Source organism: Lissotriton helveticus, chromosome 8 (genome assembly GCF_964261635.1).
Source record: "Lissotriton helveticus chromosome 8, aLisHel1.1, whole genome shotgun sequence".
Classification (NCBI taxonomy): domain Eukaryota; kingdom Metazoa; phylum Chordata; class Amphibia; order Caudata; family Salamandridae; genus Lissotriton; species Lissotriton helveticus.
In genome coordinates, this window is record NC_136069.1 from 307,441,755 (window position 1) to 307,513,843 (window position 72,089).

The following is a 72,089-nucleotide window of genomic DNA, read 5'->3' on the forward strand; positions in this document are numbered from 1 at the left end:
AAATATCGATATCTTTAAAATTTGATATTTTTTAAAAACTACTGAACAGATTTACACCATTTATACAAAAGCCTGCTTTCTGGACCATCACCTTTTTCCCCGCCAAATATGCCCTAATTCTGTTCAGCACTTTTACCTGTAGTCTTCTGTAAAGTTTCGTATCGAAACTGCATGGTGAAAACACGTTTTGGGACCCCCTTTTTTCTCATCCCCTCCTACACCATTCACCTCCAAACTTTCAATAAAGGATCTAATAAAAAAAAGAGAAACTTTTTGGATAATTTCATAAAAATTTGTCAAACGACGCCAAAGTTATAAGCACTACAGGTCTCCAGGATGGGGGCCGCGCAACCCCCCTCCCAACATGATTGAAGCCCCTGGGCTGCGCTAATCCCAGTGGGTCACCGCAACCCCAGCGAGCCCCAGTTAATATTTTTTAAGAAATGCCCCGGAACCTAGCCAACCCAAGGGCCTCATTAAATTAAAACGCGCGACCCCAGTGCAAATTCCGCCAATTTTCTTTTTAAAAAAATATACTTTTGGGGGCCCTGGGGGTCCTTCTAGGACCCCCTGAGCAGCTCTAGGGGGTCAGGGTGTTTCTACCCTGCCCCCTTCACTTGTTTTCTACCTTTGTTTCTCCATTTTTGGGTGACTCGCTTCTACTGAGCCACAAGATAGCTGCCAACACTTCCTGGTTTGGACTACTAGCAGCCAATCACAGTGAAGCTCGCACATGTGACTTAGGCTCCGCCAAGATATCGAAACTTTTATTTTTCTAATTTCTCAGCAACTACTGAACGGATTTACACCATTTAAAAAAAGGTCGCTTTGTGACCTACGCACTATCTTGGTGCAAAATGTGGGGTAATTCCGTTCAGTAGTTTCGGCTGTAGCCTTGCACAAAGTTTCCTATGGGAAAATTATTTTTTGACTCTTATTTTTCGAATTTCTCAAAAACTGAACGGATTTACACCATTTAAAAAAAAAAAGGTCGCTTTCTGAACCAAACTTTTCTGCCAAATTTGAGGTAATTCCGTTCAGCAGTTCGGGCTGTAGCTCGTCGCAAAATTTCCTATGGAAATAAACATAGGGAAAACGCGTTTTGGGACCCCCCCTTTTTTCTCAGCCCCCACTTGACGAATCACCCCCAAACTTTCCGAGTACGAGCTGACCTGGATGGACTTTTTTCGGGAGAATTTCGCGAAGATTCGTCAAACGCCGCCAAAGTTATTAGCAAAGCAAAAAATGCTTTTCCTATGGAAACTAGGTTCTAACTATAACTACCTACTGGTGACCGCCAGTGCGTAATATATATATATAGGTATACATACATACATACACACACACACACACACACACTTTTCACTTTATTTAATAGGGTCAAATAAATAATGTCTTCATCACAAAAGTACTTCAAATGAAAGTATTAAATGTTTACATGTTAATTTACCATTTAGGTGCTTTGTTTAGAGCTGGCATGTCACCTTGCAGCCACTTTGCAGTACTGTGAATATCAGAAGATGTAAACTGGTAGGAATGATGTTCCTCAGGAATGTGAAGGCTCCCTTGTGATACAATCTTGCAATGCTCCTCTCTGCTCACTCTCCTCTTTTTCCCCTTTTCTTACGTGCCCTCCCCATGGGTTTCCTCCGATCCCCTCCTTTATTTCTCTTGTATTTTCTTGTGTTACCATTCTCTCTCATTTCCCCACTCTTTATCTTTCTTTCTGTCTCTCTCTGTCTCCCTTTCTCTCTCTCTCTCTGATCTCCTAATTCCCTTTTCACTCCTTCTCCTCATTCTATTTTTTTTGCTAGTAATTTGCTAGTATAATCACCTTTAATTGTAGTGCCACCTCATTAAAGGGTGCTTCATTGGCAAACCTTCAAAGTGCATGAAGTTGGCAGCATATTTTAATGACGGCTCAATTTTCTAAGGCCTGTGTTTTCACCTCATCCTTCTGCACTGCACTGGTTAATTTTAAAGTATTATCTAGATGTTTTATGTTTTTATGAGTCATGCCATCAAACTAGTTTACCAATCTATGCTGCTCTGAAAATCAGCAACCTTTCCCAATTCAAGCCATGGGTATATGCCATGTGTGTATCTGTGGAGCAGCAAACTAGACTCACCGGATGTTAACGCATCCTACCTAAGTGGAGGCAAAGCAATTATGGGTTGCATAATTATGTACATGCTGGCCTCATACCAAGAGTATGCCCAATACACAGAGGGAGCTCCTAACTTGTGACACCTAATTTGGCTTGTGAGCACGCATGCACACACACACACACACACACACACACATACATTTCTATGATCGGTCAGGGCGTTGCCTCTGGTGGCGAGGCCCTTCCGGGGATTTTATGCAATCTTTCCAATGAGAAGAAACGTGACGGGCGTCCCTTTAGCACTGTTCCACTTAACCGTTCTTTGACAAACAGATCTATGGTGGGTCCATCTGCCTTTTCGAGGACACCCACCAGTCACACGTTGTGCTTCCATGACCTCCCCTTAGCATCCTCTAAGCAGTCCACCAATATCTTGATCTCATGTGCCATGTTGCTTAATTTCTGTGTGAGGTTCTTAACTGTGGGGTAGAATATCCGCAACTGCTGACAGTTTTCTCTGGTCATCTCTAAGGATCCCCACCTCATTGGCCATTGTCACAATTTTGGTCTCCATGACACCTTAGTGTCCTTGATCGCAGCCAGTTTCATTGCAGTGTGAGCCGACAATGAGGTTTCTGGCTCTTCTCCCACCAGTGCACCTACCATTTCCTTGGCTACCCTCGCCCCCTGTGGTTTCAGCCAAGCAGCGCGGGTTTTCCCCATCTCCTCTCCTGGGTACCTGGCAAGCTCATCACTGTGATTCAGGCGTCTGCCCTTCAGCCGCCACTTGTCCTTCACTCAAATCTCTCAACCCCGGGGAGGCTGGTAAGGGGGGGCAAAAGGCAGGAAGAGTGTATGACAGAGAGGAAGGAGTGTTGCAACGTCTATCCCTGACCCAGATACGGTTGTCACATTGCTCAGTGTTTCTCCCTGCCAGGACAATTCAGGGCCCTGTTCTCCTGTACAGGGACCCCCCCGCATTCAGAGAGTCACGATGAGCCAGTACTCCAGGGCCAAAAGTCATTTTGGTGGGTCACACCATTGCAGTACCTCGATGCTCCCACTGTTCCCCTACCGGCCGCCTCCTCCAGCCAGAGGATCATGGGTCAACTTATCTCTGATCCGCTACCTCTCTGTGGGCCCTGGGGTGAAGATGCGGGGTGCCAACAAGGCAAAAAGAGAAAGGAGGGTGAGGGGATTGTGAGGGGTTCTTCCCCTAGATTTTCAAACCTTCAAGGCCTCTCTAGACATCCCCTATTTTAGCTGCCGCTCCCCCCGATCCAGAGCGCGGATGAGCACAGCTTCTCCAACAGTTACAGGCAGCTCCGCCCTTGGTGCTGTGCCTGCTCGTCAGCCGCACCCCACCTCTCAGGGCTGTTCCCAGGTGGCACTCCACTGGCGTAATGCCTGGTCTTCTGCTGCTCTTCAGCCATACACCGCACCCCTCCGCACCCCTCCGTGGCCTCACGACGTCCTTGCCTCCACTTGCTGTGGGAGCCTCCCATGTCCACACATTTGGGCCTCCTCAGACGATCAGGCAGCCAGTGTGAATGCCCTCCTTCGGTTGTGATCCGGGGGTCTATTGTGCAGGATTACTGGCTTTGAGGGGCTTGTTTTAGTAGGAGTGCAACCCTGCATGTCCTACTCCATGGCCCTCCACGCCACAGCCCATTCCACATGTATATGTCTCTGAGATAGCTGCTTCCTCCACGGAGATGTTGTTCCTGCTTGCCGAGAGGAATACTCCTGCTTTTTAGATTCATGTCTCGCATGTTGAAGTTGGTGTTTCAGTAACTAAAGTACATCTCCAAGGTGCAGAAAGGACTGTCCTACTACCCATCTACATGTCCAGGGTGCAAAGAGGACAACCTAGGCTGATCCAGATGCATGTTAAGGATGTGATGTGGCCTACCTCAGCATCCCCGGTACATGCCCAGGGAGTCTAGGGAGGTTTTCCAGTTACCAATAGACATGTCCAATGTGCCAAGAAGGCTACTTCCTCTAAACAGGTTGTCACATCCAGTTTGTGTGTATGAGGTTTGGGTAAGTAGGTTGCTATGAACACAGATACATCTGGAAGAAAACTGAAAGGAGCCTTTCTTCCTGAGGGATATCTAGGCTACATGAAAACATTTGGAGAAATATTGCAGCAACAATGTGTCATCTTCACACAGATTTGTCTCTAGGGTGATGAAAGACCAGCTCCATATAAGTTTAACGTCTGAAGAGACATATTGCTCTAGTCCCTCCTGATGGAGGAGCAGTCGTTGTTTCTCATCAGATCCCTCCTTTACAGCTCCTAGAACAGAACAGTAGGCTTTAGTAAGTTCTCATTGTGACCATTGAAATTGCCTAATCAGTCACTTGTGTACTAAATGTAAGCAAGGAGGGTGTTCCTCAGGAGGCTGGAAGAGTGAGGGCCGCTTTTGTTACTGGGGGCCTGTGGCAGTACAGCAGTTTTAAGAGCACTGAAGAGTACTCTGTATATCCAGCAGTTTTCAAGCATCAATAAAAGTGCCAAGATAACTGGTGATTAATGTACCTGCTGTAGAGGGATCAGAGTTTTGTCTAGTGGCAGTTTTGACTCATCTAAGGTAGCGCAGAGGGTTAATATGCCTGCTGCAAAGAGGGTGTACGATGCAGATCCCAGAACAGTATTTTATGAGCATGGCTCAGTGGGTTACTGCTTTTGTCACAGAGATATTTTTGTTACTGTGCAGTTCATAAATTACAATCATAATCGAGGTTAGAAAGTTATATTTTTTCCCAGTATTCATTATCCTAATTTGGCTAAAAAAGGCCTTGTTTGAGTGGAAATGTATTCTTATCAGTAAAGTTAACCTTAACCACTGTGTTACGTTCTGAATCCTGAGTTTGTACTTCCCCAGACCAAGGACTCTTAAAAAATGCCTACCAGTATGGGTGACGTGTGTATCCTACACCTTGAAGTGCCCTTTGTCTTATGCAACATGTTCTATACACTGATATACCAATGTATGACTCATTGTCTCTGTATGTGTATGTGATGCTCCTACGCTGGTATGAGAGGCGCTATAAAATAAATGTAATACATGTGAGAGAGGAGCTATGGAGAGATAAAAGGCGTAGTTGGAGGGTGACAGTGAGGGAATCATTGAAGCGCCCCCCAAAAAAGACCCTGGTGTACTGTAAGGTAATAATTTACTATGCTTTAAAAAGGAATACAATTGAATATATAGTGAAAAAAGTGTTGGGGAATGCACCATTTATGCTACTTTTCCCCAATTTTCCATGACGGGAGACCACCGCCCACCTCCAAGCCCCCTTGTTGTGGTCAGGCCTCCTTCCTCGCTATGTACCGTATAGGGACAGGTCTGACACAATTTGCCAGGGCTTCTTTGGGAGCCCAGTCCGGCCCTGAATGTAAGTTGTATTAAAGTGCCAGTTCAGGCTTCCAAGGCTTACCATGTCATTGACTGGCTGAGACACCCTCTGCCTCTTCTCCAGCCCAGCAAAGTAAGCAACACAAAAACAACGGGTCATGCATTCATGTCATTACAACCTGTCAGTTCAAGCATTCGGACAGATGCATGTGTGTGTCCGTTCTAGCACGTTTGACACACCCCAGCAACAATCGATGGTTCACAGAGTGGTTCTAATCGCTATTGTATCCACCCCGATGTCTTCCGGTGTTTCCGAGGACACCCTCTTGCTTGGTATATAGGTATTGACGTTGTAGGTCTTTTCACCAGTCAGATCACCTTTCTTGCAACGTAAATGCCAATTCTGGACAACGAAACAGACCTTCCAAGAAACGAATTGTGGTTCTTTTAAAGGGGTATGTGCCAGTCCCAATTCAAGAGGTACTTTATAATGTCACAATCCACGAGTGTTAGTGCGCGCGGCGTGCGGCTCAATGAACTGCTTTGAAGGCAATTTAATAATTATGATTATCCATCTTGTGCCGACCTGTGTGGTAAGTGTGACACCACCCATCCTGCCACTTATGATCATAAAGAAGTCAAGCAGGAAAAGGGCGTGTTTGCCACCCTGGGAGGTGATCAGGGAACAGTAGTGACTGTGCTTACATCTGGGACACAAAGGTCCGATAGAAACAAGGCACAAAGAGGCACACGGAGACTCTGACAAAGGATGTAGAGCCAAACTGGGGTAGGGGGCAAGAAGGGCTTGGGATCAAGAACAGAAGTTGGGAAAAACAAGGACTACTCATTGTTCCGTCCCTTCAGCCTCCCAAAACAGCTGTCTTTGCCCAAGCATCTCCTCCAGTCTCCCCTGAGCACTGAACACCGGACAGAGCTCCTCCCCAGGTAAGAGCCACTGGTGGGCAGTATGCCCACGCGCGTCTTTTTTTATGAATAATAGTGATCTGAGCAGTGTGTCTGTTGTGTCAGTTGCACATGCACAAACACATTTGTGTTTTAAGTTGCAATGCTTCATGTATCAACTGCTGTACATTTAAGATGCAACGTCTTTAAATATTTCCAAAATGTATGACAAATATGGACCAGTTTAGCAATCATATCTAAAGACTGATTTCATTCCTTTATAAATATCAAGAAAAGCTTGAGCAAGCCACTGTTACCCCACTAGAAATGAGTTCTTAAGCAAACTCTACGCAATGTTTACTTCTGCTTGTAAAGAAACAGCCATCATCCTGTTTGTCTTGTTGACAATATTATGGCAGTCAATTTCTATTTAGTCAAAAGTAAACATACTATAGTAGGTAACTCTACACCTAAGCTAGTCATAGGTAAAACATGTGGAAAATTTGTAAGGCAAGTGGCAACCAGTGTATATCATTTTTTTTAAGGATTTCTTGGTTTCAATCTCGTGTGGGATTCTGCTTCACATTGGGACCTACCTCATTATTGTTCCTGCTTTCTTTGTCTCTGTTTCAGTTGAAAGCGAGTTGTTAGATGAAATAGCTTTTCTTCAAAACAGGCTCCATGCAACACTCATTAACCTTGAGAGAAAATATTGTGACTTCTTCATCCACCAGGATCCACGGAATTGACAGTTTAAAGGGGATTTCTTCCTTAACGTCAACTTTCAAATTTAAGTTAAAGATTTCTGCTCAAACTATCCCGTTGTTCTTCCTGACCTTAGTTAAAGACTTTGAATGAGCCCTGATGCTCTAACCTTGCATGTCCTTTGTGCTGTGAGAATCCTTAACTTTTATGCTGACCTCATGGTGGAAATAGTAGTCTCTATTTGCTTGGAGTAGTCACATTTTGAATAGTAAGGCTTGGAAGTCTTTCCATGAGTGATATTGTATTTGTCACTGTGGTTGTAGGTTACTTTATTGCGGTTGACAATATCGAACTGCAACAAAATTGTATTCTGTATATCACCTACCACTACTTGAAATGGCCATTATATTGTTACTGTTTGAAGTTCATATCTGCAATCCCCTCTTACCATGTGATGTAAAGGTTAGGGCGGTAGATTGGTTGCAATATTTTCATCATGTTCAATATAACACATGCACTATGGTGAGGGCTTGTCATCGCTGCTGGCACACTCAATCAGAACTCTCCCCTTGAGGCATTAAGACACATTTCTCGTGAACAGATTATTTCTGGAATATACCTCTCTTTAGGACACATGCATCGCAGCAAACTGGGCTCCCTTTGCTGTTTTCTCTCGACCTTACTCTTTTGATGCTAGCACCAAATCACCAACATCAAATAGGCTTTATTGCTGCACAAAGCCCTATAAGCAAAGCAATACAATGGCAGGGTATAAAAACATAAAGCCAGCACCAAATCAAACTCCCTTTTATTTGGCATGCCACAATCGTTTCTGATGTAAGTCCTGCTTGTTCATGATTAGTTAAAGCGTTCCAAGTTTGCATGGTAATGCATTCTTCTGAAATGTTACTGAAGAAGTACACATTGAATTAATTCATTTAAAAGGTGCATCATATAGCTAAATGAGGCAATCTGTGTGCCTCTCGGGTTCCGGCCTACTTGTGGCTACGTTCCACACTGAGGAGGATTATTCAAGTAAAAACATAGGCCCTTTAATTTACACAGCATTTGTGGGGGAGAGGGGAGCGGGGTGTCTGACCCCAGAACAGAGGAGATACAGAAACAGGGATATTCCGACAGAGAGTAATAAACCTCATGGGATGAAGTAATAGCTCAGAAGAGTAATGAAGTTAATGAGTACTACTATATTTGGTAAACTAAGACATCCCATTTATAGTGCTTAGAAACAGCCAAAGGGTAGAATGAAGTACTGTAGAACAGCAAGTTAAAATTATTACTGATTTTTAAGATTAATATTCGTATTGGTATTAATGTTGTTAATGACCCACTGTTGTCATAAATGCCTTTGAGGCCAGACTGACAGGGTTCTCTGAAAGCCTACCAGGCAGCTCTGCTTCTCTGCTTTGAAGGAAAGCAGAAAACACAGTTGACAGAGGAGGAATGAAGGCAGGGAAGGTGGCGGGGGATGGGCAAGGATGGCAGATTGGGATTTTTTTAACGATCGGGGCGGGATGCCTAAGAGAGCACATGTTATGTAAGTCTCTCTCATTACTCTTCTGCTACAGCATAGAACGGTGATGGATTAAACCCAGATCTTTTGACTGGGTGTGAGTGTTTGATAGGTTCAGATGCTCCGTCCATCACCACCCCCTTTTGTACTGCATAGCAGTTTAAAGCAGCATTAGATGATTTTGGGGGCCATTCTTAACATAAAATTATAGATGGGTACTACGTGAATTATGGGGAAAAATTCCCCTTGGGGCTCTGACTGACATCATAGACAATTTGAGCTTCGCTCTCGTTGTCTATTTGATGTCACACACAACCCCTCAGTGGAACACAACACCGTAATTCACTGTTACTCATCTATATCTCTACATATGTTTTACTATTAATAACCCCCTCATTAAATCCATATGGCTGCTTAAATGAATGCGAGAACACACCCAATGGTATTAAACTAGAATGTATTCAATGTTTTATACTTTCTCAGTCATTGCTGTGGGTTACTATCGAAAAGCAGAATTGTCTGGGGGTTAGAGGGGGCCTTTCTAGTTAGTTATTGACTAGGGTGGAGCTGGATGATCCTTACAATTTGAGATGAAATTCACAAAATTGTTTGCTAGATGGTTTGCTTTTCATAGGACTTTTTATGTGGAAGGAGACGAGAAGCACAGCTGGTTTGTTTTTTGGGTGATAATTCTCAGATATTACGTCCCCTTGAAATATATTATAGTGAGGTTCACAAAGAGGTGCATGATATATACAATATATATATGTACATATATATATATATATATATATATATATATATATATATATATATATATATATATATATATATATATATATATATCCAAAAATCTTCCAGAAAGAAGAGTCTGAGGCCGCTTGGGGGGAACAAAATAACGGAGAACCTTTAATGCAGCAAAGGTACAGTGGCGCGGGCGGGCGTATGCATTTCGGCCGTGTGGCCTCCTCAGCGCCCAGCATGTAATCCAGGAAATGAAAGCGCCTCACACAGTTCTGCCCCACCACGTTTGAGTTAATACTCAGTTCAGCTCCTCCCCCTAGCCATGATCAGTGTCACCTGCTAGGGTACTCCAAAGTGGACAGGAACTACAGGTCCCAGCATGTAGTGTTCTGCTAGGATCGTCGTGTTTTTGGCGGGGATGACAGGACTGGAAGGCAGCGCAACTCCTAGTGTCCCGCACTGCCTGCCACAGCCAAAGATCTCCTTGCGCCCCCCGTTACCGCACAACCAACACATCCAGGTGCGTCAATCCACGGGGACCCGTGCGGCAGTGCGCCGAGCCCAAAGCAGAGTACAGTGACTCCGCCACCGCGTTTATTCCTCCTGAGTGCAGTGGTGGGCTTGATGCTATCCGAAGCCTCGGAAACAAGGTAAGATGCGCCGGAGCACATCGCAGCCAGTAATGATCAAGCCAGCAAGAGTGCAGGAGCCCCAGTAGCACTAAACTGGCAAGGTAGTGCAATGTATGTCCAAACATCTTCCAGAAAGAAGAGTCTGAGGCCGCTTGGGGGGAACAAAATAACGGAGAACCTTTAATGCAGCAAAGGCACAGTGGCGCGGGCAGGCGTATGCATTTCGGCCGTGTGGCCTCCTCAGCGCCCAGCATGTAATCCAGGAAATGAAAGCGCCTTACACAGTTCTGCCCCACCACGTTATATATATATTTGTATATATATATATATACACATATACATTATACACACATATATGTATGTATACATGTATATAGATGTATATGTATTACCTACTGGCGGTCGCCAGTAGGTATATATAGTTAGGATTTTTTCTCTATGGGATTTTTGAAAATTCTATGTCTAATAACTTTGGCGTTTGTGGACGGAATTGGCAGAAATTTTCAGGAAAATGGAACATTTTGTTTCTGAGCAGCCCCTGGAAATTTGGGGGGGGTTCGTCAAGGGGGGGCCGAGAAAAAAGGGGGGTCCCAAAACGCGTTTTTCCAATGTTAATTTCCATAGGGCGGTTGGCCTCACTTTTAGCCCGAACGGCTGAATGGATTTGCACGAAACTTGGCAAAATTGTAGGGACTGGTAGCCCGATGTGCCTTTGCTAGGTCTCAATATATGTGCTCCAGTGGATTTTGAGAAATTAACGTTCAAAAAAAGATATATATCTGTAACAGCGGACCGGGCAGCGCTCCGGTTCGCGTACTTTTCGCGTTACGGAGCTTTGTGAAGCGAAGCTGATTGGTTCTCCGGCGTCTGTAAACATTCCAAACAGTCCGTAGCGGCCGCCATCTTGTCTCTCGGTAGGATCGAGAGACAAGAGGAGGCCAAAGCGAAGGGGCAAATGACCATAAGGGGGCATAGTAGATCCTCCCTCACCCCCTAGGTTTGATGTGGAGGTTTTAAAAGGGCCCCGCGGGGCAAAAAAAAAAAAGAAAATAATAATAATCGAACGGCTGAATGGATTTGCACGAAACTTGGCAAAATTGTAGGTACTGGTAGCCCGATGTGCCTTTGCTATGTCTCAATATATGTGCTCCAGTGGATTTTGAGAAATTAACGTTAAAAAAAAGATATATATCTGTGACAGCGGACCGGGCAGCGCTCCGCTTCGCGTACTTTTCGCGTTACGGAGCTTTGTGAAGCGAAGCTGATTGGTTCTCCGGCGTCTGTAAACATTCCAAACAGTCCGTAGCGGCCGCCATCTTGTCTCTCGGTAGGATCGAGAGACAAGAGGAGGCCAAAGCGAAGGGGCAAATGACCATAAGGGGGCATAGTAGATCCTCCCTGACCCCCTAGGTTTGATGTGGAGGTTTTAAAAGGGCCCCGCGGGCCTGGGGAGCGTACTACAAGGAAACAAGAATGATTGACTTTTAACTTATTGTATGTTTATAGACTTTTTTTTTTCTTTTTTTTCTGCTGAGTGACGTCTCGGCCTATCTCCACGGGATGTAGTCCCTACCATCTCGGCGTTTAAGCCCAGGGGGACCGGTAGTGTGGTAGAGATAACGTCTGTTAACGTTTGATTCGAAGGAAATCAGGAAGTGTTGATAAACATTGTCTGCGCCATCTTGCCTTTTTTCAAATGCCACACTTTTGTCGTGCACGGCAGCCATTTTAGATGCATTGACCAGACCCACTCTCTGCACGCTGTCGATCCTTAGCATGGCTCCCCACCCTCGCAAGCATCTCCCCCAGGCACTGGTCACCCCCGCTCGCTGTCTTACGCATGGGCAATAAACCTCCCCCCATCTGCGCTGCTCTTTCCGAGAATCACAATCTGTGCCTGTCCGACACCTCCCTTTCGCCCTATTCACTACCGCACCCTCTGACACTCCTCTTCCTCTGTGTCCGATTGTCCAGGCCGGTCCCAGGCTATCAGCTAGCCCTGCAGATGTAGTTTATGGCCCCAGCTGTAAAGAATCACCCCTCTTCAAAGGAGTTATAGTAGATCAAGGCCCACACCCGATGAGATCCGTCACACCACACGCGTTCCTACTATCTGAAAACCATTCTGTATTGTGATTGGGGAGGGGACCGAGCCTGAAGCGGAAGATTCCAGGGATGCCTCTTTGTACATCAAAGTTTTTACAATTATGTGTCACATTAAAAATATATAGCACTCCAACAAAGTAGTAGGATTATAAAACTTTAATAACTTATAAATATATACAACAAAACAAAAACAGTAAAAACATTTAAACATTTTTAGGGAAAAAGAAGGAAGTAGCGGTCGGTTGTGCGAATAGTCCCAACGCAGCACAACGTCCATTTCTGGACGGCACCCAGGTGATGTTGCCTGGGTGCCGCACTGATTTCGGTATCCAGCGTGGGGCGTCGCGGGGGGTGGGTCATCAGTAGCGGTCTGTTGTGCGAATAGTTCCAAGGCAGCAGAACGATGGCACCAAGGTGATGTCCAGTAAGTTGCCGCCCTCCGAATAACGGCGTGGGGCGCCCCGGGGGGGGGGGGGGTGAGTCGGCGTGAACGGGCCTCCCCAGGTGGAGGCTCGTCTGCTGTAGTGGGGCGCCCCTTTACCGTTTCAGTTGCCATTCCGTCCGCTTTTGGTCCACTGTGTCAAAATCTGCCATTCAGCTGAGTTGCGCCCACTCTTGCGGTGCAGCGATAGGCGGCTGCCACAGGACTCTCAAAATGGCGGCAGGCTCTTTCCTTTTTGGGCCTGGTCCACTGAAATGGCCCTGGGACACCTTGGAAATCGGACGCTAGTCTGCTAGGTCTTGGACCCCATTCTCGAAAGCGTTCCCTCAGCCTTGAGGATTGTACAAAAGTCTTGGGGGCCCCCGACTCCTGCAGGCTTCCGGTGGGGAGCGGCTGCCATGATTGCTCGCGGAATGACCACGACGGAGCCACGAGATGGTGGTGCTTTCATGCTGACGCCAGCTTCAGTCTGAAACATCCAGAAACAAGGTGGGGCTTTCATCGTTTGGGAAAAAAAAAAGTTTTCATCCAATGAAAAGTGTTATTTTTAGGTCATATGATCAAGCCTTCCATCATTAGGAAACCAAAAGTAAAATGAACCAATGAAAAGTTTTATAAACAAGTCACATGACCTGTTATGCGGCATAGGGTATAAAAAGCGTAGAAAATCCGTTGGCACGTGAGGCAGCGTCAGTAGCGGACCGATGTGCGAATAGGCCGAAGGCAGCACAACGCGCCAAGATCCGGATGGCACCGAGGTTGTGTTTAGCAAGTTGCCGCACTGGTGTGGCCATCGTACAATGCTGAAAGTGGGCGTGGGGCGCCCCGTTGGCCTGTGAGGTGGCGTCAGTAGCGGACCGATGTGCGAATGGGGCCAAAGGCAGCGCAACGCGCCAAGATCCGGATGGCACCGAGGTGGTGTCATAGTTGAGAGTTCTGAGCAGCGGTTGTAACACTGTCTGAAGCTTATTTGCAGCTGCTGCAGCTTCACTACGCGCCAAGATCCGGATGGCACCGAGGTGGTGTCTAGCAAGTTGCCGCACTGGTGTGGCCATCCTATAATGCTGAAAGTCGGCGTGGGGCGCCTCGTTGGCCTGTGAGTTCGCGTCAGTAGCGGACTGATGTGCGAATAGGCCGAAGGCAGCACAACGCGCCAAGATCCGGATGGCACCGAGGTGGTGTCTAGCAAGTTGCCGCACTGGTGTGGCCATCCTACAATGCTGAAAGTGGGCGTGGGGCGCCCCGTTGGCCTGTGAGGTGGCGTCAGTAGCGGACCGATGTGCGAATGGGGCCAAAGGCAGCGCAACGCGCCAAGATCCGGATGGCACCGAGGTGGTGTCTAGCAAGCTATGCAGCTGAGTTGGGTGCGCACTTGCGGCGAATAGGTCGAAGGCAGCACAACAATGTTTTCTGAATAGAAGACACCACAAGGCGCTGAGATTCGGTTGGCACCGAGGTGGTGTCTAGCAAGTTGCCGCATTGGTGTGGCCATCCTACAATCCTGCTCCGAATAACGGCGTGGGGTGCCCGAAGGGGGTGGGGGAGGCGGCGTGAATGGGCCTTCCCAGGTGGAGGCTCGTCTGCTGTAGTGGGGCGCCCCTTTACCGTTTCAGTTGCCATTCAGCTGAGTTTCGGCCGCTCTTGATGCTACAGCGACAGGCGGCTGCAACAGGACTCTCAAAATGGCGGCCTGTCCTTTGGATTTGGGCCTGGTCCACTAAAATGGCCCTGGGACACCTTAGAACTCGAACGCTCGAATTTTTTTTCCTTTCCTCTACATGCAAAAAAGGTAAATTCCCGGTACGTTACACGCTTCATCTGCCACGATGTACTCTCCAGAGGAACCGAAAAAAAATATAGTTATGGTAACTATACCATGCATCGTCATATGGAGAGGTGGCACCGATTAATTATAGTGCTGCATAAAAGAGAGATTTGGAGGAGAACCCCCGACCTGCCAGTACATTCATCAAAGAACTGGCACTGACAGCATCAGAGGCAAGGGAAACGGTCCCAAATATTTAGAAGAACTTTGGAAAGATTAAAATGACATGTTTAGATTGTGGCAAATTAATTTCATGTGGACAGATGAGTGTTACTCTAATAAATACAGCATATGAACATCATCATAGTCGATGGTTGGTAGAGACATTTTGACTATATCCTGGACCTGCCCGTCCTCGCCCAAAATGGTGCCGGAATAAATGGGACTCGTAACTCGTTGTTGTGTACTGGTTGCAGAACCTTGAAATCACGAGATACGTATGCAGTTTTGAAGCACATGGCGGGCGGGGACGAGAATTGATTGAATATTTCGACATCCCTATTGATATTAAGTTCTGATGTGTTATTGATTACTGTACTATTGAAAGTTCGAATTAACGTCACCCATGGTACTTGCCCGCAAATGTATATCTAGATAATTTTATTGTAACTGGCCCTGTCGTATTTTAATTATAAAATGTACGTCCACCGATTCCGCAACTGTTAGACACCTTAGTTCTTGCAACCTAATGGCCCGCCCGTTACGTTCCTCTACAGTGTAAATGTCTACTCATCATATACGATTACAGTTTGCTCCGTGGCCGGCCCACGTGGTTATAGGCCCGTATTTGTATACTGACATTTTCACAATAAAGGTTTTTAAAAGAAAACATGGTAGTAGTATTTACATTGGTAAAGTTTTTAATAATAGTCACTGTTTTAGAATCAGTAAAAGGCAAGTGAAATAAAGCATTCGAATTACATGAAGGGTAAAAGGTATAATACGCAGGAACGCAGTAAAGATAAATGGTCAAGGGTTGTTGTGTTTTCTACTCCTGCAACATAAAGTGATCGATAAGAATCTGATATTCTGGCGTATCGGCGACTAAGACAGCAGGCCGACCCTCTTTTGCTCAACGGCTCCGTCATGGGACGAAGAAACGCCCTTTTTCTCGAAAAAGGAATATATTTTACTTGCAGGACAGTTGTAAATTTTCCGGGAAAGTACATTAGCCTGGAACATTATAACATATGTTTAAGAAAAAATAATGTTCGAAAGTAATAAAAAGCGTAATTTTTAGGTCATATGACCAAGCCTTTCATCATTAGAATAAGAAAAGTAAATTAACCAATGAAAAGTTTTATTAACAAGTTACATGATCTGTTATGCTTACGTTACGCGCTGCGCTCCGCGCCCCGGATCACTTCCGGATGTGCTAATGCGGCGCGTCATATGACGCATTACGCGACAACGCAGGTCCAGAATATAGTCAAAATGTCTCCACCAACCAGCGGTCGGAACACAACCCCTTTCAGCAGGCTAAATAGTTCTGTTAAATGACAACAGGAGGGACAGGCAACAAGAACCATCAGTCAAAGAGGGGAGGGCAAGTTCTTCTCTACCGGGTCACGTTGGGGCGCTACCGGAACTGATCGAATTGGTAGTCTACAGAGTTTCTGGATGTTTCAGACTGAAGCTGGCGTTAGCATGAGAGCACCACCATTTTGTAGCTCCGTCGTGGCCATTCCACGAGCAATCATGCTAGCCGCTCCCCACCAGAAGCCTGCGGGAGTCGGGGGCCCCCAAGACTTTTGTAGAATCTTCAAGGCTGAGGGGACGCTTTCGAGAATGGAGCCCAAGCTCTAGCAGACAAGCGTCCGAGTTCCAAGGTGTCGCAGGGCCATTTTAGTGGACCACGCCCAAATCTGAAGAGCCGGCCGCCATTTTGAGAGTCCTGTGGCAGCCGCCTATCGCTGCACCGCAAGAGCGGGAGCAACTCAACTACATGGTGAGCGAGACGTTGTAGTCGAAAGAGCGGGCGGTAAACAGCTGAATAGCGGAAGAGGCACAGTGTAGAAAAAGCGGGCGGAATGGCAACTGAAATGGTAAAGGGGCGCCCCACTACAGCGTGTCTTTAGGTGAAACGGATTGTGGGACAAGGTCAAGAATGGAAGAGTTACCAAAAGGCAAAAAGTTCCGCTTGATCCCGGGAGCCGGCCACCTATGTCGGGGGCGATCTCAGGCCACACCAGGAGAACACGACTTGGGGAGGGGGCCGGAGCCAAGCGCCCCCTCCGAGTCCGCGCCATCACACCGTCCCTCGGGGGCCTCCGTTAAGCGGTTCAGGGTGGCACCGCATCACATTGTTTACAAATGCAGTAACGTACTCAAACAGCCCCCACTTACTTTTAGAATAGTGAAGATGAAGCAAGTGCAAATAGGCTTCAGACAGTGTTACAAGCACTCTTCAAAACTTTGAATCATCAGAGTGCATGAGTTTCATGCTCGATCGATTGAGCTAGCCGGATCGGGCAACAAAAAGTTTAAAATAGTTATGTAAATAGTTGTTTAATAAAATGTTTTACCCTGTTACTTTGCTGGTGTGTTGTATATATTTGTAATATTTGCATAGAGTTTATCGTTATTTTGGGCGGGGTGAGTGGCGGAGCCGAGCTGTCTTGCAGCCATCATGGTGTGGAGTTCAGTTCATCTCACTAGTTTCGTATTTGTCATGAGGGGTTGTTCCTAATGTTTCTATTTTAGCGAGGTCAAAAAGAGATCCCATTAGTGGCCTACTGATTTTGCTCGATTCCTTTTGTTTTTTTACACGATTTTTCGCTATCTGCAAAGACTAAACAGAGTATTGCGACTCTGTGCTTGTTTGTAAATAGAGAATGAACCAAAGAGAACCAATTCTAAAACAGTAAATGCTTGGATAACAATCAATCAAATGGAGAGAGAAGCAGGCACGACGAATTACAACGGGGGCAAAGGCCTGCGTTAACTACCCTTCACTATCTGCAAAGAGAGAGTACTCCTAATAGAAATGAGGGGGGGGGGGCAGCATTCAAAGCAGATCAGTGTGCATAAACACGAAAATGTTTTTTCTTACCACGTACTTGACATTCGACAGGTTATGATATTTGCTATTAAAAAACCATTGAAATTCACTGAAAAAACCATAGGTTATAGACCATATATAGTTAGGAATTAGCATTTACAAAACCTTGAAAATTCACTGAAAAAACCATAGGTTATAGACCATATATAGTTAGGAATTAGCATTTACAAAACCTTGAAAATTCACTGAAAAAAACATAGGTTATAGACCATATATAGTTAGGAATTAGCATTTACAAAACCTTGAAAATTCACTGAAAAAACCATAGGTTATAGACCATATATAGTTAGGAATTAGCATTTAAAAAACCTTTTTTTACTCACACAAAACCATTGAAATTCCATATATAGTTAGTAGTACTAACTATATATCGCGCACCCGCAATCCACTGCTGATCATGTCACATATTACATCATTCATGACATGGTCAGTGACATCACTGATGACATCACTGATGACATCTCAAATGACATCACTGATGACATCACTGATGACATCTCATTTGACATTACTGATCACATCACTGATGACATCATTCATGTGATAATACGATGAACCTCTTCAGACTCTAATATAACCTTAGATACACTCAGTGTAAACAGACACTCACAGACTGTCACTCATCCATGGAGTTACTTACACACCTAGTCGGTCATGCAAAGAATCAATCACACCTCCATTTCCTCAACTATACAGTTATACACACCTTACTTATTCAAACATATACTAACACATATTTACTCTCTTTTACAATCCCTGATACAAGTTCACAATCATCCATACAGCCACTCACACATTCACTGGCTCTTATGCACAGTTATTTATATATGCCAACTCTCACATGTACTGTGTTTTACATATGTACTTACTTTGACATGTAGCACTGAGATATCCATTCACTCACCAATGCACAGAGTCATACACCTCCCAGCCACCCACACACACACTCAGTCTCCCATACAAATACTTGAGCAACCAATCAATAACCCATATACTTACTCATATAGCTACTGATGAACACATGCAGCAGTTTACAGAACAACAAACATAATGATGCACAAATTAACACAGTTCAGTCACTAACCCATGCACTCAGTGAGACACATTTAACCACTCACTCATACAGTCAGTCATGCACCTACTAAATCCTTCATCCAGACACTTCTACATCCACTCATTCTTCAATATGTAAGACATATTTTAACTTTACAGAAATACACAGTCACTGGATGTTGTCATCAGTGATGTCATCAGTGATGTCATTTGAGATGTCATCAGTGATGTCATCAGTGGTGTCATTTGAGATGTCATCAGTGATGTCATCAGTGATGTCATTTGAGATGTCATCAGTGATGTCATCAGTGTTGTCACTGACCATGTCATGAATGATGTAATATGTGACATGATCAGCAGTGGATTGCGTGTGCGCGATATATAGTTAGTACTACTAACTATATATGGAATTTCAATGGTTTTGTGTGAGTAAAAAAAGGTTTTTTAAATGCTAATTCCTAACTATATATGGTCTATAACCTATGGTTTTTTCAGTGAATATATATATATATATATCAAAACAAAACCCTTGCAGGCATAGAGTGACGCATAAATTATGCAAAAAAGAAGGAGAGAACTCTGGGTAGGTCTCAGTTTAGGTGGAAAGCAGCTCCTTTTAGAGCACTCTCAACACCAGCGACACTCTAGATCTGCTCACCTCAAATGTCTGTTTTTCTATCAAAGTTTTTAAGCATAGGATTAGACAGTGCTATCCATGCCGAGATAGAAAATGACAAAGTCTTTCGCCATTTAAACAGCAAAGTCTTTAAGCATAGGACTAGTACAGTGCAGTCCTTGCCGAGCTGTCAAATAACAAAAGCCATTTATCACTCCAGGCACAATATTACAGCTTTGAATTGGTAAAATACCAACTCAAGCCAACCTGAAATGATTAAAAGCAACCCCTGACACAGTGTTTCGCTCTAATTAGAGCTCTTCAGAGAGGTATAGCTTTGTCCAGACACAAGGGAGCACCCAGTATTAAGTCAAAACAAAACCCTTGCAGGCATAGAGTGACGCATAAATTATGCAAAAAAGAAGGAGAGAACTCTGGGTAGGTCTCAGTTTAGGTGGAAAGCAGCTCCTTTTAGAGCACTCTCAACACCAGCGACATATATATATATATATATATATATATATATATATATATGCATGTATATCTATGTATATTGTGTACATATATGTATGTATAGAAATAGTCACTGAAAAGACCAAAGGATAAAGTAACATTATGGTTAGGTGAATATGTCAGTGACAACATTAACATTTTGAACTAGAAAAAACACTAAAGTTCACCAGTTATAGTTAGCAAAGCTAACTATATCTTGCGCCCCGCCATGCCCTGCTTATGACTTCACATATTACATCACTCAATGCATGTTCTATGACATAATTTATGACATCATTCAGTAAGTATAATTGTTTCGCAAATGTTTCTGACACCGAAAGATATTTACTGAGCTACTGCATAAGTTACATTGATATTCTTTCTGTACTACTGAGTATTAGTATTTCTAACATATATGGTCTGAACTATAATCATGTTTTTAAAGTGGGAGTACTATTTATGAGTGAACTAGCCTCTATGCTGACTCATGTTCCCTGCTGATGTATGTGCATGGTATTTTTGATTTAATCCGTGCTGTGTATTATGTGAGATCAGAAGCAGTGCATTGTGGGGGGCATAAGTTATAGTTAGCTCAGGTAACTATAACTGCTGAATTCCTGTGGTTTTGTGTGTGTAAAATCTGACGCTACATATAACATCCCTGTAACCTTTGGTTTTTTCAGTGAATATGTTTTGATAGATAGATAGATAGATAGATAGATAGATAGATAGATAGATAGATAGATAGATAGATAGATAGATAGATAGATTGATTGATTGATTGATTAATAGATAGATAGATAGGTAGATAGAGAGGTAGGTAGGTATATTGCACATTGGCTGTCGCCATTGTGTAGGTATACATAGGTCAGAATTTCCATAAAGTCTTTCTCAGCTCAATCCTGGAAAGAATCGCAGTGATCCTTCAATCAAGGGCTTACAGCTAGATTCATCAAAGTCCCGTTTTGCGAGTCTGTAATAGCGATTCATAAGGAATCGCTATCAATGACTTGCAAAATGGGATTCATGTAGGAATTGCAAAAAATATTGCGATTCCTACATCTTCCTTATTTGCGATTAGCAAATTGCTAATCGCAAATAAGGATGCGATTTCAAGGGTGCAGGGGTGTCCAAAGGACACCCCGTAGCACCCCTGAAATGCAAATGCACGCATGTTTTGCGCACACACATGTCCAAAGGACATGTGTGTGTGTAACATGCAACTTAGAAAAATGCACTAAAGTGCATTTTTCTAAGTTTTCGCTATTTACCACGAAGTTACACTTCGTGGTAAATAGCGGCCCAAAATTGCAAATTCGCAAATTAAAAATGGTAATGAATTGCATTTAAGGAATCTCAAATAGAGATTCCTTAAATGCAATTCCTTGCTAAAATGCGAATTCTATAATAGCGATTTTTGCATTTGGGATGATGAATCTCAAATGCAAAAATTGCGCTTGCAAAGGGCCAGATTCTCAGAATCTGGCCTTTTGCGAGCCGTTTTCGGCTTGATGAATGTAGCTGTATGTCCCTAAACACTTTTTCCCCATGCAAATTCCATAGGGAATTTTAGACAATGATACACAGAAAATGGCTGAAGAAAATTACACTTACTAGCTCTTTACTAAGAAAGTGTATTTTTTTTAATATTTGGTGTAAATCTTTTCAGCTGTTTTCAAATCAGGTTAAACAATGGAGATATCTGGACAGTTGATCCAGCAGAACTCCTGACCGCAAATTTAAAAATAGAGCATTTTGACTGCCCTTGAGGGCCATTTTTCCTGTTGTCCATCTGAGTACAGCGGGTCCCAGCAGTCCTGCTTTACGAAGAATGTGTTGTTGGCCGCAATATGAAGAAAAATGCTGCAACCACCATTACAGAACACAAGGACTCATTCTCTGTGTCTTGAAGTACTTTTAAAAAAAATATATAAGAGGCAAGGTAGGGCTACTCTCACCCACGGGCCTTTATGGGGGGTTCTCAGAAAAAAATGTGTGGGGTGCCTGCCCTGTGGCACTCTCGGAGGAGTCTTTGACAGATCCCGCTATAGTCATGTGAGTACCAACCTGGTCCCCGTGTGTTCAATCCCTTTGACTGAAGGAGGTATAATATAGGCCTACCCACAGGTCTGGCCCTAGGACCAACCCCCCAACTATGTATGGCTAAAGGCCATGCAGCCCTGGGGCTGAAACACAGACCTATAGACATATGGTTATATAATCTTACTTTATGGAACAAAAATCACAAAAGATTCCCTGGAAAAAAAACAAAGGTTAAAGTTGAATTAAAGGTAAATAAGGTACTAATATTTTAACTCATGTAAAAAAAAAAGTTCAACTTCACTGAAAAAAAAGAAAAAAGTTAAAGTGGAGTTATATGTAAGCCTTCTAATAATAAAAAACCTAAAGTTTAAAAAAACAAGAAAACCCTGAAATTAACCAGTTATTCATAACTGACCTAAGTATAACTTGCATCACTATGATGCACTGCTTATGACTTCACATATTACATAAGTGATGATAATCTGAAATGTATGACAGTTCAAGTTACACTTAGGTCAGTTTTCTATAACTGGTGAATTTCAGTGGTTTTTCTTCTGTTTTTAAACGTTAGCCTATTTATTATTGGCAGACCTATGTATAACTTCACTTTAACCTTTAAGAAATGCACTGCTTATTTACACCTAACTATAACATCATGTTAACCTTTTTTCAGTGAATTTCTGTTTTTTTAATGAAATGTAAGATATAATAACCATACCTAACTATAATGCCATTCTAACCTTTGGTTTTTTTCAGAGACTATATAAATATATCTTGTCCCTTTGTACCCACTCCCCTCCTTCCCTTTTGGCTCTGTCCAGACGCTAATATATTTGCACATTCAATCTGGTAGTTGTCAGTTTTTGTAAAAGATTTCAATAAGAACTCTGTAATTTAATGCTCTCTTTCTAAACATTAAATTTCACTGAGCGTCCCAAGATAGCCTTTTTGGTCACCTTGCATTCTTGCAGTGCATATAGAATGGGTGACAACATTTTTCTATTCACTATATAAAACATTTGCTGATGGTGGCATACTAATTTTAGGAATTGTGGGGAGTTCTAGGTGATTTTACCTTGTAATTAATGCTGTTATTCTGCTAAGGTTTGATGAACCATATTTTAAAGAAAATTGTGTTCTCTCATAAGTGCTCTATAAGCCAAAATGAAGATATAATATTTATAAATTCACAAATACCTTTCTCAGTCGTGTGACAAAGCAGTCTAATGCTGTGTAAAACCTACTTCCTCCAACAGCAGTGTAAATCTGTCAATTGACCGACAGAATAAGGAAACTACTATTTAGAGAATGGTCAAAACTGTCATGGACTGCGCAAGAATTGGAACACTTTAAACACATAATGTGAACAAATGGAAAAGAATGTTTTCTGACGATTGCAGTAGCAAATATTTAAAAAATCATGTACCTATATGAGTGATCTCCAAAGGAAAGTAAATATGTCTTCTCCAGCTCCTTGTTTCCTAGTAGATTTATATTCTATGAGTGAGTTGAAGATTATAGTTCTTTATTACATCTCTGCAATCTTCATGAGCAGCTGTTCTGGGAAGAATGCGTTGCTATTTTGGTTGATGCTTTAAGAAAGCTGATCTCGTACTAGCTATGAGTATCCTGGGTAGATGATTTGGCTTTCGTTACCAAAACCAGGGCTGACCTGACATCAGGTTCAGAGATGACAATTTCGGTTCCAACCGGATGTACTATTTTCATACTGTACAGACCCCATAAAAAGGGTGGAGGAACAGCGGTTATTTACAGCAACTCCTTCTCTGCCATCTTTTCACCAGCTTTGTCCTCTGAGTATGTATCCCTCCTGTGCAATGTTGAACTAACCAAAATGCAGTTCTTCAATGGAGTCCTTTTATACCGTTTGCCGGGATCAAGAACTTCCTTTATTCATGCAATCAAGTCACCTTTGGAAACTTGTCCAACCAAGTCAGACCTTATCTTATGAGAGGACTTCAATTTTTCATCTAGAGAATCAAATGGACTCTGATACAGACGTTTTGGTCAAAATGTTGTCCCGATTTGGATTCACTGTTAGTAGGTGGTCCTACGCACCAGAAGGGCCATACACTCAATGGAATATTCACTAACAATTCTGCCTTCACTAGCACCGCTACACTTCCCATAACCTGGTCAGACCACTTGGCAATATCTTGAAATATCAAACTTTCTGGTAAATTTCCCTCCACCATGACCATTGTAAAATCTTTTGTCCCTCATGCCTGGGAGAGGGTTCAAGCCTCGGAGCCGAGCACTCTTCTTACTGGTTGTCAGCCAGAGAAACCAGGGACATTGATTGTATGTCGGCAAGTTTGACTGAAAGCTGCAGTTATTGAATAAGCCCCTACAAACACCAAAATATTTAGGAGAAGCAAGCATTAGGCATCATTGTTTAATGAAACTTTGAAGGCTGCTAAGCAAAGGTGTCGCAGATAGGAGCGAAATTGGAGGAGAGCCTATGATCCGATGGAATAAGAAAAATATAAGCAAAGTATAGCGCATTACAACAAACTTTTATTGATTGAAAAATGTGCCTTTTTTACTAAGCAAATTAAATCTACCACACATTCCTGTATCACAAAAGAAAGAGTTGTGTGCAGGAATAACTTCTTAACAATGTTTCCCATCACAAATACATACAATGTGTCTGGAAAGCCATTCAATTTAATTATGGCAACATATATCTAAGAAAACTCATAGAGCCATATATTTCCAAATCTATTCGCTGGCGCTGTTTTATTTTTCTTATGTGTGTTTTTATAATACACTTTTTTACCAAACATTTATCAACAACATTGGTAAAAAATAAATGCATATAGCCCACAAAAAACAAACAAATACACACAAAACTCCAGTCACTCTTGACCTCTCCTGGAGATTAATTTTGCATCAAAATTCACATCTACAGTGTTGGTTACACTCATCCTCTATACTGGTTTAATATACAACCAAAGACATACAATGATTAGGGACCAAAGTCTTTTCCTTCAGACCTTATGATTTAGTTCCCAGTCTAAGGATAATGAATTCATCTTTTCATCTGTAGATTTCACTTCCCCCAGAAAGGTATTGGTCAACACGTTTCGGCCTTCAAGCTTTTTAAGGCCTCATCAGGACCCGAGCTGAAGGGATGACCAATTAATTCTCTCGCTCTTGAAATTAATCTCATATGATGCGTGGCAGGACACAGTCACTGATATATGAATCAATCAGCAGGTTCCTGAATGCCAAACCTCTCGTCGTCTTGATGCACCCGATTGATTTATATACTGGTGACTGTGTCCTGCCACATGGCATATGAGGATAATTTCAAGAGTGAGAGAATTAATTGGTCATCTCTTTATCTGAAATGGCTCAATTTTTGCCATTTGACTTATTGAAGACAGATGCTTTTACATTAGTCCCATCCAGAGTAGACTTTTGTAATGGCCTTAATCAAAACCTTTCGGATTCTGATGAAGGTCACTAGATTCCATCCTGCCACGCAAGCCATTAAGAGGCTAAACTGGCTTCCCGTAAAGAAGGGGATCATTTTCAAGGGCCTATGTATTGCTTTCAATGATCTCCATAGAATAGGTCAAACATATTTGAAGGAAAGGTTTAGATGGTACCAGCCTGGCAGGACTCTTCGCTCTAGCTCTGCCAGAAATCGGGTAGTCCCGCCAACCAAACTGTCCTCCTGGGGAGGCAGGAGCTTCGTCATTTGCACTGCTCATAATTGGAAGTGTCTCCCTCGGGATTTGAAAGCAACCACCTCTCTTTCAATTTTCAAGAAATCTCTGGAAACTTAGCTGTTTAGTCATGATTTGTTTTATTTTGGTCGTGTAGTTTCTGGCCACTAGTAAGCACTAATACGCCTCCGAGCATAAGTTGTGTTCTACAAATTTAAAATGAAATCAAAATCAAATGTTGATGAGCTATGTGCCAATCAAAATGCCGCATTTTGGAACTGTTTCTTAATAGACCGAGGATGTGCACTGCAAAATTTGATAACTGTCTGTCCTTTGTTTACGTGCTCCGGGGTATCACTCCCTACTCTGGAGTGTATATAATAATGTCAATAATCGCAGATCATTTAATTCTAGTCTGTCTCCCTGGGCACAGATAATGCTGTACAGCATTATCTGTGCCCAGGGAGACAGACCAGAATTAAATGATCTGCGATTATTGGCATTTTGGAACTGGACAGCTGTCTGATTTACAATTGAATCAGAATCACAGCCGAATAAAGAGAATTCTGATTCTGATTTACAATTGGCTGGAGGCATGATATGGTCTATATTGATATAGTATGCATACGACGAGTCAATACACATGAAATTCATTTCAACTCTCTTTACAATCAGCACTGGTGATTGTGCGCCTGCTGTCAACCTCTCTAGGCCAAGAATTGTAAGGGGTGTGTGTATGGTTTGCCCCAAGTACATAGAGTGACAGTAATACTTAATCACTGGTAATGTTGTATGGCAACTGGCCATGCGCTGCCTGTTGCAGGGGCTTGTGTGCTTTCATTGGTCGCTGTTTCTAGAGATTTACATACAAAATGTAAACAAAGCATCTATTATTTAACCGTGGATCCAGTGACGCCTGTGAAAGCGGAAGGTTACACCCACACAAGCATGTATGTTTCATGTTTCATTTTATTCTTGGCTGTTTCAAGACATTGTTTAGTATTTTCCCGCGGTCTTTGATGGTACGCCTTTAAATGTTTTATTTATTTATAAAGTGACACTTTAGTGTGCCCGAACGGATGGAAACGTGCCTTCACGTGTGAGAGCATCCAGGCACATGCTTTGTGTCATGCTGCCCTCACGCGAGTCACCGTACTCACACCTGAGTCACTGCACACACGCACGAGTCACCCTGCCTCAGTGGCTTCTGAGCTGCCTGTTTTCATTAAATTCTTCGTTCCTCGTCTTGACACTTCAGACCTGGCTTAGAGCGTTTACTCTAAGCTCGTCTTCGTTGTGACTTCTGCTGCTCCCAATTTTTGGCCGAAAGTTTTTGAAAGGTTTTTAGTGTTAGCTGATTGGAAATACTCCACAGACATCATCAGTTCATTCTGAACGAGTAGCTGAACAGGTTTCACTACAAAACAATCTTCCATTGGGCATTAGATATTTTCTTAGATTGCCACAGCTTGGAAATGTGGAGCACGCTTCAAGGACCCTCGCAGAGGCCTTAAGGATTTCTAGCACCGACATCTACATCGAGGCGCTGCAGGCTCAAACGCAATCAGCTGGGAGTTACCTTAATATTACCTCAGATCCGCAGACAAGGCCCGGCTGGATATTTCCCTGTAAGTGTGGGCTAAGGACTTCGTTTCTGCGGCCTTGAGGATTTTACAGGAACAGCCGCCACTGTCACGTGGTGCTCAGGTGGGAGCCCTGAGGGCAAACAGCGGACCAGAGTGAGACTGGGAGAGCAGCTGTGAGCAGGGAGAGCGCCCTCTTCCGCCCGCCCGTGGCCACCTGATGAAATGAACAGGAAGCCTCGCGCACCCATGGAAGAGGTAAGATCAGGGGAGGGGGGAGCTCTCTTCCAGTGATGGTGGACGTGTTGGGTCGCCTGCAGTTGGGGGGGGGGGGGTGACCGGCAAGGGTGACCGGCAAGTTTTTTGGGATGTAATGTTTGATGTGACTGTTGTGTGAGAGAGGAGTAAACTCTTGAGTCCAAGGGCAGAGAGGGGCAAACTCTTCTCTGAAGGAGCAGGCACCCTGTTAAAGCTGGGTCTGCTGAGGCAGAGAGCGCCATGGATTGGTGGAGTTTGAAAGTAAGAGGCCCTGGCCTGCGGGGTTCTTGGCAGCAGTGGTGGCCTGAGGGTGTGCAGCAGAAATCCTATTCCAAAATATAGAAGGACTGATTAATATATTATTTAATTCTGTTTCCATGTGCTTGTGATATCGCAACTGTGCCCCCCCACCCCCATTGGAGAACTTTACCTGTTTTCCCAACAAAGAGTGATCAGAACTTACAACCAGTCTCTAACTCACAGGGCACCGCTTGGCTGCACCTCTAGCCACAACCAGTGTTTCAGTCCCACCAATCCTAATCCCTGATGTCAACCCCCCAGATCACCCTAGAGATCTACTAAGCCAATACAAACGATTCCTCAAAAGATCCCTCCATACCAGGGCCTAACCCTGGTGAATGCCTTCCTTGCACCTCAGTGTATCCACGGCTCTCAGCATCCCTGTACATCTAAGGCTCTCAGGACACTTTGTTAAATTCTGTGGCAGTATAGCCCTGTGGTGCACCCTACATAGAAGTCCCTTTCTCACATGTACGTCCTCTGCAAGCCTCGCTTTCGGTGCATGCTGTTGTTATCATAAAAGTAATTTTAGAAAAACCATTAATTCTGTTTTTCTTTTTAAAGCAATATAGGAAGTGCATTGGAAAGTAAGAAGGGCTGGTACCCTAGCTCTCAATCTGTAAGGGTGATCCCACCTAGAAAAAGTCACGCTTTACACATGTATACATTTGTAATTCAAAACGCTACATTACACACATGTTGGTCTCATTTATATGTGCGTAATAAATTCAATTTAAATGTATATTATGCACTTTTACATCCAAATGTATTGTAGAGTCGAGCATTTCCAGAGAAGGGTTAGACGAGTGGTCAAGGATACACATTGCAAATTAGAGCACAGAGAATGTTCCTTTGCGGTTATTCAGACACCCATTTACTACATTTATTGAGCACCAGACTGAACCCCAAATGATCGGGATGTCAGTGGATAGGATGGTGCAGCAAAGTTTGTGTAGGTTTTTCTGAAAAGGTGTCTGAATCCGTGGCCTGTGTAGATAATCACAGGCATGACTGCCAGAAAAAGCCATTAATCTGGAACTGCAGATGTACGTCCTCTCACAGGGGCTGATTTCTGACTTTTTCCAATTCAAACTGCTTTCAGGTCATGCCTGGAAACCTGTACCAGTCACAACTTTGAGAATTCCTTTTCTAGAAATATTCAAACATATATTTTGAATTGAAGAAAAAGCCCGGTCAAGTGAACTTGTAGGGGTTTCTCCATTTCTTCTTTGTGAAAACAATGATTCTCAATGGAGAGTCCCCAAAACCCCACCGATTTTGGGATGCTCCTTTTGCTTCCCAATCATGGGCAGGGATTTACTGCTATCTAGGAGTAAATCTCTGACTGTCTCGAGGGTGGGAAGTGCTTAAGGTGAAATATGTGACAACCCAGAAATACGCAAGATTGAGGGTGTAATACAACATATGAAGGGAAGGGAGACACCACCCTAGAGCAGATACTCCCTTGTCTAAACTATATAAAACCCCCAAAAAGGTATTTAAGTAGGTAATTAAACTGAATGCGTTTAAAACATGTGTTTCTAGTGACTGTGTGAATATGCTCTCTTGTCCTATCCCATGAATTCCTTGTGATTGCCGGCCTATAATGCTATCCCACCTAGCACAAGCAGTCAGCAGCCTGTCCTCAATCATGGCCAACATCGCCTTGTGTAGCCAGGGGACCAGATGCCTGCCTCCACTGCTAGTCAGAATAGTGTGGGGTAGATCGTGTGTGTGAGGAGGATCTGGATCGAGTGTTCCCAGGAGCTGGCCTATCACCTGTACCAGGGCCCCATATGTCAGGCGTGCTTGGGAGGCGAGAGTCAGTGATCAGACTCTACAGAGTTCCAAAAGCTCCCTCCTCCTAGAAGCCCTCCAGGGTCAGCAGCTCCACTGCTGTCCACTCCTCCATCCACTGCACTGTTTAGTAGCCACCCCTAGTAGTGGCGAGCCCCAGCAGTGGGAATGCTGGCATATCCAAAGGTCTACCTCCCACACATTTGAGTGCTCCCCCCCCGACATCTGAAGGCTATGTGAAATGGCCTGACTTCTATCTTTCACTCCCAAAAGCATGGCCAGATGAGCCCCTGCCCTGCGGTTCTCGACAAACTCTGCCACGCTCAGGTACCAGCCATCCATCTGGCCAACCATTGGAGCTATGCTGTATAATAATAGAGTTCCCAGCGTGGCACCACAGTTCTGTCCCTGAGGGGGTCTTTGAAGTGTGCTAAAAGATACCCTGTTGTGCTCTCCATCCCATATCAACTCCTGAAGCAGCTCATTCAGTGAGCAGAACCACTTCTGCGGAATCCAAACCGGAAGATTGGTTAAGTAATACAAGACTCTAGACAATACAATTATTTTCAACAACACAATAGTTTCCATAATGGGCAATCGCTGCGTTTGTCACTAGGGCACACTCCCTGGTAGAGCCCGTAGGACTCAATCTAGGTTACCCTCCCTACTGCTAGCATCTGACCCCTCAAGTAACAAAGGGCTCGGGCTCACATTTAATTACCAATCAGTTAACCATCACTGGCGGTTCCTCTGGGGAGGCCATCACAGGGAATGCACAGGTTTTGCTCCAATTGGTTTAGAGCCCGGACACTTAACTCAACTCTCCCAGGACGGTCATTGCCCACTGTATCCCTACTCTGGTATTTCTCCAATAGAGTAGCATATCATCCGCATATATCAATTTGAAATGTTCTCTGACCCTAAGATAGAAAGCTCTGCCCCGCCTCTCAGCCCTTAGAATGCTAGGAAATGGTTCAACGGCTGAAGCAAACAGGTAAGGATGCAAACGATTGACCAGCACTTTACGGATTATCTTGTGCTCAACACATGCGCTTACCATCTTGGTCAAAAATATCCAAATAAGAACAGGAAGGTGGGGAACCTAAAAACTGGAAGAAACAACAGTAATAATGAGCGCCACAGAAAGTCTTGAGACAGCCAGGAAGTGTTGCATGTTACATAATACATGTGCCATGTCTCATCCAGATTGAAGTGAGTCCATGATGAGCGGGTTAAAAAGGGGTGGATACTTCATGTGATGTTGGCTGGTCAGTCGTTACATCAGTTTGTGAAAATGTAAGGAAGTCACCGCATGACACATCTGGAAATAGCGGCAGGGACCTGATTACGGATTCATGGGCATGTTATGTCACCACCAGAGAACAACAGAACGTCATTGAGTGAGCTGTGTGATGACACAAACACTACTCACAGACAAAAGATGCCGATTGGTTTAAAAGGTGGATACCACAACGGTGACATCAATATCACTGGGGCCACTTCCTCAATTCACAGTTATATGTGCTAACTTAAACTCCATTGATATGACATGGGAGGGAAAGGGCTCCAAGATGCAACAAAGATACAAGATGATGGGTCGTGGCCCCCAAGAGCTTAAAATCGAAAGCTTTTTATGTATGTGTGTGCGTGTGTACTCACATGCGTGTGCATGTGTGTGTGCACTTGAAAGGAAGAAAAGAACCCTGGGTAGTTCACAGTTTAGGTAAAGAGCTGTTCCTTTATATGGAACACTCTACATCACTGAGACTCCAAATCTGCTCACCTCAAATGTCTGTTTTTCCAACAGAGATTTTTAAGCTTAGTTATGCCAGTGCCATCCACACGCCGCTGGAAAAGTGACAAAGACATTTGCCAATTTTGCTTTTTTTGCAGCAAATCTTTAAGCATTGGATTAGATAGTACCATCAACGCCAAGCTGATAAATGACAAACGCTTTTTACCATTCCAGGCACAGAATTACAGCCTTAGATTGGTAAAATACCTTTGAAGGCAACTTCGAATCAATAAAAGCAGACCCCGATACATGTGTTTCACTCTTACTAGAACTAGTCAGAGAGACATAGCTTTGTCCAGACTCAAGATAACACCCAGTAAAAGTTAAAGCAATACTCTTTCTAGCTTAGAGTTCCACATAAATTATGCTAAAAATGAAGCAGGGAACCCTGGGACATTCACAAGTTTTATGAGGGGAGAGCTCTTTTGTATAGAACACTATACAACAGCACCAACACTTCAAACCTGCTTACCACGTCTCTTTTTCTCAGCAGCGTATTTAAGCAAAGAATAGCACAAGTCCATTTACCCCGAGCTAGAAAAGTGTCAAAGCTGTTTGCCTTTTTTGCTGCAAAAGCATTGGACGAGTGAGTGCCATCTATGCCGAGCTAAAAAATGACAAAAGCCTCTTATCATTCCATGCACACTATTACAGCTTTGGCTCAGTAAAATACTATCTAAGCCAACCTGGAACAAATAAATCCAGCCTTTAACACATGTTTTACTCTTATTAAAGCTCATCAGAGAGGCACAGCTTTGTCCAGATTCAAAGGAGCACCCATTATAGGTCAAAACAATGCCCTTTCGGGTGTAGAGTACCCCATCAATTATGCTAAAAAGGAATCAGGGAATCCTGGGAAGTTCCCACGTTTTAGGTGGAGTGCAGTTCCTTTATATGGAACACTCTACAACACTGACACTTCAAATCTGCTCACCTCAAATGTCTATTTTTTCAGTAAATTTCTGTAAGCATGGTATCATCCCATAAAGATGCCACCTGGTGGCAATAGGTTCCAGAGGGTATTTCTGGTTGAGTGGCTCACAAATGGTAGCTACAAGCAGTGTGGTTGAAGGTATACAAGTAGCCTGTACCGAAAAGAGATCATAGTCCACTTTGGTGATTAGTAGGATAGTAGACAAATGGATACCCTGCAGTATTCCTTTCCTGCATTCCTATACCACGAGGTCCTTGGGTGGGCTTTGTTGTTACACCTGGTGCTAGACAACAACAGGATAAGTGGCTGCAGCAGGAAAGCTGGTATCACTGTATCACTGTATCACAATTTATCATAAGAAAGACAGGAAAATATCAAGGTAATCACTCTATATGTTAGAGAGACAACCATGCAATGTTGTCATTCAGTCCTTGTATGTAAGTGCATAACATACATAGCCATTGTTGTTTCTTTACTACCTGTAGGTCAGTAACTTTATAGTGAAGGGACAGAATTGTCAATCAATCAATCAGTACACTTGTAAAGCGCGCTACTCACCTGTGAGGGTCTCAAGGCGCTGGGGGGGGAAGTGCCTCTACTGCTCGAAAAGCCAGGTCTTGAGGTGTTTCCTGAATGTGAGGTGGTCCTGGGTCAGACGTAGGTGGGCGGGGAGGGAGTTCCATGTCTTGGCCGCCAGGTAGAAGAATGACCTTCCTCCGGCGGTGGTTCTGCGGATCCGTGGGATGGCGGTGAGGGTGAGGCTGGCCGAGCGGAGTTTGCGTGTTGGAGTGTATAACGTGAGGCGGTTGTTGAGGTATTCGGGGCCTATGTCGTGGAGCGCTTTCTGTGCGTGGGTGAGGAGCCTGAATGTGATTCTTTTGCTGACGGTGAGCCAGTGCAGGTCTCTCAGGTGGGCTGATATGTGACTGTGGCGGGGGATGTCGAGAATGAGTCGTGCGGATGCGTTCTGTATGCGTTGGAGTCTTTTCTGAAGTTTGATTGTGGTTCCTGCATATAGGGCATTTCCGTAGTCAAGTCGGATGGTGACGAGGGCCTGGGTGACCGTCTTTCTAGTTCCGGTAGGGATCCAGCGGAAGATCTTACGGAGTATGCACAGGGTGTTGAAGCATGAGGATGAGATGGCGTTGACTTGCTTGGTCATCATGAGAGAGGAGTCCAGGATTAATTCCAGGTTGCGTGCGTGGTCAGTGGGTGTCGGTGCGGAGCCTAGTTCTGCGGGCCACCAGGAGTCGTCCCAGGCGGATGGCGATGGTCCGAGGATGAGGACCTACGTCTTGTCTGAGTTCAGTTTCAGACGGCTGAGTTTTATCCATTCTGCGACGTTCTTCATTCCTTCCTGGAGGTTGAGTTTGGCGGCGGCTGGGTCTTTGGTAAGGGAGAGTATCAGCTGGGTGTCGTCTGCGTATGAAATGATGTTGAGGTTGTGTTTGCGTGCGATGGTGGCGAGGGGGCTCATGTAGATATTGAAGAGGGTTGGGCTGAGTGATGAGCCTTGAGGTACGCCTCAGATGATCTCGGTGGCCGCGGAGCGGAAGGGAGGGAGGTGGACTCGCTGGGTTCTGTCGGAGAGGAAAGAGGTGATCCAGTCCAGGGCTTTGTCTAGGATCCCGGCGTTGTGGAGGCGGGTTATTAGGGTGCGGTGGCAAACTGTATCAAACGTGTCTGAGAGGTCTAGGCGAATGAGGGCGGTGGTTTCCCCGTTGTCGAGTAGGGTCCTGATGTCGTCGGTGGCTGCGATGAGGGCAGTCTCGGTGCTGTGGTTGGCTCGGAATCCGGACTGGGATGGGTCGAGGGACCCGTTGGCTTCAAGGAATGCGGTCAGCTGCTTATTGACGATCTTCTCGATCACTTTCGCCGGGAAGGGAAGAAGAGAGATGGGGCGCACGTTTTTAAGGTCTTTTAGGTCCGCTGTGGGTTTCTTCAGTAGGGCGTTGGTCTCTGCGTGCTTCCAGCTCTCTGGGAAGGTGGCAGACGCGAGGGAGTTGTTTATGACGTTCCGTAGATGGGGAGCGATGCTGGTGTTGGCTTTGTTGAAGATGTGGTGAGCGCATGGGTTGGAAGGAGAGCCGGAGTGGATGGTGTTCATGCCGTGGGCGGTGTCTTCGGTGCTGATGGGAGTCCAAGCGCTGAGGATGGTTGTAGTTGGTTCGGTGGCTGGGGGGGAGTCTGGGCACCGAAGCTGTTGTGTATATCGGCGATCTTGCGGTGGAAGAACGTTGCGAGGGAGTTGCAGAGGTCTTGTGACGGTGTGATGTCGTTGCTGTTGGCGTTGGAATTGGAGAGCTCTTTTACGATGTTGAAGAGTTCCTTGCTGTTGCATGTGTTGTTGTCCAGTTGTTCTTTGAAAGATGTCTTTTTGGTGGTGCGGAGCAGCTGGTGGTGTTTGCGGGTGGCGTTCTTGAGGGCTGTCATGTTTTCTGTCGTCTGTTCCCGGCGCCAGGTTTTCTCGAGGGATCTGCAGGATTTCTTTGATTCTTTGAGGTCGTCGGTGAACCATGTTGTTTTCCTGTTGCCGGGCTTGCCTGGAGGGTTCTTCAGTGGTGCAAGGGCGTCGGCGCAGTTGACTATCCACTGTGTGAGGTTGTGGGCTGCGTTGTCAGTGTTCGTGGTGGTGTTGGGTGGTTTCTGGCTCAGTGATGTGGTTAGCTGGTCTGCAGTGATTTTGCTCCAGCATCTGCGGGGATCTGTTGCGGGCGATGGTGGGATGTGGTCTTCTCAAAGGTGAAGTGGATGCAGCTGTGGTCGGTTCTGTGTAGTCTGGTGGAGTGGCTGAAGGCAACGTGGCTGCTGGCAGAGAAGATGAGGCCGAGCGTGTGGCCGGCGTGGTGGGTAGGGGTGTTCACCAATTGCTTGAGTCCGGTGGTGAGGGCATCTTCGGAGTTGGTCGTGACGTCGATGGTGTTCCTGTAGATGATGGCGATTCCTCCTCCGGTTTGGTTGATGCGGTCCTTTTGGGTGATCTTGTAGCCGTCCGGGATGGCTATGGCGATTTCGGGGGCTGAGGAGGCGTTCATCCAGGTTTCTGTGAGGAAGGGGATGTTTGGTGCTGTTGTGTCGAGGAGGTCCCAGAGTTTTACGGCATGCTTGTGGACGGAGCGGATGCACTTGAGGTGGTTGTTGTTGTTGCCTGGTCTGGATGGTGGGACGTGGGTTTGGACGCCGGTGAATTTGCAGGTTTGGCTGGAGAATGGTCCGTGGGTGCGCTTTGGAGGGGCTTGGTAGCAGGCGGCTAGTCGGCCGGTGTTGAGTGCGTGGAGGGTTGAGGTGTCGTATCTCAGTCGGGTTGCTTGGTTTCAGAGTGGGCCAGGGGTTCTGGCGCTGGGTGCGGTCCAGGCGCGGACGGGAGCAGACAGGCTTACCTTTGGCGCGCCTTTGGCGTGCCAGCTGCGCGGCCTCCATGAGAAGGGCTAAGGGAGGGAGGAGCAGCTGGGAGGCGGGAGCAGCGTGGCAAATGGAGTTCCAGGGGGGGCGGTGCCGCAGGGTGGCAGAGGCGGGAAGAGCGGGGGAGGGGGAACGGGTGGGGGGCATGAGGGTCGGGCACAGGCACCAGGGGCGACGGGGACAAGAGAGGAGAAGCATACAGGAAAACAAAACAAAAGACGGCAGTGAGGCTCAGAAGTTGACCTGAGACCAGACTGGGCAAAACACAGGTGGCACAGCGGGCAGAGGCGGCACAGGAGGACCGTGTGGCGGCTGCGGGGGCCACCTACCTGGTGACAGGATCAAAGGTGTGCAAATGCTTAATTACTGTCCACCTCGTATCACCTACACTCTGTCTTTTCACTACAAATTGAGCACTCATTTTTATAGTCAGGTGTGTCTGCACCTAATGTTGGGCAGTGTTCATTGATGCATAAGATAATGTTCCTGTTTTTTTTAACCAATTTGTATTAGTTTTTGCATAGTTAGACAGATGTGTATCCGGTACAAACGCATACAAATAGCAATAATTGGCAACCATTCCCGAAATATTAAGAGGGTCTGAGCATACAGAGACAGAAATATGTGAATGTGATTCATAAAGCGCAAACCCTTGCCCAAGGGCGTCTCACACAGCAGGAGGCATTGGTTCTAAACCACTGAGGTGTATTATACACGACTGCCAGGTCACAACAGGCATGTTGAAAATGCTATTTGTGGCATAGTAAGTAAGAGCGTCGGTCTGTATAGGGAGAGCCTAACATATTTTCATGAGGCCTGGGCATAGTTCGCAGAGTTTTGCTACGCGGAACTCCGCGAAGTTACCAAAAAACTCCACAAAGTGCCGCGAGTGGCAAAGCGCAGTGCGAACTGCAGTTTGTGCTGGTATTCCTGCCGCTCGGGTAGAAATTTTACCCAAGCGGCAGCTTTCAGTTCGCGATCGCAAGCGGGGGGGGGAAAATTCCGCTGCACATCGCGAAGCGGAGTTTTATGCACTCCGCAAGCTCCTCGGAGTGCAGAGTGCAGAAAACTCTGCAAACTCCGTGAACGGAGCAAAGTTCACTGCCCAGGCCTAATTTTCATCTGAACTAATAGTGTGAAGATGAGACGAAAGGCATGCACTATGTAATTACCAGTATCATCTTTTAAAGGCAAGCAAGCTAATAAAGACACAGAGGGGGCAGGTTGGGGGTGCGTTTATAAATCCATGAGTTTAGCAGCTGTCAAGTGTTTGCTGAAGGTTAGGGCTCATCTAAAAGTGTCTGCAACTCATTTAGGAAAGTGTCCCACTTCAGTGCTATAGAGACCCTCGGCAGACCTCGGGAATCTTCCAGTCAAAGGACCACTGATTCAGCCTTGGCAGACCTGAGTCAAAGAGCCACTGATTCAGCCTTGGTCGACTTGAGTCAAAGAGCCACTGATTCAACCTTGGCCGACATGAGTCAAAGAGCAACTGATTCAGCCTTAGCCGACTTGAGTGTATCAATCAATCAATCAGGTGTTTGTTAAGCATGACTACTCACCCGAAGGGGTCTCAAGGCGCTGGGGGTGGGGGTTTGCAGGCTCCAGTCCATCAAGCGGGGGGCCTATCAAAGAGTCAGGTTTTGAGGTTTCTTGCGAAGATGGGGAGCGACGTTGTCTGTCTGAGGTGGAGCGGCAGGGCGTTCCAGGATCGGGCGTGAGGAAGGAGAAGGAGCGGCCTCCCGATCTGGTCATTCTTGTGCGGAGGACCACAGCGTAGGAGAGCTGGGCAGATCGTAGGGTCCTCTGGGGTGCGTGGAATTTGAGTCTGCTGTTCAGGTATGCTAGTCCAGTGTAGCTGTGCACCACTGAGTAAACATCAGTAGTCTACTAGCCTTCCAATGCATTCCAATGGTCCTACAGACCATCAATGAAGCCAAGTCAAGAAATCGGTTGGTGGCGATTCCTTATTTTTTGTACTCGAATGTTACCAGGATACCGTTTGCCATGGAAAACAATCCCTCCTGTGCCATGACATTAGAAAGGGTGTCTGTAAATTTCCACCATAACGTCATCACTACTAGGCAGCTCCAAACCATATGGCTATATCAGCTCTACGATTGCCACATCTAGGACAGTTTGTGGTCTGTACCATATATCTTGTGTAAATGCACCTGTTTAATGTATGCTCTGTGAAGTATGTTGTGCTGAATATATTTAAATTTTGTGTTGCAGGAGATTTTGCATGGGCACATTAGGACCCGATCCGATTCCCTCTGTGTTAGGGCATGATCAATGTTATATTCCCATGCTTGTCGGGTGGACTGCAGTGGGTCTTGAGAGGTGTAGGCTAGGGCTAGCGCAAACCATGTGACTAATCTATGCCCATTTCCCATGATATGGGAGTGTGTGCACCGGGGGATGTGCATCTGGTTCAGTATTTATTGTGTTCCAAATACGTTGCATTTCAGTTGCTAGTGTGTTATATGCCAGAAAGTGGTCCATTAGTAAGTTGTGTGTCGCCTGTAGTTGCACAAATGTGATGTGGGCAGTGTTCTGGAAGAGGACACCAAGTTTGTCCATCCCGCTTCCTTCCATGTCTCCACATCATTCTCTAAAGGGATGGATAAAGTGAAGGTGTATCTCCAGAGTGTACGGTGTGAGGGGTAGGGGCAGCCGCAGCCGCAGACTTCTGAGAGAGTTGGTGTGCGCTATCGTTAATAGGTTGTTAGGGCATTCTGGGAGCCTGCCTTAAGGTAGTAATATTCAAAATTGGGGCCCCCCCCGGCCCATTATTAACAGTTAGCTAGAGCTTATATAATGCAACGCAACATGCCTGCCCTTGTTCCAAATGAAACTCCCCAGCATGCCATGGAGAATGCAAAATGTGGAACGAAGTATATGTGTCAGGAGATGTGAAAGTAATAAAGAAGACGAGGGAGCATCACCATCTTGAATAGTGATACCGGCCCTGAACTGGGAGCGGAAGCCTGCTCCAGAATGACAGTTGCGGGCAATCCAGATGCAACACGGAATTCTTCCAGGGCCACCTGAATCTCCCCAATTCTCTGTCAGATATCACAGATGTAAATGAGCAAATTGTGTGCATAAAGAGAAACAGTATGTGAATATGAATTTCCAGTCCTGCATATCAAAAGCTTTCTCTAGGTCTAATACTAAGCAAGCAGCATGTGAACAGTGGGCTGGCGCATATTCAATCACTCTGTGGAGTCTACAGATGTTTAAGGTGGTCGATGAGTTTGGGATGAAGTTGTTTTGGTTCACATGGACCTATTGGTGCAGGCGTTCTAGGAGGTGCCCTGCAATGACTTTACTGCAATGAGTATTTTGTAATCTGTTCCTAAACTTAATGTTCCTGTTAGTTATGCCAATGCAACACCACTTACAAGGATAATCAATCATATGAATAACATTATCCTCTGTTAAAAGCAAACGGGAGAAGAGGTAAAAAATGTGGTTCCCAAAAGTTCAGACTATGCCAGTGCCAACCACTGAACCTTGTAAAGTGTTTGCATGAGAAGGGGGTAACACATGTCATCCTATTGGCCTGGTCCTTCTAAATAAACCCAGTATTTGTAAAACACCAACAAATCACCCCAAGGGTCTCAAGGCACTGGAGGCCGTCTGGAAGATTAAGCGAGTTATTGCCCAGAGTCACATGGTACTGGGCAGAGTTGCCGCCGGCTCCGTGGATCGAATTGTGAGCTCGTGCTCTGGAGTCAGCCACCCTGGCCCTTATGCCACACCTTTCCCTTCTGCACTGCCTCAAGGAGTGCTTCTTTTGTATTTCCTGTCTGGCATGTAATTCCTTTTTAGTCTAAGGACCTGGCTGACAAATAATCTCCCTTTCAGTGCACTTGGATGCTGGCTATCAAAACGAAGACGACGGTAGGGTTGTTGTCACTGAATAGATTCCCACTGTTAAATTTCCACCATGAGGAATGATGACAAAGTCTGTAAAATGTAGATTTTCATTTTGATCAGGGTTGGTAAAGCGCAGATGAGGATTTAGTGTGGTGATCCATTCGGTGAAGTTGTTGGCCATCCATATAAACACACTTTGACAATATACTGTTTCCATAGCCGATATGCTCGCTGAACCGATTATCAGGATTATAAATATATAGGATTTCTAAAATGAGCATATATAGATTAGCCAGACTGAATGCACAGGTACTGCCAATGCAATTACCCTCTATTTGTGGGGAAAGGAACTTCTCACATTTAAATACCCTTTCCTTCATTACCTGTGTGGCAAACTCCATGGCAATAGATATTGGAGTTATGTGATTCATTTCACTAAGGTTGAGAAATATCTCAACAGTGCCTCCTGTGAGATGCTCGTGTAAAAGGCTTTCATATCAAGCCCTATAAGAATTTATTTGGATGGTTCACAAGCTAGGTCATTAGGATGGGCCAAAGTTTCCATGGAGTCTTTCCAATAGGACTGCATATTTTGTACCAAGGGAAGTAAAAGAAAATAACAGATTTGTTCAGGAATATCAAGATAGACATATCCCCAAAACGACTGGCCTGTCCGCTGTTAGTGGCAATGGCAGTATAGAATCTGTGTGTGTGTGTGGGGGGGTTGCTACCAAGAATGCTTCTTCATCTGGACAAGTACGCCTATTCGAAGGACTTTCCCCCGCTTCCGGTGGGACAGAGAGCAACAGGGGGCACCGCAGGGACAGATGCTGCCGCAAAAGTGACCCTGGAAGATATTATGGCGGCGCTTACCAACGTGTAGACCACGGTAGGCTCTATATCCACTGACGTCTCCCTACTCAGGGCGAACTTTAAAAAAATCACAACTAGAGTCACAGAAGTTGAAAAGACCAATAAAACCCTGTCCACAGAAACAGCAGCCTTGCAAAAAACTGTAACACGCCTAGAGGAAGAAAATAAAGTGTTGTTTGACAAGCTGGATGAGCAAGAAGGACGATCGCGACGCAATAACATGTGCATCCTTGGCATTCCAGAAAGTGAGGGCTCGCAAGCGATGGACCTATATGTCGAGGACCTCATTAAAACGCGGCTGCAGCCTAAGGGACTATCCACTTTCTTTTCCGTAGAACGGGCACACAGGGTGCCGGGTGGCAGAGCCAAGCCAGGAATGCCCCCACGGCCAGTACTAGCCGCCTGTTCAATTTTCGGGATCGCGACGTGATCCTCCAGACAGCACGCGTTTCCCCACAAATTTGCGTGTTAAACTCAGCAATTTCATTCTTCCCCGCCTATACGGCTGCGGTGTCCCGACGCCGTCGCAGTTTCATTGAAGTGAAGAAGGCATTGAGGGCTCGGGAGGTGCCTTACTCGATACTATTCCCCGCTAGACTGAGAGTCGTGGCAGAGGGAAAAACTTGGTTTTTTGAGACACCGGGAGAAGCGTATGAATGGCTCGAGGGATGGCGAACGGCGTGCGGCCAACGCAGGATCACCACCGCAGGACTAACGATGAAGCGGCGAGCAGTCAAGATCTTTTTCAACAGGAAGACGGCCCCTCTCATAGAGTGGATGCAGACGACTTGTGCAAGGGATGAACTGAGCCAGTAGGCAGCGCTCTTCAAACACTCCTCCCCTACTGATTGAATATTTTGATTATAACGCTCCTGGACGCTGGGCTGGAGCAGACCCTACCGGGTATGGGAGGGTGTACCCTCGCATGGACCTCTCACCCCCTTACACGCAAGTACATGTTCTGGGTTGGGAAGAAGCACTCTGCTGAGTTGGGGTGGCGGGCAGTTGAAAGTCCGTTAGGCAGGGAGGCAGGGAGGTGGGTGGGCTCCGGGGTTTGGGTTCTTCTTGTTTTTTGTTCCTTGGTTGTAAATTTGTTTAACGTTGACAAGGCAGCATAGTCTCTACAACTTAACTGGTTACGGCTAGATATGGCACACTCGCTACCCCCATTTACATCCAAAACCCCTGATGGCTACAGACACACAACACACTAATATCGATGGCGTGACCCCTATGAAGCCAGTGACGCCGCTTACACCATTGACGTGGAATGTGCACGGATTGGGCGACAAAATTAAGCGTGGGTTGGTGTTAAGGTCCCTAAAGTGACAGGCCCCCACTCTGGCACTCCTACAGGAGACCCACCTCACAGGTTCGGCATGCAGGGCGATGGATAGATGGGGGTTCAAAATGATAGTCCATTCGGAATTCACCACTGGGTCAAGGGGCACAGGTATTTTAATCCGAAAAAACTCTCAGTTTTTAGTCCTATACACCAAACATGACGATCAGGGACGCTTTGCAGCGGTGCATGGTCAATGGGAAGGCAGACTGCTTAATGTGGTGTCGGTCTATATTGCTCCCGCACTGCACACGGTGGCACTCCCGGGCCCTTAGCGAATTTATATTAGCTCTTCCGGAGGTAGACCTCCTCATCAGAGGTGACTTTAATGCGGCAATGGATGTGGGGATGGACCGGCACCCAGTGCGGCAGTAGCCGTCGGACATTTCCCGCCTACAGAGTTTTGCAGATGCGTTGGGCCTAATAGATGTGTGGAGACGACGGCACCCAGAGACGAAACAATACACTTTCCAATCCTCAGTTCACAGCAGTCTCTCACGCATAGATTACTTTTTGACTTCCGAGTCCTGCCTACCACACATACCTGACGTAGCTATAGGACCAAGGGGGGTATCTGACCACTCACCGATAGTGTTGACTTATGCCTCACAACACACCACCCACACACAACTATATCCCATCTACCCCGATTACTTGCGTGTCCCTCAGGTGCGAAAGGAGTTACGCCAGACCACAAAGCATTTCTTTACTGAAAACATGGCCTCAGTTACCTCCGCCACCACCCTCTGGGAGGCATACAAGACAGTATTGCGAGGGCAGGCCATAGCCGCGATCACAGGTCACAAGCGATCCAAACACAAGGACCTGACAACTTTAGAGCGCGAACTACAATTAGCAGACACCACACACTCCAATGACCCCACACCCGAAAACGCGCACATTCTAGATTTAAAACAACAACAACATAGGGAATATCTTAAGCAAGAGACGAAGGCGTCCCTGGCAGCGACTAGGCACAGGCTATACGAAGTGTGCGACAAAGCAGGAAAGCTACTGGCCTGGCTTGACAGGAAAGAACGCAGCTCCAGAACGAATGCATGTTTACAGACGGTGGAGGGCAAGATAGTATCAGAACCCGGCGCCATAGCACATACACTAGCAGAACATTTCCGGGCGGTGTACACCTCCTCCTCAGGCACCACGCTGGCGGACGCAGAGGAACTATTGCAAACCATAGAGATGCCAAGCCTGGACTCGGCAGCTGTGGCAGAGTTGGAGTCGGATCTAACATCAGACGAAATAGGCGCGGCCATTAAATCCTTGCAGTCCGGAAAAGCATTAGGACCCAATGGAATTCCAGTGGAACTTTACAAGCGCTTCGCGGAATCCCTTGGCCCGCACCTACTTGCAATGTATAATGATAGTCGTGATCAGGGTATGTTACCGCTTGACCAGAGAACGGCCACGATCGTGGCGATTCTTAAGCCCAGAAAGCCCCCTTCGGAATGCCACTCATACCGACCCATCTCACTGCTCAATGTGGAAGCTAAGATCCTTGCTAAATTGCTCGCTAATAGGCTGCAAACACACTTGCCCGACTTAATCCATCCGGACCAGTCCGGCTTTATGCCCCACAGAAACACTGCACTCAATCTTCGACGTCTGCATAATGTATTGGCTGAAAGGCATTTACTAACTGAACCCTCAGCAGTCCTGTCATTGGACGCACTAATGGCATTCGATATGGTGGAATGGGGATATCTCTTTGCGGCGCTTCGGCGCTTAGGTTTCGGCCCGAACTTTTGTGCGTTGGTCAGGCTCCTTTACACGGTTCCAGTGGCGCATGTAGCGGCCAACGGTCACCTGTCGTAGACGATACCGTTGACGAGGGTGACCAGGCAGGGATGCCCCTTGTCTCCACTCCTGTTTGCATTGGTGTTGGAGCCCCTGGCGGCTAGGGTCAGACAAGCCCGTTAATGCGAGGTATACGTTGGACAGAGGACTGGGAAGACCGCATCTCCCTCTACGCTTACGATATCCTGATATATCTCACACACCCGGAGAGCTCGTTGCCAGCGCTCCTGGAGATCTGCCGCACGTTCGTACCCATCTCCGGATATACAATCAATTGGTCTAAGTCAGTTCTCTACCCCTTGAGTGGTCCAGTTCCTGGACTCCCCAGGGATTGTCCCTTAAAGCTCGCACGAGACTCCTTTAATTACTTGGGCATTGTCGTTACAACTGACCCGGCCGCATTCCACGACAGCAATTTAACCCCACCCCTGGAGCGCCTGCGAAGAGATGTGGTCCATTGGGCAGCTCTACCCCTGACATTACTGGGGAAAGCAGCATTATTTAAAATGATGGCCCTGTCTCGCTTCTTATACGCACTGGAAAATACACCCTTCCCAGTGTCATTGTAATATTTTAAACAGGTGGCGGCACTGGTGTCCACGCTCCTTTGGGGTAACAAACCACCGCGTATTGCGCAGACAAATCTACACCGTAGCTAGTATGATGGCGGTATAGCGCTCCCCAATGTCCAATTTTACTATTGGGCGACTCATCTTAAGATCATTAACAAATGGCTTCACGTCCCCCACACAGACCCGGCATTCATAACAGATCGAGCGCAACTCGGGACGGACAATATGTTAGCGACCCTATACAACCCAAAACGTGCACAGTCGCTAGAAGGACCAACGCGACACACAGTCCCATTATGGTACATAGCGCAGGCTCGTCTAGGGTGGAAAGGTGTCATTACCAAACTTACCCCACTCTGGGACTCGAAACAGTTCGGGACACTTTGGAATAGTAAGGGATTCCGGCACTGGGATGCCATTGGTATCTCCACAGTGGGCGACCTCTGGGAAAGGGGAACGGTCATTCCCTTCGATAGGCTGCAGCAACAATACGAACTGGCACCCACTGAAACATTTCGCTACCTACAAATCCGCCATGCTCTCATGACACTCCTACCACAGGACACTGAGGTGCCTGAGGCCTCCCCCCTGGAGGATAGACTCCTTAGAGACTTCATGCAACAACGAGCCACATCACTCACGAACCGTAAGTTGCTCCACAACATTCCTGATCCCACGACATCCCTAAAAGGTAAATGGGTCGCGAATATTCAAGACATGGACGAGACAGAATGGCAGGAGGCCCTGGCCTCGCCCCGAGAGGTGGGAATCCCAGCTAGACTCAGGTTGGTGCAACTAAAAATTCTTCACCGTTCCTACCTCACTAGGCCTACACTTCATAAAATTGGCAGAACACAACACCCATACTGTTTACGCGGATTCGGGGAGGAGGGTACTTTTTTCCATACTGTTGGGACTGTCCATTTATAATGGATTATTGGCGCAAAGTCCTTTGTACGATATCCCAGACCCTACACGTCTCTTTACTACCTGAGCCGAGAAGATGCCGCCTTAAGATATGGGAACCAAATGATCTGACGAGACATGGTCAAACTTGGGCGACACTGGGCTTCGTGGTTGCAAAACGTAACATAGCACAAAAATGGGGAGCCACTGACCGACCATTATTGGAGTCTTGGTGTAAGGACATGGATGTCACAATGATCACGGAAAGAACAGTTTACATATTAAACAGGAATTGCCCTGGGAAGTGGACAAAGGTATGGGCTGCCTGGAACACTTATAGAGGGGACATATGCAAGCCTATTGCTGATATAGATCATGATGACTCTGATGATGATGAATCCGGGGATGATTAAGCGGGTGGGGTTTGGGTTGTTGTATCTTAGATTATTAATACTTACCAGAAATAAGAATGTGCAGTGGTATAGTCATTGCCGGATTGTTGTATTGAAGATGATATGGACATTTTTATATATGAAGACAGCTGTTCCTTTCCATGTTGTAAAACCAATAAAAAAATGTGTTTAAAAAAAAGAATGCTTCTTCCTGCGTTGTGATCCAACCACAGGCTTCTGCTTCTGGGTCCACGCTCATGATCTTGGCATACAATCTTTTTGTTAGGCCTTCTGTAAGCGTTAATTCTAGTATCTGATCAATGCTCCTCCCTGTAGTCATCAGCAGCAAGGACCACTCTGTTGCCACCTGTATCAGGTGGTTTAATTACTAGAGTTGCCATTTGGAAACTGAGGCTGCCATTCTTTCCTCTTTAGACCTATTGCTGAAACATTTCTCATGATTGACCATCAATATTCAAAGACTTGATACAAATGTTTCCACTTCAGGGGGAATAGACTAGGTGGAAGGTTGAGAATCACATTAGCCCTAAGGTTACAGCCCTGTCAATAATAGGATCGTGGCACATCAGACACATATAAATAGGAACACATCACGTACCTTCTGCCAAGCAGTGACATGATACAAATCACGAGTCGATCCAGGATTATGTAGGATGTAAACATTTTACAGCTATAATGAGACTGTAAACATACTACAATCTAAGCAAACATGTTAAATCCCATATCATAATTATTGGAGTCTCTCGGAATTTTCTGACTTTATTAATATTATTTTTTAAGGCCTCACTGGAGAACTGTGGTGCATTTTGCACTTGTAGCAAACAATAAAACTTGTAAATGGGTATTCTATAGAAAGGATGCACACATTGTCCTATTTGACTTATGTCCAGTAAAGACAGCTCTTTTCAGTTGCAACGGAAAGAAAGGGGCATACTGCATGGAAGCTAGGACCTGGAAATTAATTTCGAGATCATGAAGTCACATGACCCCCGAGTCCATTGAGGTTATTGACAACAATTTCTTAGACAACCTGACAAATTCTTGAACTGCTTTTGAACCGTTTGCATAGGTGCATAGGATATTCTGGAGTGGAGCTGAATAATTTAGCATCGACTTTGCCAGGCGTGACTGGCTTTTTAATGTATTATGATAAAATAATTTAGCCATACATCCAGTCTTTTCTTTACTGTTTTCCCATATTAATGTAATAGTATCACTGTTTATAGTATGTCTCTTGAGTCACAAATTAGTTATTGTATTCTGTACTTTCATTTCATTGGTTGGAAGCAAACTTCCAATCCCATCCTGAGGCAAACATAGGATCACAGAGTTTAAGAAAGCCCTGAAGCCCATTTGTTCCTCAAAGCCTGCTCAGACTGCCCTTTTCCCCATAGTAATTTCAACAGATACAGCTCCCAGATGCACTCTAACGCACAATGCAGTGCTCCTCAAATTACTAAACAGCATAAGATTACTGATATTACCATTATAGACATGAGGACTTAGTAAGAAAATCTAGCCATCACTATGAAAACACAATCTTACCCTCTGGCTTTTGAATTTCAGGGGCAAGATTTATCAATATTTGACGCAGCGCAATGCAGCAAGACAACTTGCTGCACTGTGTCAAATGGAGAGTGCTGGAATACGCCATATTTACCAAGATGTGGCACACACCTGATCTGTCACCGCTGGAGCACTTTCTTCTGCCTAGCGCCAATGCAGTCATCCTTGTACCATGGTGCTAGGGTACTTGCGTTGCAGGTAGGATTGTGTTTGTGCAGGAAGGGACAACTTACTGCTCAAAAGCAATCCCTTGAGGTTTTTTTTCCATTTCTACCTGTAGATATTTCTCTTCATTGAGTCTCTATATGGAAGGTGTACAATTTCTACTCATTCCCAGGTTCACTACTCATGGAAAATATGTGAATACACCAAAAAGCGTGGGTAGATGTGTGTGAACACCCATTCAAAACCTATGTAACACCTTCCCGGCACAGTGTAATGCAAGGCAGCGACTTACACCGCCTTGCATAACTCCAGATTTTCCAAGCAACTCAGGGCCACACAAGGTGGCTTGGTAAATTTGACTTAAGGACTGCAATGCAAAGGCAACACATTGCTTTGAGAAATCTGACCCCAGATATTGTTTTCTCTGTTCTTGGTTAAAGTTAATTTTTAGGAATGAGGATATTTATGTTAGTAAAAACGTCAAAAAATCACGTGCTATTTAGAAACATTTATTTTAAAAACAGTCAACTATCTATGTAATTGAAAATAAGCCGTCTTCCTTTTTTGATTGTTAACGTTGCCATCTAAATACATTCTTTTTATTTTGTGTTCTCTCGAAGGAAGAGTCAGCGAGGAGTATGGACTGGGGAACACTGTACGAGGTAATTGGAGGGGTGAACCAACATTCCACCAGCATTGGCAAAATCTGGCTGTCTGTCTTGTTTATTTTCCGCATTTTAATCCTTGTCGTGGCTGCTGAAAAGGTCTGGGGAGACGACCAATCGGACTTTGAATGCAACACCCTACAGCCTGGGTGCAAGAATGTCTGCTTCGATCACTACTTTCCAGTATCTCATGTCAGACTATGGAGCCTGCAGCTTGTGATGGTAGCCACGCCTGCCCTTTTAGTGGCCATGCACGTGGCCTACCAGAGGCGAAAACAGAAAAAGCAACTATCCAAGCAAAAAAAGGGCTGCCTCGATGCCAATGACTTAGAAGAAATCAAACTCCGAAAGGTCCGCATCGTGGGCAGTTTGTGGTGGACCTACGCCATCAGTATTTTTTTCAGGATCCTCTTCGAGAGTGTTTTCATGTACATGTTCTACTTCATGTACACTGGTTTCCAGATGCCTCGTGTGGTGAGGTGTGATAATTGGCCATGCCCCAATGTGGTGGACTGTTTCATTTCCAGACCTACTGAGAAGACTGTGTTCACTTATTTCATGGTGGTTGTATCCACGATTTGCCTGGTGCTCAACATGACAGAATTGTTCTACCTGGTTTTTCAAGCCGCTGCCAGAAGGGCGAAGAAAATTACCAAGCATTACTTTCAACAACATGAGAACGACAACACCAACAGGATGAATTTAATCAGCTAGAAGAACAGTGTAGGCAACCTCAGGTGACATTATAGTAAACCACAGCACTGGCCCAAAGGCTCCTATCAGTCCTGAAAAGTATTAAGTCATTCAAGTTCCACAGTTTGATATTGCGTCAATTATCATTTTCCAATAGGAATAGCATGCGTAATTGACTAAGAAATACTGTGCAGATTGGATAAGTCAACAGATGTATGTATGTATATATGTATTTATGTATGAGAACTAGTTGTTAAACGTTGATAAACAAAACTCTAGTGGTGTCTAGCAATCTCGAAGATTCCTACCTTGAACAACTACAGTCTATCCATAAAAACTAGTGCACTTTGTTATGTTTTGTTCCCATTTTGTTATATTTGCAATAATACTGAAAGTGCACAATAGCAGAAACCTATGTGTGTTCTCCTTCTCAGCAAATTTCAACATGTTGTGGTTGTTAAATTTTTGGGAGTACTGCAATAGGTTCCACTTTAGGGGAGTTGTCACCGTCAGGCAGTATTAAAAAATGTATGTTGTTATTTTAAGCAACTCACTGTGTCCTGGAATAGTGTGGATCACTGTACAAATAGTGCACTTAAGGGGTAAATGATGTATATATTCAAAGCACCAGTCTCATATACTAGTCTCTATATATATTAAAATGACAGATTTTCTAAATTGTTTGTAATAATGAAATGAAAACAGTTCTGTGTCAGTATGTTAGATCCATGTGAATTGTCCTTTTTTAATATTAAATGTGATGATAAATGCATTTAAAATACAAGTGCATGCTTCTATACTGTATCAAACCTTCACAAACATTGGGACATGGATGAGCATGCTTGAGTGCGACTATCGATATTGACATCTTCAGGGATGAAAGCTACAAAATAGAATATAGTGGTAGATTAATGTTAACAGGTCCATCCAGTGTACTAGTGAATGTTTGTTTGAAACTTGTGCCTAAATAATCTCAATCCTTAGGTTTTACTAAATGCAGTTGTTCACATTGGAGTCGAATACATCCAGGAGTCTGTGCCATGTGTTTACCATCCTCGCAGTGAATGAATATTTACTATTATTTATGGTATAGTTTCATATCACAATAACTATTTCTAAGGGCTGTCTTTCTCCAACATAATAGTACAGAAAATATAGCCTACGATTCATCTCTTTGAAAAACATTAGCTCTAAAACATAGACTAAAACCACATATGAAAGTTAGGGAGGGATTTTCTTTGCTAGAATACATTCACACAATGTATAACATAAATATGAAGACCCCTTAAATGATGCTTGTTAGTATTACATTTGCCAGAGTACTGACACTGAGCCCTTTGTCCTTTTGTTCCTGCAATGGACCTTTTTAGGAGCCTAAGGAATAGAAGGGAGTTAACATCATCCAGAAGTTCAATTTACGGTGTAACACAAATGGCCTCACAGGGAGTACCCACAATTCATTAAAGGGGATTAAGTATAGATTTATTAAAAATTCAAATCCAAGCTGATGAACACTAATCCCAAAAATACATTGTAAAAATACAGAATCACTACTGGTAGACCAAATCATCTAACAAATGTAAGTCTCAGCAACATGAAACATATGAGAACTTAAGTAATGGCAATGCAGAAAATGAAGAACAGGATTTGATGATCAGAATAGAATTTTTGTTCCTCTTGCCTAGACATAAGTACATCTAGGTTACACAAACTAAGCCTACTCTAGATAGCCCTAATTATTTCCAGTAAAGCAAGAGGGTGTCAGCATTTCAGAGCCTTTTGTAGAAATTCCCCAAAATCAGTAATATTGCACAGCATAAAGCCACACAACAGAGAAAAGCAAAGAGGTGTGTACCCCGCTGAGTCTAAAGGGAATCTGACTAAAACTAAAGTGTGATCACCAATTGAACCTAAAAAAGTACATTTGAGAATCCCATTTCACATGTCTCATTACTTTGCACCTTCACATGGTAAAACGTGGCTACTACACTTGAAGCTCGTTTGATTAGGTCTGCACATCAGAACGTCCTTGGATTCCTCCCATCTCCGAATACAGTACGGACAGTAGTCCTCCCTTTGTTTGTTTTCGCCTCTCATCCTTGCCAAAAGTACTCCTCCCAAACCTCACTATATCTCATACACAATGTGCTTTTCTCTAACCATGCCATCATAAGTATGCACCTGCAAAGGAGAGGGAAATATTGCAACCCGAGCAAACTTTCACACTTGCTGGTTAAACAAAAGAATTCAAATGCTAAGACCTTTGGTCAAATTAACATGGCAAGCATCTCAGTACACGTTTAAGTGCATTTTTATAGATACATATATAGTTATAAAATTAATGCAGAATACTATTCGAATAAGTACATGATTATACAAAAATTAACAATATTAATCAAACCATACAAGTGCAGATATTGATGGAAGAGCGATCTGATGACATTATAAGGAAAACATTATAAAGCACACCCATATAAATGTTGGGATCATACAGTAAATGCACTTTCTGTATCTGTTGAAGTGCACTACATTATGTTAATGATATTAAATCACACAAATACATGAGACCGTGTGTATGTATATATGGCATGGTCAAAACATAGAAGGGTGAAACCAAAATTATTCATCAGAAAGGAGGGATGAGGAATTCATGTCCATTCAGTTCCCCTGAAACGATACTGTGGCAATCAAAAGAGAAAGGACACTGGTATCTACTATAACCATTGGTTATATTTGACAACCCTCATAGGCGCTTAGATTATAACGATGCGGTGTATTTGTTTATCCACCCCTCATCTAGCGTCGTGGCATAGTCATTGGGTCGTCAAAAGACGTGTTATATGCCTGCCTCCCCGAGGCAACCTCTGGCCAGAGTAGAAGTGTCCAGAAATGTTGCGACACCTGCAGAGGAATGATGTCTGAAGCAGTCTGAGAGGGTAGGTTTAAGAAACAGTGTCACACCAAACGTGAAATTTTATTATAAAGAGGTGGATACTGTTGGTAAAATAGTTGGGTATATTCGATAATCGAGTTACTGGATTATCATATATGATTACAAAATGGTCGACATGTTTCAGCTCGTATGGGCCCAGCCGGGTCTGAAGAGCTTTCGTCAGGACAAAACAAATAGGGGGTACTCACACAACTTGTGTAGTGTTCACATATAGTATGGAACTTTCATATTCATATTCCTTCGTAAAGGGTAAATTACTCCTCGTCAGGGTGCGAAGAGTCGCTATTATCAGTGGTTCGTGCCACGTGAAGGAGTCTCTGCGCTCCTAGTGCTGACTCTGCCCCTGGTGACCAACATTATACTGCTTCAGTCCCCCCTCTGATGGTGAATCAAGCCATCACAGATTAAAAGCTGATCTTATCAAACGGACCAGCTAAAACCTTGTGGTTTTAAAAACAAAATTCTAGATTCTTCCAAACATTTCATGTTGTCATAGTATTTACTCGAACTCTCCTTTAACTCTACATCTGCTCTCTTTCTCTTCACTCCTCATTTGACTTTCATGCACTTATATCCCTTAAATATCACAACTAGGAATATTACACAAAGGGCAATAATCACAAGGGATTTCAAGAGAGCACCCAGAATTCCACTTGCTAGGTTTCCAAACCATTTGCCTACAGCAGAAACGCAATTTCCAGTGGCTTCCAAATCCTGCAAATCCTTGTGAAAGTCAAAAATATTCTTGATAAACTTCTTCAAATCCTTACTTTTGTCAGGAATATAGGTGCAGCATTGCTGGACCTTTAACATCCGACAGACTCCACCCTAATTTGTAAGCAGGATGTCTAACACAAGACGGTTTTGCAAAACCATAGACCTGATAGCCAACATTTCGGTATCTATAACCAATAAAGCTCCAGCTCTAATAGTAGCCACATTACTCATTATAGTGGATTACTTTTTAATTTTGAAGTAATTAAAAATCATGCCCACCGATGGAATCATTGCACCAAAAATATCTCCCGCTACTGCTCCAGCACTAACAAGTCATTTAGGCCTGGAATTCTGTTGCTACACAGGGTAGAGATGGTCCATATGATAAATCTTAGGGAAAACTACACCTAGGTAGCAATTAACATACGAGCCTCTGGGTAATGTGAAATAAGTGTGTCCTCCACAAATATAACAGACTCCAGGAATTAAAGGGATCATCATGCATCAAAAATAAATTCAAATTTTGTCTAACTTCAAATATATAATCACACCAACTATTTCCCAAAAATGATTTTCAAATGAAGACATGTCCACAAATATGCATAGTTTCCCTTTATGTTTCCAATCTAGAGTCAATGCTGTCTGCTTTCCTGCCACTAAATGCTCTATTTCCTCCTTAGTCAAATTATGTTCATTCCTAATATTTTTGTCTGCTTTTGACGCAGATTCGTAATTTCTCCCCCTGTCTTCAACCAAATGTAACATTTTATTCTCAGCATCTGTTAAAAGGCAAGTCACATTGTGTCTTTTTAGCATACGCATTGTCTACAGTCATGATGGGGTTAAGGCACCTTTCAGTGAATGCAGGTAACTTAGTATTGGAGTCAATGCGATTACTTAGATGCTCAAGTATGGGGAGCTCTGAAAAATCTAAATCCTGATTGGAAAAAATATTATTCAAAATGTTCCATTCCATACAGAAGGCTCATCTAAATAGTATAGGAAACACCATAAGGCAAAGGAATATGGTGGTAAGTAATACCCTCTGCAGCTAATGCAGGCAATTGCACACAGACATAGCAACCCCTTGCATCCATTGTGTCAATATACTCATAAAGCAACTTAAAATAAGCATTTAAAATAAGCATTTGCAGAATAATCACCTCTAGATGTATCTACGTGCAATTCTAACTCATCTAATAGATACAAGCTATTACCTCTAGGGCGTGAGGATTTGGCATTACTTGCAGACTTAGTTTCTACTTAATTAGATGTACATGGATATAATCCAACAAGCAAAGTGGTCAGTACAACAACAACAACTATTAGTGTGCCTGCTGTTTTGCACATGGTTCTGCTAATTTTTGGATTGGCTTGCGTTACTTCCCTACAAGCGAACCGCTGGGTGGAACTTAGCCACGACACGGTCCCCTCTGTCGATTTCCACCTGTGCCAGTGGAAAAACCAGAGTCTGTACAGTATGCAGTAACTTTATTATTTACATAATCTTCATGCTTATTTCTCCTAGAAAGTTGATTTAATGTCTCTGATAAGAAATGGTTCAAGTTCATTAACAATCAGTTTCAGAATGAAATGTCGTAATTCAATTCAGTGGCGGCTGGTGATCTTTGAAAAAGGTGAGGCGTAATACCTGGCTGAATTTCATCGACATACTCCAGAGTGGTGTGACGGCAGTTAGCCCTCAGTAATTTTTCTTCTTTAAAAAAAATACGGCAAAATCATGCATTTTCCTGTACAGGTATCATAGAAAAAGCAAATAGGCGCAATAGGTTCTACAACAGCACATGAACTAGGGGCCAGCACATATTAATGCTAAACCAGAAAGAGGGATGTTGTCTTTAGTAGAAGTCCTTTGTGCATGTTTCCAAGGTGGAAAAAGTTCCCCAACTTAATAGGTGGCAGTTATGTGTAGTTATGACCATAAAAGTGTTACCTTATTGGTCACAGTGTTTTTCTTTTAATATTAGTGATTTTAACTTTGAGCCTGTAAATGTATGTTGCAGTCCTTTCATGGTTCAGGTCGTACTGCAAGCATACTGATTGGCTGTGTCAGACCATATACTCTGTATGCCCAGCTATGTACCAGGAAAGGCCCCAATATGTCTAGTTTCTGTCAGTATACAGTTTTTTGCATGCTGAATAACACATGCCTTCTCTGAATATAATAATTTTGCTCTTTAACCATTTACAGGATTTCCCTCAATAGAGCTCATGTGCCTGTCACTATCTTTTTTAAATAGCCTGTTTCCTGTCACTGCATCCATCATCTGCTAGGTCTGCTCAGCATTAATAACTCACAGGTGCAATACCTTAAACTAAGGCAGTGTTCCACTTAGCTACCCAACTTTGCATTCCATCTGTATTTTTTGGTGAGAACTGTCGAGTACCAGTATATCAAAGGGAGAGTTACATAGGGTTTTTAGTTGCCCATATGTCTCAGTAAAAGGTTAAATGGTCAGTTACATTACAAAGAAAATCATAAGTGTGAAAAAAATGGCCAATTAGAGCTAACATTTTGTGACTATAAGTAGGCCTGGGAGGGGTCCCAGCAATCATATGAAGTAATTTACAAATAGTACGCAATCAAATACAAGAAACTTTATGGGCCTGCATTATTGTTTATTCACAATGTAGGTATGAGCTAATTATTATTCATTTTCAATACAAAATCAGACAATAATTCATAGTGCCCCTGATAGGGAGGGAAGTGATAGTGCAGGGTAGTGTAGGTAGGAATAGTGACAATAAAAAACAGCCATGAAGGGCCTCAATGTACTATGTAACCGAGTTTCAGACATAGACAAAACAAAAGACCATTGGTTCAATACGTCATATTATGATAATCATGCTCCACCTATCACATTAAATGAGTAATTTATGGAAATGAAGCTGACTAAATACAGAAAGCTGTCGACGTTTCGACCCTCTATAATTGGCAGGCATTAATTGTATCCTTGCATCGGGGTCTTCATCAGGACGGGGGACGGGGCAGACAACCTATTTAATAAACAATATAAATGCATTTAGCATATGTTTGCATTAATCAAAAGGCAATTATTAATTGAGCACACATAGATGGAGACAAGACATACCAGAGGTTGCTTGTCTCTAGGCAGGATGACGAGGAGAATGCTCTCAGGGAGGGTGGTAGTCAGATTCTACAATGAGGGGATCATGATTAGTAACCTAACATTTAAAATTGTCCATATTAAAACGGGAGGAAATCCCACTTACATATAATCACGGTGTCGAGCAGCCAGTCGGTCTACAAAGAGAGTCAAAGGTGAAGATACCATAAGTAATGGGTTATCACCCACAAATTAAGTTGTAGATTGAATGGACTCACGGGTATTGCAAAGTAACTTACAGAAATTGGAGCATGTGTATGTCTCTCATTTCTAAAGCTGGTCTGATGATTCCATCGTGCTCATTCGTTATTCGGGAATTATCGCAATGCATCTGGAAATACACTCGTCATCTAGAAATTAAGGACGGGATTTAGAAAAGGAATTCCTAAGGAATGCAGATAAGAACTCATTTGGGTATCGCCCTCAGCATACTTAAAGCTAGCTCACCTGCATGTAACGGTATCAGAACTGAATCCGAATACACAATGCTTCACGATGATACTAATTCAATGGATGAGGAGCCCGCATTGATTCGTCGGTGTCGGGAGATACATTCACCGTCTAAAATTGAAAGACGGAGGTTAAACGTGCGGTTCTGACGAGTTTCGCTCTAAGCTTGTTAGGATAGTTAAACATTGGCCTCAACATACCGTTGTGTGGATTGAATCCGCATCAAGGACGCCTCGCTTCGTGTAATGGAGATCAGCTCAAAAGGCTTGGCAGAAGTAACCTAGGTTACCCGAACACGTGATCAATGTAGGTCCGTGTTGACATAAAAGAAAGACTGGGCATTACGCATCACCATAGTTACTGTAATGATTTCCAGGCAGGTTCTGCAGGAGCGTCAGGAATCCGAAGAATAGTCCACAGCCTTCCCCTACGGCCTTCCGACTCTATCATACACTAGAGTAACGAGAGGCTCGCCAGGGGAAAACAGGGAGACAAAACAAGGAAAGGTTGGGGAGAAATAAAGAGCTTGACTGTAGTCTTCAGAGTGGAGGCGTAGCAACTCAGAATGGACTCCTGGTAGACGTGGGGCTGTAAAGAAATATACAATCTATCTAAATACAGATACAATACACATATACACTTTGTCTATATTCTGTATATGACCACTACATACCACAATTGTTTTGTCTATGCCTTAGAACGGATATGCAGGAGTTGTAGGAGTTCGTCTTGAGCTGTTAGCAGTGTGACAAACAAAGGATAGTGACCACTCTCCTATTACCTTGAACATATGAGTGTCAATGTCCTAAAGTATGAAACTCTCACTTTGTGTGATGTAGAAGGCTTCTGGATACATCCGCTATTAAAATGAACATGACAATACCCTGACGCCAACACCACTGCTTTGCATGGAATTCTATAAATACAGAACACACGTTTAGGATTCTATAGTGTTGTATCATTAGTCAAAACATATATGCAGCGCACAGCGCTGTTACCGTGATTCTCAGTCGTGAAGATTGAAGTCTGCACCCCACTCGAGTCCATGCAAGAATCCCCGAATACAATGAGGCTGGCCAAGGAATGAGTGAAAATGATGTTGGGGCCAGCAGATATACAGCCAAGAAACATATGAAGGGAAATAATGGGCCACCGCCGGATGGCGGAGAACAAGCCCGGCCGCCGGGCGGCGCACAAATGAAAGGGAAATGCACCAGAATAGGGAAAAAACCTAACTAACTAAAAGGGGCAAAGTGCTGCCCAGCCGGACGGCGGAGACCAAGCCCGGCCGTCGGGCGGAGCAAATCACGTGAAGGGGGAAGGTTGCAGAGACACCCAGCCGGACGGCGGAGACCAAGCCCGGCCGTCGGGCGAAGCAACTCACGTGAAAGGGAAAAGGTGTAGACACAACTAGCCGGACGGCGGAGACCAAGCCCGGCCGTCGGGCGAAGCGCCAAGAAGGAACAGGAACTAAAGCTGAGCCCAGCCGGATGGCGGGGAAGATCCCGTCCGCTGGGCGGGACTCCAGACTAAGGTTAGTTCACGTTACTGAACAACCAGTAACGGAACAGAAGCAGACGTCTGATCTGACAACGCCCGCTACGCACAAGAACTCAGAGGGGGGAGAAGGGAAGCCGAAGCACGCACAGCAGCACGAAGGTCGGCGGATTTCCGACAACAATCATAACCGGAAGAACAAATCAGGAAGTCAGGCAACCAGGTACAGGACGGAACACCAAAGCAACGGAGCTAGACGCAAGAACATAAAGCGTCGCTCCCAGGGCTCTAGTAACTTAAATAGTGGTCTCAGTTAAAGGGACAGTGTGTAGGGAATCTCGGGGGAATGACAGCACACTCCCCCCACAACTCCCCTCTCCGGGTTTGGGTTTGTCAGGATGTTTCTGATGAAATACACGTAATAGTCGAGGTGCATGAATATTTGACACAGGTTCCCATGTACGCTCTTCTATTCCATATCCCTTCCAATGGATCAAGTACTGAAGGTTCTTTCCTACTCTACGGGAATCTAGTATTGCCTCAACTTCATACTCTTCCGAATCTTGGAGAGTCACAGGAGCAGGTTTCGGGGGCAATCTAGTACCCGGTTCAACCGGCTTCAACAGCGAAACATGGAACACAGGGTGAATCCTGAATGAAGGGGGAAGTTCCAGTTTCATGGCCACAGGATTAATCATCTTTACCACCTTATAGGGGCCAATGTATTTGGGGTTGAACTTGCGTGGACCCCCCAGAGCAATGTATTTCGTGGAGAGCCAAACTTCATCTCCTGGTGTTTAAATGGGTTCTAACCTCCTGTGTAAGTTTGCCCCTTCTGTGTATCTCACCTTTGCCATCTCGAGACAGTCAAATGCATTCTTATGTACTTGTTGTAGTCTCTCTACTCTGTCAGTGGCGGCAGGAGTGGAACAATCAGTTGGGTTTCCTGAAGGCAACAAGTTGGGGTGATAACCATAAGAACAAAAGAATGGGGTAGTGTTGATAGATGAGTGTGGACTGTTATTGTATGAGATCTCAGCTAGCCATACAAGCTCATCCCAATCTATCAGGGAATGCAAAACTTGATTACGTATGTATTGTTCAAAACACTGGTTAACCCTTTCTGTCTGTCCATCTGTCTGTGGGTGGTGGCTTGAGGACAATCGGACCTCAATCTGGAGCAAAGAACATAAACACTTCCAGAATCGTGACACGAATTGGGCACCTCTATCAGAAACCGGGACGGAAGGGAAACCATGGAGTCGGATTATCTGTTGCATGAATACGGAAGCCAATCCTCCTGCTGTGGGTAACCCTTTCAAAGGTACGAAATGGGCGATCTTCGTGAACAAATCTACCACTACTAACAAGGTGTTGTTCTTCATCTTAGTGAGTGGTAGCTCCACTATGAAATCAAGAGACACCGTATGCCAAGGGCCAGGAGGGGAAGCCAACGGCATGAGTAGGCCCACTGGATTGAGATGTGATACCTTAGTTTGAGCGCAAACATGACAAGTCTTAACAAAGGGTTCTATATCCTTGAGCATTTCAGGCCACCAAAACCGGTCTCTCAAAACTTTAGTAGTTTTCTTGATTCCTGGATGGCCTGCTACAGGATGAGAATGGTACCATTTCAAAACCTGTTTCTGTAACTCTCTAGTAGGTAACACCACTCCCCCCTGTACACAAGCCAATCCTCCCCTTGTGGACATCTCCCGGGAACCCACTAAAGTCGTCACGTCCACTGCGGCCTGACTGCTCTGAACTTGTGCTAAGAAATCTTCCTCAGTCAGTATAACTCCTATGATACTCGTTCTGGGGATGATGAAAGTCTGTTCTGCTACATCCGTAGGGGATTCAAACCCTAATCGTGATAGGGCGTCCGCCTTGCCATTTCTTCTCCCTGGTCTATATTGGACGGTGAAGTCATACTCACTGAAGAATTGTGACCAGCGCAATTGCCTCATGGAAAGCGCCTTGGCGGATTTAATGTATTGCAGGTAACGGTGATCCGTATACACTACCGCGGGATATCTGGCACCCAGCAGGTACTGCCTCCACTCTTCAAACGCCTTTTTAATGGCTAGAAGTTCCTTATCTCCCACTGCGTAGTTGTATTCAGCAGGGGTGAACTTATGTGAGTATTAGGCTACTGGATGACACTCGCCGGAATCCGTATCTATTTGAGACAGTACCCCTCCCACTGCTACTTGTGAAGCATCTACCTCCACCACAAAGGGTAAGGCTGGATCTGGATGAGGCAAGACAGGCGCACTGGTAAAGGCCTCCTTCAGGAGACGGAAAGAACTGGCAGCCTCAGGAGACCACAAAAAAGGGACTCCTTTCCTCAACAAGGCAGTGATGGGCGACACAAGGGCAGAAAAATTTCGAATGAACCGCCTGTAGAAATTAGCCAGACCCAAAAAACTTTGAATTTCTTTCACAGTACTAGGCGCTGGCCATGCCAATACCTCTTCTACCTTGGTGGAATCCATGCGGAGACCCCAAGGAGAGACAACGTACCCCAAAAAGGGGACTTCCTGTGTGTGGAAGGTGCACTTTTCCAACTTGCAATACAAGCGATTCTCCAGTAAACGTTCCAACACGTTGCGTACATGATGTACATGTTCCACCATTGAATGAGAGAATATCAGAAGGTCATCTATATATGCAATAACATATATGTCCAGCATGTCTTTTAACACTTCATTTATAAAAAATTGAAATGCCGCAGGGGCATTACAGAGCCCAAAGGGCATCACAAGGTGCTCAAAAAGACCGAACTTGGTACAGAAGGCGGTCTTCCATTCGTCCCCCTCCTTGACCCTCACAAGATGATATGCGCCACGCAAGTCCAACTTGGTAAAGAATTGGGCATTGCGGATTCGGTCAAGGAGAGAGGCGATTAGAGGTAGAGGATATCGGTTCTTTATCGTAACATCATTTAGCTTCCTGTAGTCAATACAACAACGAAGACCCCCCTCCCTCTTAGGGATAAAAAAAAGAGATGATGAAGCCGGGGAACGGAAAGGTCTAATGAAGCCTTTCTCAAGCATGGTGTCCAAATATTCTCGTAAATACGCATTCTCCTTTTCTGTGAGTGCGTATACTCTGCTGCATGGAATCTTTGCCCCTATCTCCAGGTCAATGCGGCAGTCATAGACCCTATGTGGAGGGAGAATCTCGGCTTCCTTTGCATTAAAGACTGACTGCAGATCATGATAGCAAGATGGCAAGTCAGAGTCACTCTTATTGCTTGTATCACTAATGAGTACCTTGTCAACAGATGCTCCTACTGCTTGTGCCCCCATTACCGAGGGAAAAGTTACCGTAGAGGTTTCCCAGTTTATATCAGGGTTTTGGGATCTCAGCCAAGGAATACCCAGGAGTACAGAGAATTGTGGAGAACAAATGAGATCAAACATTATATCTTCATGATGATCTGGTTCTATTGTCATGTGTAATGATGTAGTATGATGTGTTACAGGACCAGAGACAAGGGAGCTGCCATCTATAGTGGTAACATTACTGGCTATTTCTTTTTTATTGCAGGGTATCATAATTTGCTTTGCCCACTCCACATCCATGTAGTTCCCTGATGCACCGGAATCTACCATTACCAACACATGTAAACCATGCACTCCGTGAGACAGAAATGCCGACACATAAAGATGATTTGTGGGGGTGATGTTATAATCAGAGGAAGAGACTGTCAGTCCAGACCTACCTGGAATCCTTGTCTCGCAGGATTCCAGGCTTCCTAGTTTCCCGAATACTTTGATTGTGCAGGTTTAACAGGGCAATCTTTCAGAAAGTGACCTGCCTTACCACAATACAAACATAGTCTGAGTGTTCTTCTTCTCTGTCTTTCTTCTGGCGTAAGGGGCCCTCTTACTATGCCTATCTGCATGGGCTCACTATCGTCACTGGTTTTTTCTACAGTACTCTTCTTTTCTCTAAGAGGAATATATCTTACTTCGTGTTTACCTCTCTCTTTCTTTCTTTCTTGGATACGGTGATCTATCTTCACTACCAAGTCAATGAGATCTTTACAGGAAGTGGGTAGATCTACTATCTGTGAGAGAGCATCTTTTAAATCGTCTCTTAAGCCCCTGTAAAACATGGTGCTGCATTTCTCTTCGGTCCAGTTGGATTCTACTACTAGCCTGCGAAATGAAGTAATATAGGCAACAAGATCTTGATTACCTTGCTTCCGACTCAATAATTCGGTATCAGAAGAATGGGTATACACATGTCTGTCGAATAATTTACGAAACTCCCTCCTGAATGCGGTGTAACTATTTAAAAGCGGGTCGTCTCGGTCAACTAAAGGTATGGGCCAATCTGCAGCCGCACCACTGAGGTATGATATTACAAAGGCTACTTTTGCCTGCTCAGACGGAAAACAATTAGCCTTACAGGAAAAATGCAGTTGACATTGACTAAGGAAAGCGGCACATCGCGTCGCGTCTCCTGCATACCTTTCAGGGGGTGCTAGAGGTAAGGAAGGAGGTGTAGTGACTTGTACAACAACTGATGTGCCTCTCCCCGTAGCCCCTGCCGCATGTTGTCTTTGTAAAGTGTCCACCCTAGAAATCAATGCCTGGGTCTCAACCTGCAAATTCCCTAACATACTTGCTACATCCGATAAGGAAACAGCTTCAAGATCCATGACGCTCGGGCAGAACAAACCACGTGGGCTTTACGTTCTGTAATGATTTCCAGGCAGGTTCCGCAGGAGCGTCAGGAATCTGAAGAATAGTCCACAGCCTTCCCCTACGGCCTTCCGACTCTATCAAACACTAGAGTAACGAGAGGCTCGCCATGGGAAAACAGGGAGACAAAACAGGGAAAGGTTGGGGAGAAATAAAGAGCTTGACTGTAGTCTTCAGAGTGGAGGCGTAGCAACTCAGAATGGACTCCTGGTAGACGTGGGGCTGTAAAGAAATATACAATCTATCTAAATACAGATACAATACACATATACACTTTGTCTATATTCTGTATATGACCACTACATACCACAATTGTTTTGTCTATGCCTTAGAACGGCTATGCAGGAGTTGTAGGAGTTCGTCTTGAGCTGTTACCAGTGTGACAAACAAAGGATAGTGATCACTCTCCTATTACCTTGAACATATGAGTGTCAATGTCCTAAAGTATGAAACTCTCACTCTGTGTGATGTAGAAGCCTTCTGGATACATCCGCTATTCAAATGAACATGACAATAACCTGACGCCAACACCACTGCTTTGCATGGAATTCTATAAATACAGAACACACGTTTAGGATTCTATAGTGTTGTATCATTAGTCAAAACATATATGCAGCGCACAGCGCTGTTACCGTGATTCTCAGTCGTGAAGATTGAAGTCTGCAGCACGAAGGTCGGCGGACTTCCAACAACAATCAGAACCGGAAGAACAAATCAGGAAGTCAGGCAACCAGGTACAGGACGGAACACCAAAGCAACGGAGCTAGACGCAAGAACATAAAGCGTCGCTCCCAGGGCTCTAGTAACTTATATAGTGGTCTCAGTTAAAGGGACAGTGTGTAGGGAATCTCGGGGCATGCCAGTTACTCAACCACAAAGATCGGAAATTTATAGAATTTTATAGAAGGACATACCGTTGCAAAAACAAGCTACTGTGAAGTTTAACGACATTGTCCAGATCTTATTACTACAGAGCGATCGTAACTGCTCAGGATAATAATTCCCATACAGTCTGTTTAGATATATACTGACAAACGCTCGACAGGTTGTTGGGGCTGGAGACGGTAATTAGTTGAAAAAGTGCTAGTCTTGGTTGGGGCTGGAGAAGGTAATTAATTGGAAAAGTGCTAGTCTTGAATATTGCAGAGCGGTCATCTCACATGGATGAATATTATCACACATTATGCCATGCCCAGCATGTTACATTGCAGACAATTTGTGAAATAAAGAGATTTGGATTGGCATACTTTAAACAAATTAACATTGTTGAAAGAGACACAAAACCGTACCCAGTGTGGAGTTTGGCACCTATTCAGACATGCCTTAGTACAATAGCAAACCCATCTTATCTGTCATAAGATGGTATAGGCCACAGATATAAACACATTGTTATAGGTGCATCACAGATTATGGCATACCTGGCAGAGATTGGTAACAGCTAATGCATGTATGATTTTATATAATGAAGAGTGCACAATACTGGTCTTAAAATTAAAAAGCTAACTCCATATATAACATGATGCATGTAAGCAACCCTGTATGGCGTACCTATCATAAGACGGTAAAGGCCATTTAAAGATTCCACTATCATTTAGTCACGTGGCTAATAACTGCTCACGCCACTGGATGGTGTTGGGTGTGGAAACTGCAGCGGACCAGATTAAACTTATCTCTGAAGAAATTAAGACACTCAAGGCACAAATTGCTGAGGATTCTAACTTTGCCAGGTATGCCATAATCTGTGATGCACCTATAACAACATGTTTATAACTGTGGCCTATACCATCTTATGACAGATAAGATGGGTTTGCTATTGTACTAAGGCATATCTGAATAGGTGCCAAACTCCACACTGGGTATGGTTTTGTGTCTCTTTCAACAATGTTAATTTTTTTAAACTATGCCAATCCAAATCTCTTTATTTCGCAAATTGTCTGCAATGTAACATGCTGGGCATGGCATAATGTGTGATAATATTCATCCACGTGAGATGACCGCTCTGCAATATTCAAAACTAGCACTTTTCCAATTAATTACCTTCTCCAGCCCCAACCAAGACTAGCACTTTTTCAACTAATTACCGTCTCCAGCCCCAACAACCTTTCGAGCGTTCGTCAGTATATATCTAAACAGACTGTATGGGAATTATTATCCTGAGCAGTTACGATCGCTATATAGTAATAAGATCTGGACAATGTCGTTAAACTTCACAGTAGCTTGTTTTTGCAACGGTATGTCCTTCTATAAAATTCTATAAATTTCCGATCTTTCGTGGTTGAGTAACTATGGTGACGCGTAATGCCCAGTCTTTCTTTTATGTCAACAGGGACCTACATTGATCACGTATTCGGGTAACCTAGGTTACTTCTGCCAAGCCTTTTGAGCCGATCGCCATTATACGAAGCGAGGCGTCCTTGATGCGGATTCAATCCACACAACGGTATGTTGAGGCCAATGTTTAACTATCCTAACAAGCTTGGAGCGAAACTCGTCAGAACCGCAAGTTTAACCTCCGTCTTTCAACGGTGAATGTATCTCCCGACACCGACGAATCAATGCGGGCTCCTCATCAATTGAATTAGTATCATCGTGAAGCATCGTGTATTCGGATTCAGTTCTGATACCGTTACATGCAGGTGAGCTAGCTTTAAGTATGCTGAGGGCGATACCCAGATGAGTTCTTATCTGCATTCCTTAGGAATTCCTTTTCTAAATCCAGTCCTTAATGTCTAGATGACGAGTGTATTTCTAGACGCATTGCGATAATTCCCGAATAACGAATGAGCACGATGGAATCATCAGACCAGCTTTAGAAATGAGAGACATACACATGCTCCAATTTTTGTAAGTTACTTTGCAATACTCGCGAGTCCATCCAATCTACAACTTAATTTGTGGGTGATAACCCATTACTTATGGTATCTTCACCTTTGACTCTCTTTGTAGACCGACTGGCTGCTCGACACCGTAATTATATGTAAGTGGGATTTCCTCCCGTTTTAATATGGACAATTTTAAATGTTAGGTTACTAATCATGATCCCTTCATTGTAGAATCTGACTACCACCCTCCCTGAGAGCGTTCTCCTCGTCATCCTGCCTAGAGACAAGCAACCTCTGGTATGTCTTCTCTCCATCTATGTGTGCTCAATTTATAAATGCCTTTTGATTAATGCAAACATATGCTAAATGCATTTATATTGTTTATTAAATAGGTTGTCTGCCCCGTCCCCCGTCCTGATGAAGACCCCGATGCAAGGATACAATTAATTCCTGCCAATTATAGAGGGTCGAAACGTCGACAGCTTTCTGTATTTAGTCAGCTTCATTTCCATAAATTACTCATTTAATGTGATAGGTGGAGCATGATTATCATAATATGACGTATTGAACCAATGGTCTTTTGTTTTGTCTATGTCTGAAACTCGGTTACATAGTACATTGAGGCCCTTCATGGCTGTTTTTTATTGTCACTATTCCTACCTACACTACCCTGCACTATCACTTCCCTCCCTATCAGGGGCACTATGAATTATTGTGTGATTTTGTATTGAAAATTAATAATAATTAGCTCATACCTACATTGTGAATAAACAACAATGCAGGCCCATAAAGTTTCTTGTATTTGATTGCGTACTATTTGTAAATTACTTCATATGATTGCTGGGACCCCTCTCCTTAGCACTTAGAATACCCAGGTCCCAGCGACTTTTTGGGTTAACCCTTCTCTTTAACGTATAAGTAGGCCTGGGCAAAGCACTACGCTACGCTCACGTAGTTTGCGAAGTTTGCTCAACTCCGCACTACGCAAACTGCACATAGCACAGTGCGAACACGAGTAGAGTAGCATAGCATAGTGCAGCGGTCATTTTTTGCTTGCTCACGGTCCTCAACATCAAGTTGGCGACCGCGAGCAAGCAAAATGACATCCTGGCGAGACTTTTTCCTCGTTCGCGATCAGCAACATCAAGTTGCTAATCGCGAGCGTGGAAAATAAACCTCCCTGCGAGATTCTCAACGCAGGGAGGTCTGGTTTCTCATTGAAAGTGGTCGCGTAAGCTCGCGATGAAAAACTACCAGTCCGCATTGAGAAAGATGTCGCTCGAGTAAAAATCTCCTCGAGCGGGAGAATCAACAGCTTGCACTGTGCAAGATGCCGTTTTCAATGATTGCACAGTGCCGGATGCTTGTCCGGACTGTGCAATCATTGAAAACGGCATCTTGCACAGTGCGAACATGCTACTACGCAGTTCGCGTAGCGCTACGCGTAGTGCGAAGTGCACTTTGCGTAGCTTCGCGAAGCTCTACTTCGCAAACTACGCTCAGCCCTAATAAGCACTGCTTATTCTTTAATATAACCATAAATTACAATGTTTTCCATCCAAAGCGCTGTCACATCATATTCACACTTGCTTCTTCATGTAAACCGTAAAAAAAGGCATTCATGCACTGGTGCAAAATGCAAAAACAATGGCCATTGTATTTAATCTGTTTAAACTTTAAAACTGAATGAACACAAACGTTTTTTCAGGAGAAAGCTCATGAAACAACAAACTGTATGCCTACTGTATTATGACTCATTTTTGCTTCACATATCTGTAAACATAGCATGCACTCCAGGCAGATATGAGGGTTCGGGCCTAGCCACAAATAAGCCAACAGTTCAAAAAAGCACTTTTTTCAAAAGCGGTTTTGGAGACTGACATGTGTCTGTAACGCATCTATTCCTCTGCCAATAGTCAATTATTTCCATGTTGTTAATGCACTCTCTCACCATGTCTCTATTATTGTCTCTTGCACCCTATTTCTCTCAAATCGTCTTTCTTTCTCTCTCCCTCACCCAGCCTCCTGCTCCCTCTCTCACCCGTTCTTTGTTTCTCCCTTTCGTTTCGTCCATGATGCATCAAAGCATTAATGCTAGTATTCAGTAGGATGAATGAGCATGCCACACAATAAGAGGTCTCGAATGGGCAAAATGCTGCACTCGCTTCTACCATGACTGATTAATAACGAACTCAAACTCAGCATCTACTTTATCAGGACTTTTTTAGTTACTTGCACAGAGAGTTTGATCTTGCCTAGCTTTTTAACCACAGCCTTTCATTCCTGTTTCTAGATGAATTTTCCTATGGAAAGATTAGAAACTCTTCCTGTACTTTCCTTAAATTCTGCTGACCTCTGCTGATAATTCGGTAATGTGTTGCTACCTCCCTAATCTCTTCTGCTACTTGTATTGAAAGGGGAAAACCGATAGAGTGGAAGATGCCTGCCTGCCTAAGACATCATTTCAGCCTTTGACAAGGACAGGGTGGAAGTTTAACACCTATAACCAGCAGGAAGTGATCTTATCATCCCGCCCCCTACTGTTCTACACTGATTCTAATTGGCCCGTTGACATTCCTATATAGCGCATGTTATGCTATCTTGTAGGCATGCGCTGTGCAGTCTGCTTTTGAACATGGATTGTTCCTATGTAAGGAGATGTTTCTAAATTACACGCGCTCACATGCACAATCCAGTGAAGATCTACAGAGTAACGTCTGTTTACCCTGTAATACGATCGCATTTGAGACAGCTCTCCCTGCTGTTCCACATCAGAACTTCAGAAGAGCGGGCTCAGCACTTACTGGCGCACATTGAGTTTGATTTTTAAAAGACACAATACAAAGAGCATATTATGATGCACCACTTTTGCAGGCCAGCTTTTATTGCACTTCCAGTGCACCAAATGCAGCTCAAAAAATATGGGGGGGGTGCCGCTCCAAAGCCCCTATGGATAATCCGCCACTGGTTTATTTACTAACCCAGGGAATTCACTCACATCCAGGAAAGGAAATTCGATTACACCCAGAAAAAGATGTCATAAGGCACTTAATCTTAGCAACAAAGGAAGTTCAAAAGTAAGATCGGACTGAAGATCAAGTTTCCAGAATTTCATTTGAATCTCCAACGTTATCCCAGAATTCTATCTCTCTTTCCTTTGCAGCAAGGTAAGTCCATTCAGTGGGGAGAATACCTCTGGCAAGGCTCTGTAGCTCATTTTGATCTTCTGAGTACAGTCCCCTCACCTCCTCCTCAACTCAGATCATAATCCCCAGTATCTTCCTGAATAGCCTGGTACCCAACTTCTCCTTGAGTAACCAGTCTCCCTCTCTCCTCGGCTAACGTCCTGCTGCTGCTCGTGGTTCTACATCACTAGTCTCTTCATCAGGGTCCGAGTCTGATTCAGTTTCAACCACAGGACTAGACTCACGAAGTGGATCAGCAACTGCGCACACGACCTCGCCCCACTGAGGACCCCGCCTAGCAGACCCGGCAGCAAGAAGGCCCCATGGTTCACCGACGAACTCAAGAGCTCCAAGAAGAACTGCCGAGCCCTCGAGAAAGCCTGGAGAAGGGAGCCAACACCGGACAACATGACCACCCTCAAGCTCGCCACCCGGAAGCACCATCAACTGATCCACGCCACCAAGAAATCAGCATTCAAGGACCGGCTGGACAACAACGCACACAACTGCAAGGAACTCTTCAACATCGTGAAAGAGCTCTCCAACCCCAACGCCGGAAGCAACGACATCACCCCGTCGCAAGACCTCTGAAACTCCCTCGCCTCCTACTTCCACAACAAGATCGCTGACATACACAACAGCTTCAGCCCACAAACAACGCTCCCCACGACCGCACCAACGCCCCCCACCACCACCCTCAGCGCCTGGACCCAGATCAACACAGAAGACACCATCTGCACGATGAACTCTATCCACTCCGGATCTCCGACAGACCCCTGCCCTCACCACGTCTTCAACAAGGCCGACGCTGTCATCGCACCCCACCTGCGGGACATCATCAACACCTCCTTCGACACCGCCACCTTCCCTGAGAGCTGGAAGCACGCCGAAATCAGCGCTCTACTAAAGAAACCAACAGCGGACCCCACCGAACTCAAGAATTACCGCCCCATCTCGCTCCTCCCGTTTCCAGCCAAAGTCATCGAGAAGACCGTCAACAAGCAGCTGGCCGCCTTCCTCGAGACGAATGGATCCCTCGACCCCTCACAGTCTGGCTTCCGAGCCAACCACAGCACCGAGACCGCCCTCATCGCTGCCACCGATGACATCCGAGCCCTGCTGGACAACGGCGAAACAGCAGCCCTCATCCTCCTAGACCTCTCCGCGTCGTTCGACACTGTTTGCCACCGCACCCTAGTGCAGCGCCTCAGCAACATCGGAATCCAGGAAAAGGCTCTGGAGTGGATCATCTCCTTCCTCGCTGGAAGGACACAGAGAGTACGCCTGCCACCGTTCAGATCTGCAGCCACGGAAGTCATCTGCGGCGTTCCTCAGGGCTCCTCGCTCAGCCCCACCCTCTTCAACGTCTACATGAGCCCCCTTGCGGCCATCGCACGCCAACACAACCTCAACATCATCTCCTAAGCCGACGACACCCAGCTGATCCTCTCCCTGACCAACGACCCCGCCGCCGCCAGAACCAACCTCCACGAAGGGATGAAAGACGTAGCCGAGTGGATGATGACCAGCCGCCTGAAACTGAACTCAGACAAGACGGAAGTCCTCATCCTAGGCTCCTCGCCCTCCACCTGGGACGACTCCTGGTGGCCCCCCGCCCTGGGCACCGCACCCAAACCGACAGACCACGCACGCAACCTGGGCTTCATCCTGGACTCCTCCCTCTCCATGACCAGACAAGTCAACGCCATCTCCGCGTCCTGTTTCAACATCCTGCGCATGCTACGGAAGATCTTCCGGTGGATCCCCACCGAGACCAGGAAGACGGTCACCCAGGCCCTCGTCACCAGCCGACTGGACTACGGCAACACCCTCTACGCCGGAACCACCGCCAAGCTCCAGAAGAGACTCCAGCAGATCCAGAACGCCTCAGCCAGACTCATCCTCGACATCCCCCGACGCAGCCACATCTCCGGACATCTGAGAGACCTGCACTGGCTCCCCGTCAACAAGAGAATCACCTTCCGTCTCCTCACCCACGCACACAAAGCCCTACACGACCATGGCCCGAGCTACCTCAACAACCGCCTCAACTTCTACGCTCCCAAACGCCACCTCCGATCGACCAACCACGCCCTCGCCGCCGTCCCCCGCATCCGAAGAGCGACAACAGGAGGAAGGTCCTTCTCCTACCTGGCCGCCAAGACCTGGAACACCCTCCCTCCCGACCTTTGCCTGACCCAAGACCAACTCTCCTCTCTCCCTCATGCCATTCCAGTTTGAAACTAGCCATATGCAAATCAGTCGCGACCCTGTTCCAGATGGGAACAGTCCAGCCCGAACTGCCACGCTAGGTCTTCCCTGAACCGGAAAGAAGCATCCTGGGACCGGTTTCGGAGTTTCACCCCTCATCAGCCGGGCTAGCTTGACTCTAGTGGCATGGAGAGCACGGGATCAACGTCTGGGCATACCCGTCCCACTCAGGGTGACAAATGCAAAAATAACAAATGATGGACAGAATGTTGACCATTGTCAAACATTTACCCCAGTACAGAGATCTGGTCCTAAATCCTTAGTATTTTTGCTCCCCACACCATTCCATTTTTAACCTAGCCATATGCAAATCAGTCTTGACCCTATAGCACATGGTCAACAGTCCAGTCCGAACTGCCAGGCAGGTCTTCCCTGGACCGGAAAAAGCATCCTGGGACCGCTTTTAGGGTTTCACCCCTCATCAGCCAAGCTTGCTTGACTCCAGTGGCATGGAGAGCACAGGACCCATGTCTGGGTATACCCGTCTCACTTGGGGTGACAAATGCAAAAAGAACAATTGATGGACAGAATGTTGAACAATGTCAAACTTTCTCCCCAGTACAGAGATCTGGGCTTAAATACAAAGTTTGTTTGCTCTCCATGCCATTCCAGGTTGAACCTAGCCTTATGCAAATCAGTCTTGACCCTTTTCCACATGGGAACAGTCCAGCCTGAACTTCCAGGCCAAGTCCTCCCTGGACCGGAAACAAGCATCCTAGGACCGGTTTCAGGGTTTCACCCCTCATCAGCCAGGCTATCCTGACTCCAGTGGCATGGAGAGCACGGGACCCATGCCTGGGCATACCAGATCACCTTGAGGCGACAAATGAAAAAAGAACAATTGATGGACAGAATGTTGAACAATGTCAAACATTCACCCCTGTACAGAGATCTGGGCCTAAATTCATCGTTCTTTTACTCCCCATGCCATTCCAGTTTGAAACTAGCCATTTGCAAATCAGTCGCGACCCTGTTCCAGATGGGAACAGTACAGCCCGAACTGCCAGGCTAGGTCTTCCCTGAACCGGAAAGAAGCATCCTGGGACCGGTTTCGGAGTTTCACCCCTCATCAGCCAGGCTAGCTTGACTCTAGTGGCATGGAGAGCACTGGATCAACGTCTGGGCATACCCGTCCCACTCAGGGTGACAAATGCAAAAATAACAAATGATGGACAGAATGTTGACCATTGTCAAACATTTACCCCAGTACAGAGATCTGGTCCTAAATCCTTAGTATTTTTGCTCCCCACACCATTCCATTTTTAACCTAGCCATATGCAAATCAGTCTTGACCCAATAGCACATGGTCGACAGTCCAGTCCGAACTGCCAGGCAGGTCTTCCCTGGACCGGAAAAAGCATCCTGGGACCGCTTTTAGGGTTTCACCCCTCATCAGCCAAGCTTGCTTGACTCCAGTGGCATGGAGAGCACAGGACCCATGTCTGGGTATACCCGTCTCACTTGGGGTGACAAATGCAAAAAGGACTATTGATGGACAGAATGTTCAACAATGCCAAACATTTACCCCAGTACTGGTCCCAGGATGCTTGTTTCCTTTCCGGGGAGAACCTGGCTTGGCAGTTCGGGCTGGACTGTGGTATGGTAAGCAATATAATGATGAATTTAACCCACATCTCTTGACTGGGGGTGAATGTTTGATTTGCTCTGCATTCCGTCCATCTTCTGTGTGTCTTTTGCTTCTTGCCCTACGTGTGCCGGGTATGCCCAGACATAGGTCCCGGGCTCACTGTGTCACTGGACTCAAGATAGCCTGGCTGATGAGGAGTGCTGCCCTGAAAACAGTCCTTGGATGCTTCTTTTTGGTCCAAGGAGGACGTGGCTTGGCAATTCGGGCTCAACTGTTCCCACGAGGAACAGGGTGAAGACTGATTTGCATTTGGCTGGGTCTAAACTGGGGTGCCATGGTAAGCAAAAGAAAAATGGACTTAGCCCAGATCTCTTGACTGGAGGTGAATGTTTGATTTGCTCTGCATTCTGTCCATCACTGTGTGCCTTTAGCTTTCTCGCCTGAAGTGCAATGGGCTCAA

General features: G+C 45.0%; 1 protein-coding gene across 2 annotated transcripts; it reads left to right on the forward strand.

The window, feature by feature from the left end:
* The first annotated feature begins 6,192 nt into the window (after nucleotides 1-6,192).
* On the forward strand, nucleotides 6,193-49,007 carry LOC144771606 (gap junction beta-2 protein-like). Of its 2 annotated transcripts, none has more exons than XM_078655979.1 (2): nucleotides 6,193-6,415; nucleotides 47,545-49,007. In XM_078655979.1, the coding sequence occupies exon 2, from the start codon at nucleotides 47,563-47,565 to the stop codon at nucleotides 48,301-48,303; it is 741 nt and encodes a 246-aa protein (XP_078512105.1). In that variant the 5' UTR covers nucleotides 6,193-6,415; nucleotides 47,545-47,562; the 3' UTR covers nucleotides 48,304-49,007. The 2 variants fall into 2 exon arrangements, with proteins under 2 accessions (XP_078512105.1, XP_078512104.1); XM_078655978.1 differs by lacking the exon at nucleotides 6,193-6,415 and adding an exon at nucleotides 26,602-27,159.
* Nucleotides 49,008-72,089: the final 23,082 nt, after the last annotated feature.

What these genes read in the sequence shown, in the direction of transcription:
- LOC144771606 (XM_078655978.1), top strand. Translation starts at nt 27,127, where the DNA reads ATGAACAGGAAGCCTCGCGCACCCATGGAAGAG. An exon ending in CTCGCGCACCCATGGAAGAG is followed by an intron (nt 27,160 to 47,544) that starts GTAAGATCAGGG and finishes GTTCTCTCGAAG; the next exon opens with GAAGAGTCAGCGAGGAGTAT.